General features: G+C 47.9%; 1 protein-coding gene across 1 annotated transcript; it reads left to right on the top strand.

Moving 5' to 3' along the window:
• The first annotated feature begins 6,698 nt into the window (after positions 1-6,698).
• On the top strand, positions 6,699-58,619 carry LOC144767937 (uncharacterized). The gene is made up of 2 exons (XM_078651283.1): positions 6,699-6,759; positions 55,197-58,619. The coding sequence occupies exon 2, from the start codon at positions 55,674-55,676 to the stop codon at positions 57,762-57,764; it is 2,091 nt and encodes a 696-aa protein (XP_078507409.1). The 5' UTR covers positions 6,699-6,759; positions 55,197-55,673; the 3' UTR covers positions 57,765-58,619.
• Positions 58,620-72,089: the final 13,470 nt, after the last annotated feature.

Consider the following 72,089-nt stretch of genomic DNA (forward strand, 5'->3'; position numbering starts at 1 on the left):
TCAGAGGTAGATGGGTATTGTCCAGCTAGAAGGAAACATAACCATGTCAGAGGTAGATGGGGATTGTCCAGCTAGAAGGACTCGTAACCATGTCAGAGATAGATGGGGATTGTCCAGCTAGAAGGACTCGTAACCATGTCAGAGGTAGATGGGGATTGTCCAGCTAGAAGGACACATAACCATGTCAGAGGTAGATGGGGATTGTCCAGCTCGAAGGACACGTAACCATGTCAGAGGTAGATGGGGATTGTCCAGCTCGAAGGACTCGTAACCATGTCAGAGGTAGATGGGGATTGTCCAGCTAGAAGGACTTGTAACCATGTAATAGGTAGATGGGGATTGTCCAGCTAGAAGGACTGGTAACCATGTCAGAGGTAGATGGGGATTGTCCAGCTAAAAGGACTGGTAACCATGTCAGAGGTAGACGCGAATTGTCAAGCTAGAAGGACTGGTAACCGTGTCAGAGGTAGAGGACTGATGTCCATGTCAGAGGTATATGAGAATTGTCCAGCTAGAAGGACACGTAACCATGTCAGAGGTAGATGGGGATTGTCCAGCTAGAAGGACTCGTAACCATGTCAGCGGTAGATGGGGATTGTCCAGCTAGAAGGACTCGTAAACATGTCAGCGGTAGATGGGGATTGTCCAGCTAGAAGGACTCGTAACCATGTCAGAGGTAGATGGGGATTGTCCAGCTAGAAGGACACGTAACCATGTCAGAGGTAGATGGGGATTGTCTAGCTTGAAGGACACATAACCATGTCAGAGCTAGATGGGGATTGTCCAGCTAGAAGGACTCGTAACCATGTCAGAGGTAGATGGGTATTGTCCAGCTAGAAGGAAACATAACCATGTCAGAGGTAGATGGGGATTGTCCAGCTAGAAGGACTCGTAACCATGTCAGAGATAGATGGGGATTGTCCAGCTAGAAGGACTCGTAACCATGTCAGAGGTAGATGGGGATTGTCCAGCTAGAAGGACACATAACCATGTCAGAGGTAGATGGGGATTGTCCAGCTCGAAGGACACGTAACCATGTCAGAGGTAGATGGGGATTGTCCAGCTCGAAGGACTCGTAACCATGTCAGAGGTAGATGGGGATTGTCCAGCTAGAAGGACTTGTAACCATGTAATAGGTAGATGGGGATTGTCCAGCTAGAAGGACTGGTAACCATGTCAGAGGTAGATGGGGATTGTCCAGCTAAAAGGACTGGTAACCATGTCAGAGGTAGACGCGAATTGTCAAGCTAGAAGGACTGGTAACCGTGTCAGAGGTAGAGGACTGATGTCCATGTCAGAGGTATATGAGGATTGTCCAGCTAGAAGGACACGTAACCATGTCAGAGGTAGATGGGGATTGTCCAGCTAGAAGGACTCGTAACCATGTCAGCGGTAGATGGGGATTGTCCAGCTAGAAGGACACGTAACCATGTCAGAGGTAGATGGGGATTGTCCAGCTAGAAGGACACGTAACCATGTCAGAGGTAGATGGGGATTGTCCAGCTAGAAGGACTCGTAACCATGTCAGAGGTAGATGGGGATTGTCCAGCTAGAAGGACACGTAACCATGTCAGAGGTAGATGAGGATTGTCCAGCTAGAAGGACACGTAACCATGTCAGAGGTAGATGGGGATTGTCCAGCTTGAAGGACTCGTAACCATGTCAGCGGTAGATGGGGATTGTCCAGCTACAGAGGGGTTTCTGGATTTATCAGACTCGGCTCTTGCCTGCCACGACCACGGGGTGTTTTGATGTGGATGGGGGTCCATTTGTCTAGATTGGGCATGGACCAGTTTCTGTTGGACCTGGGTGATGCCCAAGAAACATCAGGGTGTAAGTAAGAATGCCTGCCTTGGTGGGGGGCCCTGGGTGTGACCCAGAGCTGTGGCAGAGTTACAGGGTGATCCAGAGGTGAATGGTACATAGGGGTACCCTCTTCAGGACCACAAGAAGGGTGCAAATGCCAATACTCCCAGGAAGTCCTTGCGGCATGACCCTGGAGGAACGACAGCGCCCCCTTAGTCCTGCGGGCTGTTGTAAACCTGAGCAACCGGGGGCTTGCCTGGATATGCTCCGCCCCTCAAAGGGCGTGAGTAAATGGGTGGACTGGTGGTCCACAGGATGTAAGGGGTAATCCTCCAAAATGGTTAGCACCGATTGGGTATGCCACGGTGCAATTTGGCTCATCAGGTTGGCGGGCAGCAGAGGGGCTGCTGCCCTTGGATCGCCCGTAAGTTGACCCACCATGTTGGCATATTTCTTATGCAGAATAAGCCTGCAGCAATCTTTTCTCCAACAGCCAATGTGTCTTGTGTGTTCTTTATTCTGGTATTATAAAGAAGAAGGGAGGTCTCCTCACGTTTCTGTTTCAGGGACAAGGAGTAATAAGTAAAAAGAATGAAACCCTAATAGCACCACACAATGGTTTGTTGTATGTATACCTCCATAACTCAAGAAAACCTTACAATTATAAACCACATTCAATATTCCACATGATTAAACAAACAGAAAAAAGTTTTATACATTTTTTCTCGTTTATTCCATGTCATATAGTTTTATACTAAACAGTCATAGTGCCACACAAAAAGATTTAAATAATATACATCATTCATAGTATAATACAGTTGGTTAAAAAGACTTTTTCAAGAGACAGTTAAAAACAAATTGTCTAACAGGAGACAGTTAAAAACAGGTTGTCGACGCAGCGTTTCGGTTTTTTATAATGACACCTTCATCAGGACAGGGTTCTTTTAAGTTAAAGCATATCGTTTGGCTTTAAACTATGGTCCTCAGTTTTCAATTCACGAGGTTTTTCATACATTTTCAGGATGATTCTTATTAATTTGGTTGAGCATATTCAGACACTGGTGCCTCTCTTCATTGTTGTGTCCCTCAGCTGTTCTTGTGAGCGTTTTTTCTCAATTTACCGTCTTTGTTACGAAATTCGGCCTCCCTGCTCCGCTTGCACCTCGTGTGTTCAGCTTCTCGAGAAGCTGAGGGACACGTCGCTATCATTGATAATCCAGTCACGTGCAGCCTTGAAAGATGAATCCCTGCTATTAAGGTACTAGCCACAGAGAAAATTGAGACAAAATCCATATTGCGGTGGCTCCCTTGCCCTCTATTCTAAACATCCAACAATGAAGAGAGGCACCAGTGTCTGAATATGCTCAACCAAATTAATAAGAATCATCCTGAAAATGTATGAAAAACCTCGTGAATTGAAAACTGAGGACCATAGTTTAAAGCCAAACGATATGCTTTAACTTAAAAGAACCCTGTCCTGATAAAGGTGTCATTATAAAAAACCGAAACGCTGCGTCGACAACCTGTTTTTAACTGTCTCCTGTTAGACAATTTGTTTTTAACTGTCTCTTGAAAAAGTCTTTTTAACCAACTGTATTATACTATGAATGATGTATATTTTTTTAATCTTTTTGTGTGGCACTATGACTGTTTAGTATAAAACTATATGACATGGAATAAACGAGAAAAAATGTATAAAACTTTTTTCTGTTTGTTTAATCATGTGGAATATTGAATGTGGTTTATAATTGTAAGGTTTTCTTGAGTTATGAAGGTATACATACAACAAACCATTGTGTGGTGCTATTAGGGTTTCATTCTTTTTACTTTATTCTGGTATTGCCGTGTTGGCGATGTTGGCACTGTGTGCCCGGCCTCCTCTGCCCCTCACTGCTGTGCCCTCTTCCTATATCACTTCATCCTGTGCCCTTCTCCTGTACCCTGCCTCCTGCCTCCTCTGCCCCTCACTGCTGTGCCCTCTTCTCCTGTGCCTTCTTCCTATCACTTCATCCTGTGCCCTTCTCCTGTACCCTGCCTCCTGCCTCCTCTGCCCCTCACTGCTGTGCCCTCTTCTCCTGTGCCTTCTTCCTATCACTTCATCCTGTGCCCTTCTCCTGTACCCTGCCTCCTGCCTCCTCTGCCCCTCACTGCTGTCTCTCCTCCTGATCTTGTCTTGTGTGCCTCCTTCTCCTGTGCCCTTCCCTGCTGTGCTATCATCTCCTGCCCCCTTCCTTCTGTCCTCCTGTGCAGCCCATAGGACAGCAGCACGGGTGCGGTTTAGTGCTGCCCTCACTGTACAGTGTCTCACTGCGCGTCAGGCTCCTGTGCCCTCCCTGTGCCCTCCTCTCTGACCCCCTTCCTTATGTCCTCCTGTGCAGCACATAGGGCAGCAGCACGGCTGCGGTTCAGTGCTGCACTCAGTGCACAGTGTCTCACTGCACGACAGGCTCCCTTGCCCTCCGTGTGCCCTCCTCCTGTGCCCTCTCCTGTGCCCTCCTCCTGTGCCCTCCTCTCCTGTCCCTTCCTTCTGTCCTCGTGTGCAGCACATAGGACAGCAGCACGGGTGCGGGTCAGAGCTGCACTCACTGTACAGTGTCTCACTGCATGTCAGACTCCTGTGCCCTCCTTTCTAGTGCCCCCTTGCGGTGCCCTGCCTCCTTTGCCCTCTTCTCCTGTGTCCTGCCTCTCCTGCCCGCCTCCTTCTCTTCTGTCCTCATGTACAGCACATAGGGCAGCAGCACGGCTGCGGTTCAGTGCTGCACTCAGTGCACAGTGTCTCACTGCACGACAGGCTCCCTTGCCCTCCGTGTGCCCTCCTCCTGTGCCCTCCTCCTGTGCCCTCCTCCTGTGCCCTCCTCTCCTGTCCCTTCCTTCTGTCCTCGTGTGCAGCACATAGGACAGCAGCACGGGTGCGGGTCAGAGCTGCACTCACTGTACAGTGTCTCACTGCACGACAGGCTCCCTTGCCCTCCGTGTGCCCTCCTCCTGTGCCCTCCTCCTGTGCCCTCCTCCTGTGCCCTCCTCTCCTGTCCCTTCCTTCTGTCCTCATGTACAGCACATAGGACAGCAGCACGGCTGCGGTTCAGTGCTGCACTCACTGTACAGTCTCACTGCACGACAGGCTCCAGTGCAATCCTGCTGTGCCCTCCTCCTCTGCCCTCCACCTGTGCCCTCATCTCCAGTTCCCTCTTCCTGTGCCCTTTTGTCTTCTCGTCTCTTGTCCTTTCCTCTCTTGCCCCCCCCCCCCCTCCTGCTGTCCTCGTGTACAGCCCATAGGACAGCAGCACGGCTGCGGTTCAGTGCTGCTCTCAGTGCTCAGTGTCTCACTGCACGTCAGGCTCCTGTGCCCTCTCTGTGCCCTCGTCTCCAGTTCCCTCGTCCTGTGCCCTCCTATCTGACCCTCTTCCTTATGTCCTCCTGTGCAGCACATAGGACAGCAGCACGGGGTTCAGTGCTGCACTCACTGCACAGCCAGGGTGCTGTGCACGCACATGTAGACGTCACATCAGGTGCTGTGCATTATGCAGTGTGCTCTGGGCTTGGAGGCCACACACTCCCCTCTGCCCCCAGACTCTGAGGTCCAACCCCCCCCTCCCTCCACACTCATCACCCCATCTTGAGTCAGCCTTCTGCTGCCGTATAACCTTGTATGATTGTAATGCACCGTTTACATTCACTGTTGCATTCTGGGACTTGTAGTTTCATACACATTTCGTCTGTGTTCGAAAACAGCAGCGACAGAGCCAGGGGTCGTTCTAAGGGACCCCCCACAGACAGTGATAGTCAGGCCACAGAGGGGGTTCGTGCCCCCCCCCCCCCCACCACCGCAGGCCCCTCTAGATGGCCCCTCCCACCACATAGCGCTGCGAAGCCCTGCATATGAAGAGAGGCGCCCATGGGGGACAGAACTATAACACCCCCTGTCTCAAGCATGGGGGGGGCACCAATGGGGGCTTTCAGTATAGGTGAACAGACCCTAGAGCAGGAATTTGTGGGAGGGGCGGTGGGAGTCTGCGGGGTGGGAGGGGGCAGGACCAGGGAAGAGCACAGGGGTGGAGGGGGGAGGCGGAGCTGTGCTGCCTCCGAGGGGTGTAGCCAGGACAGGGGGGAGCTTGGGGGGAGGGGGGAGCTGTGCTGCAGTCCGAGGGGTGCAGCAGGACAGGGAAACCAGGGGGGTGGAGGGGAGAGCTGTGCTGCATCCGAGGGGTGCAGCCAGGACAGGGGGGAGCAGCATTGGGGGGAGGGGAGAGCTGTGCTGCAGTCCGAGGGGTGCAGCAGGACAGGGGAGCCAGGGGGGTGGAGGGGAGAGCTGTGCTGCATCCGAGGGGTGCAGCCAGGACAGGGGGGAGCAGCATTGGGGGGAGGGGAGAGCTGTGCTGCAGTCCGAGGGGTGCAGCAGGACAGGGGAGCCAGGGGGGTGGAGGGGAGAGCTGTGCTGCATCCGAGGGGTGCAGCCAGGACAGGGAGGGGGCATGGGGGGGAGGGGAGAGCTGTGCTGCAGTCCGAGGGGTGCAGCCAGGACAGGGGGGGGGGCATATGGTCGAGGGAAGAGCTGTGCTGCAGTCCGAGGGGTGCAGTCAGGGCAAGGGGGAAAGCAGAGGGGGGGGGGGGGTGTTCAGGGCAGGAAGGCTCTTCACACGGCCCTTCAGGAGGCCGCACCAGTCCACAGACCACAAGGAGGGAGTGGGCGGAGAGGACAAGAGGAAGCAGGGGGCGGGGGCTGGGGGAGAGGAAGTTACTGAGCTCATGACTACAGGATGCTGCCAGCCCCTCCCTGTCTTGAGACGAGCGGGGTACGGGGGGCACATTTATTGTGTAACCAGGGAGAGGAAAGGCTCTGCCCCTTAACCATCCGTGCTGCAACCTGTCACATCGCTTCGGGTGGGGGCGACCGCTTAAACCCTGGATGTCAGACTCCGACAGGCCAGCTAATTTCAACCCAAAGTGCTGCAGGTGAGCGCGCCGTGTGATCTGCGGCAGGTGAGCGCGCCGTGTGATCTGCTGCAGGTGAGGGCGCCGTGTGATCTGCGGCAGGTGAGTTGTGGTGCTGCGTGAGGTGAGCGGCCGTGTGATCTGCTGCAGGTGAGTTGTGGAGCTGTGTGAGGTGAGCGCGCCGTGTGATCTGCTGCAGGTGAGTTGTGGAGCTGTGTGAGGTGAGCGCGCCGTGTGAGCTGTCTTTGTGGGAGGGATGGGGTTGGGAAGGTACTGAGTGAGGGGGGTTTGTTCCCTTTTTCTTTGTGATGTAATTAGTGTAATAAAAAGGGGGCGCTCCAAGAGGGTCTCAGGCATGTGCCGGTGAAACTGGGCTATAAATGGGACGGCTGTACCGGTGCCGGTCCTATCCCTCTGCCTCCCTCTCTCTCTCTCCTCTCTGCCTCCTTCTCCTCCCTCTCCCCTCTGTCTCTACCTCTGCCTCCCTCTTTCCCCCTCGCTCCTTCTCTCACCACTGCCTCCCTCCCCTCTGCCTTCCTCTCTCCCCTCTTCCTCCGTCTCTCCCTCTCTCCTCTCCTTCCCTCTCTCCCCTTCTGCCTCCATCTCTCCCCTCTTCTTCCTTCTCTCCCACACCCCTCCTCTTTCCCTCTGTTCCCTCCCCCTCCCCTTTGTTTGTTCCATCTTTATCTTTCATCTCTACATACATTTCGGTCCCTGATTTTATCAGGTACAATAACTATTGCACCTAAAAGAAGCCACTGGTGATCAGGCCATCAACCTTTGACCACAGCAGGGCTGTCTCAGCCTCTCATCCTTGTGAAGTGGATATTAGAAGCTGTCATAACAAGGTATGGGGTGTGATGTCATCTTACAGCGGATTTGATGTGTTATTTTCGTGCTCAAGTGTTAGATTGTCTGCGGTTGTGGGTTCACATGACAGGGGTATTGTGGGCGGGGCTCCATGCATGTGCTCTCATCCAGTCAAGTCAAGTCAAAGAATTTATATAGCGCACTACATACCCAGAGGGTCTCAAGGCGCTTAGGGAGGGGAGAGGGATTACTTGTCAAATATCCACGTTTTAAGTTGCTTTCTGAATGCTAGGTGGTTCTGGGTAAGGCGAAGGTAAGTGAGCCAATGGGGTGTCAGTGTAATGTTTCCCTCTGGATGGAATCCAGGCATCGAGGGTGAAGGGTGGGTGTGGGGGGTGGAATCCATTTGTCAGTGTTTATTTATTTTTTAATGGCTTTGATGTGTTTCTGCTGCTTTCATAACTCTTTAAAATCAGTTTTTTCTCATAGTTTAAATTGCAGCGTCTGTAAGAAATCCATCAATCAATCAGGTGTTTGTTAAGCGCGACTATTCACCCGTAAAGGTCTCAGGACGCTAGGGGTGGGGGGGGTCGCAGGTTCCATTCCATCAAGGATGGGATCTGTGGAAGAGCCAGGTTTTGAGGTTTCTTGCAAAGATGGGGAGCGATGTTATCTGTCTGAGGTGGATCAAAGGGCGTTCCAGGCTCTGGCCGCACGGAAGGAGAAGGAGCAGCCGCCCGATCTGGTCTTTCTGGTGCGGTGTAGGAGAGCTGGGCTGATCGTAGGGGCCTTTGGGGTGCGTGGACTTTGAGTTGGCTGTTCAGGTATGCTGGTCCGGTGCCGTGGAGGGCCTTGTGTGCATGGGTGAGCATCTTGAAGGTGACTCTAGCTTTGATGGGGAGCCAGTGGAGTGTGCGCAGGTGCTGGGAGATGTGGCAGTGTCTTGGCAGGTTGTGTACTGTTTTGGATGTTCTGTAGCTTGCGGGTGAGGTTTTTGTTTACTCTGGCATAGAGTGCGTTGCGGTAGTCGAGCCTGCTGGTGACCAGGGCATGAATGACGGCCTTTCTATGTCCGAGGGGATCCATTTGAAGGTTTTATGTAGGAGGGTGTGAAAGCAGGAGGACGAGACAGAGTTGATCTGGCGGTCCATTTTGAGCTCTGACTCAGGATGATTCCCAGGTCGCGTGCGTGGTCCGTGGGGGTGGGTGGGCTTCTGAGGGCAGGGGGCCACCAGGTGTCCTTCCAAGCATCGGAGTTTGGGCCAATGATGAGTACTTCCGTTTTGTTGGTCTTCAGTTGTAGGCAGCTGTTTTCCATTCATTTGGCGACGGCTTCCATGCCTTCTCAAAAGTTGTCTGGCTGTGTTGGGTTCGTTGGATAGGGAGAGGATGAGATGGGTGTCGTCTGCGCATGACACAATGTTGAGTCCGTAGGTTCTGACGATGGGGGCGAGTGGAGCCATGTAGACGAAGAAGAGCGTAGGGCTGAGGGAGGACCCCTGGGGGACTCGTTAGGTGTAGGGTCCAAGAGGAAAGGGGGAGTCTGACCTGCTGCGTTCTGCCGGAGAGGAAGGAGTGGATCCAGTCGAGTGCCTTGTCTTAGATCCCTGCGTCATGGAGTCTGCATATTAGGGTGCGGTGAGAGACTGTGTCGAATGCCGCTGAGCGGTCGAGGAGGATGAGGGCTGCTGTTTCTCCTTTGTCCAATAAGGTACAGGTGTTTTCTGTTGCAGCGAGGAGGGCGGTTTCCATACTGTGTTTTTTTCTGAAGCCGGATTGGGAGGAGTCGAGGATGTTGTGCTCTTCGATGAATGTGGCTGTTGATGGCTTTCTTGATGACTTTCACTGGGAACAGGAGCAGGGAGCTGGGTGTGTAGTTTTTGAGGTCGGTGGAGACCGCTGAGGGTTTCTTCAGGAGAGGGTTGACCTCAGCGTGTTTCCAGTCATCAGGGAACGAGGCGGTTGCAAGGGAGTGGTTGATGGTGTGGCAGAGCATGGGTGCGATGGTGTCGGTGGCTCTGAAAATGTGGTGGGAGCAGGGGCCGTGGGTGCCCAGAGTGGATTGACTTCATCGTCTTCAGTGTGTCTTCGGTGGTGAGGAGCTGTCCAGTTGTCGACTGCTGGATTCAGGGTGTTGCAGGTGGTTGGTGAGGGTTCTGTGTGTTGGTCATCTTCGTCAAAGTAGTCATAGATGCTCTTGATTCTGTGGTGGAAAAAAGGTGCTGAGTTTGTCGCAGAGGTCTTGTGAGGGAGGGATGTCGGTGGACTCGCTGGTGGGTTGGGCGAACTCCTTGATGATGTTGAAGAGTACTTTGCTGTTGTGAGCATGAGTGGAGATTCTGTCTTCAAACGCTTTTTTCCTCGTTTTTCTGATGAGTTGGTGGCGGGCGTTGGTGGCGGCTCTGAAGTTGTTGTGGCCTTCTGTGGATTTGGTGTTCCTCCAGGCCTTTTTGAGGCGGCAGCAAGTGCACCTGGATTCTCAAAGTTCAGTGGTGAACCATCTAGCCTTCTTGGCGTGGGTGTTGTTGTTTTTCTTGAGGGGGGCTATGGTGTTGGCGCTGTCAGAGATCCATCTGTGCAGGGTTCAATCTGCGGTGTAGGGCTCATCGTATTCCACGATGGTTGTGAAGAACCAGATTAATCCACTCACTGGGTCTCGGCGACGGGGGAACCGCCCTAGTCTTCCATACCATGCATACTTAATAAAAAGGAGACACAGGAGCCTTCGTCTGCAGGAGGAACCCAGATTTATTTCAATAGCCCGGGCTATGGAACAGATTCCCAAGCGAGTCAAAGGACAGTGCAAAGGAGGCTGCTACTTCACTCGGTAGCTTACATGCCTTTTATATGTTTCTTAGTACATTCATTTGGCTGTTAGTCCATTATTCACTCAGGGCAGTGTTTGTTGTTGATTAGCTGGATCCAGGTGGTGTTTATAGTTAGTGACCTGGTCAAGGAAAAGCACATAGTAAAATGTTAGCTTGGCTTTGATCGGGGTTTAATTTCCTCAGGTTTCTTTGCCCAGTTGCCTTGATCAAAGCCCCGGCTTTACGAGCCATTCTCCGATTGTTTGGATGAAAGTTCAGCAGTCAGACCATTGTCCAGATAACCTAATCAGGATGTCAAGGATGTGTTATCAGGCTGGGAGCAGGAGAGGAAAGATGAGTCATTAACTTGGGGTGAGGGCCATGTGGCTTTCTGATGAACTGCAGAGAACAGGGGGTTGGGCGGGTGACAGTTCCTGGGCAGAAATGCAGGCCTACAAAAATGGATTTTTGTCATGCAGATAGAATTTTCTTTGTACAAAGGAAAAACGACCAGGTGGGTCCTGTGAAAGTGTTTGCCACGAGATGGCAATGTTAAAAACCAATGGAGTCCTGGTAAGAATGATTGTTGATCGAAAAATACTTTTCCTCAGACCCTCATTTTGCCATAGAGTGGCAAATACTTTAGGAAATGTCAATGTTCATAAGGCCATCTGTTTCTTGCTGGATCATCACCATCATATTGGAGTTGTGAATGTTTGATGGCGGAGGCTTGATTGTCTGGACACACATTGTACAGAGTACTGGCAGGCACTGAAAACACAAACAGCAGGAGACCAGGACAGCTACTCCCAAGGCAAGGAAGATAAGGATCTTCCGCCCCCACTGAGAAAGGAGGCCCCAGATCCAGTTTGTGAGGGACCAGTTGCCTTTTTCCAGATGAATTTCAGAGGAAAGGTGATGCAGACGTTGGATGGCATCGTACACAGTAGGGGCGTTGTCGGGGATGTACACGCAGCAACTTGAGCCGATCAATTTGCATACACCACCACGATGAGCCAGTATGACGTCTAGGACCATTCTGTTCTGAAGCGTGATGAGGCGGTCCGCCTGCAGCTCTGCAGTGATGTTGGAGAGGGCACCAGCTGTTACTGTGATGGTGTCATCAAGGACCCTGGTCAGTCCTGTTTGCCATGGGACCCCAAAATGGAAGGATACCTTTAAAGAAATCCCCAGTTTCCTGACCTGCTGTATCCTCAACTGATATGACGCCCCTACGTGTGTGGCGCAGGGCGCCCTTCATTGTCAGGTGGTAGCCTCCATGGGTGGAATACGTTGGAGGAAGGAGGAAGGCCAGATAGCAGGTGCCAGACCAGTTACGGGGAAGCTAAGTGTAGGCAGCAGTGCCACAGATGAAGTAGGTATTGGGAGATGCTACCAGTTTCAGAGGAGATGCAGCGTTAAAGGTTTTTGTGATGTCACACGTACTGGTACCAACTTTCTTAGTCCCTAGACCATGAATGCAGACACAGCCTTGCACATTTATGACGTTTACAGCATCTCGTTCATCTGTTAATATCTTTTGTGTGCGGAACCTTGAGAATGTATGACGATTACTTGAATTGAATACCACCATTTCGCCGAGTTCGCCTGGTGATAACAGTATTGCGGATGAGTCAGTCGGGCAAAAAGGGGCGTTGGTATTGCCAGATCTGTTCCGCCAGAAGTCATCACGGAATGTGCCATGGACAGGATGGGCAGTACCATTGACAGTGTAGGCCTCCTGCATCAACATCCACCATGCAAGGCAAGACCCAGAGATGGAGAACGGGAAAGGAAAGAATGGGACAGGATGTAGCATGGAATGTGGCATTAGTCCGCACACCCAGCAGTTGGAGGTGTTCATGATTAGCTGGTGGTGATGCAGCATTTGGATGAAGGTGTTGTTGAAGAATTCTGCACAGTGGGGTAACTCGTTGGTTCCATCTGCCCCCAGTCTTTCACTGTTTTTTCTCCCCACAGATTCCCCTTCGTTTTTTGCCATCTTTGTCTGTCTCTGTTCACTGTTTTTTCTCCCTACAGATTCCCCTTCGTTTTTGCCAACTTTGTCTGTCTCTGTTCACTGTTTTTTCTCCCCACAGATTCCCCTTCGTTTTTGCCATCTTTGTCTGTCTCTGTTCACAGTTTTTTCTCCCCACAGATTCCCCTTTGTTTTTGCCATCTTTGTCTGTCTCTGTTCACTGTTTTTTCTCCCCACAGATTCCCCTTCGTTCTGCTTCCGTCCCTCCCGCCACCCTTTTCCCGCCGTTTTTTGACCGCAAATCGGTCTTTTCCCCGCCTACCCTCCCGCCGCCCACCCCCCACCCCCCAGCTGACCCCTCCTCCCCCAGCTACCCCATAAATGGCGGCCGCTGCGAGGCCGCGCAGCGGACACGCGCAGCGGGCGCGCCTAAGGCAAGCCCGTCTGCGCCTGGACCGCGCCCAGCACCACAACCCCTGGCCCCCGTGACCCCCACCCCCCGCCGGATCTACGACACCACCACCCTCACCGCCCTCAACCGCGGACGCACACCGGGTTGCTGCCGCGCCACCCCGAAGCGAGCCCACGGACCTTTCTCCTGCCGCAACTGCCATTTCACCTGTCTACGAACACCCAACGCACCCAACAAGAACAACTCCCCCGGAAACAAACTCGAATGCATCCTGATCAACACCCGATCCGTCCATAGGCACGCCATCGAAATATGGAACCTCATCGACTCCACAACCCCGGACATCGCCTTCCTCACGGAGACATGGATGAACCCCTCCTCTGCACCCGACACCGCCATAGCCATCCCCGACGGCTACAAAATCATCATGAGAGACCGCACTAACCACACCGGAGGAGGCATCGTCATCGTCCACAAGAGCTCCATCCGCATAACGACCAACACGACAACACGCTCCCCGACGCCGAACACCTCCACTTCTCAATCCACAGCGACCCAAAGACCACCCTTAGAGGCACCCTCATCTACAGACCACCGGGACCTCGCACAAAATTCAGCGAAGACATCGCAGACTTCATCAGCCCACACGCACTCCCCTCCACCAACTACATACTCCTATGGGACCTCAACTTCCACCTGGAGAACCACGCCGACAACAATACCACCACCCTACTGGACAACCTCGCCAACCTCGGACTGAAACAGCTGGTCAACACCCCCACCCACTACGCCGGACACACACTCGACCCAATCTTCTCCTCCAGCAAACACATCTCCTTCAGCCTCACCACCAAACTATCCTGGACGGACCACAGCTGTGTCCACTTCAGCTTAAAAAAAACGCCGTACACCACCATGCCCAACAACCACCAAGAAGACAATGGAACCGAGTCACCACCGAACAACTCACCACAGCCCTCTCCCAGAACCCACCCACCAGCACCGCAGACCCAAACGAAGCGGCCTCCAACCTCACGAACTGGATCTCATACTGCGCCAACCTCCAGCCCCCCTGAAGACCCAGGTACACAAAGACAACCACAAGAAAAACTCCTGGTTCACCCCCACCCTCAAGGACTCCAAAAAAGAATGTCGCACCCACGAAAAAACCTGGCGCCTCAATCAGACCGACGAGAACATGTCTGCTCTCAAGAACGCCACCCGCAAACACCACCAACTCCTCCGCGCAGCAAGAAAATCATCCTTCAAAGACAGGCTCGAAAACAACGCCCACAATAGCAAGGAACTATTCGGCATCGTCAGGGAACTCTCTAACCCCGATGCTGAAAACAACGCCATCCCCCCCTCTCAGGATCTCTGCGACTCCCTTGCGGCTTTCTTTCACCACAAGGTCACCGATATTTACAACAGCCTCGCCACATCCAACATGAACCCACCTCCGGAATCCGACACTGACAACACCACCATCCACACCTGGAACCCAACCACCACCGAGGAAACCACCCGCATCATGAACTCCATCCACTCAGGATCCCCATCCGACCCATGCCCGCACCACATTTTCAACAAAGCCAACAACATCATCGCACCCCACCTACGAGACGTCATCAACGCATCACTCACCACCGCCACCTTCCCCGAAAACTGGAAACACGCCGAACTCAACGCCCTCCTAAAGAAACCTACAGCAGACCCCACCGATTTCAAAAACTTCCGGCCCATCTCGCTCCTCCCATTCCCCTCCAAAGTGATTGAGAAGATCATCAACACTCAACTCACCACCGCCCTAGAATCCAACGACTCACTCGACCCCTCACAGTTTGGTTTCAGAGCTAACCACAGCACCGAGACCGCCCTCATCGCAGCCACAGACGACATCAGATCCCTGACAGACAAGGGAGAGACCGTGGCACTCATACTCCTGGACCTCTCTGCAGCCTTCGACACGGTATGCCACCATACTCTAATACAGCGCCTCAACAACGCCGGCATCCGAGGCAAGGCCCTGGAATGGATCACCTCCTTCCTCTCCGGAAGAGCACAGAGAGTCCGACTCCCCCCCTTTCAGATCTACAGCTACTGAAGTCATCTGCGGCGTCCCACAAGGATCCTCCCTCAGCCCCACCCTCTTCAACATTTACATGACCCCCGTGACGAACATCGCACGCAAACACGGACTCAACATCATATCCTACGCCGACGACACTCAGCTCATCCTCCCCCTCACCAACAACCCCACCTCAGCAAGAACCAGACTACATGAAGGCATGAAGGAAGTAGCGGACTGGATGACAGACAGCCGGCTTAAACTCAACACCGATAAGACGGAGGTCCTAATCCTCGGCCCTACTCCCACCGCCTGGGACGAATCCTGGTGGCCCCCCGCCCTGGGCAGCACTCCCCAACCCACCGACCACGCCCGCAACCTCGGCTTCATCCTGGACTCGTCCCTCTCCATGAACAGGCAGGTTAACGCAGTGACATCGGCATGCTTCAACACCCTCCGCATGCTCCGCAAAATCTTCTGCTGGATCCCCACCGACACCAGGAAGACCGTCACCCATGCCCTCGTCACCAGCCGCATGGACTATGGGAACACTCTGTACGCCGGCATCACTACCAAGCTACATAAGAAACTTCAACGAATCCAGAACGCAGCCGCACAACTCATCCTGAACATCCCCCGCCACCACCACATCTCCGGACACCTGAAGAAACTTCACTGGCTCGCAGTCAGCAAGAGGATCACCTTCAGGCTCCTCACCCACACACACAAAGCCCTTCACAACCTCGGACCAAAACTCATCAACCACCGCCTCTCCTCTACTGTCCTCCTCGCACCCTGCGCTCGACAGGACAAGCCCTGGCAGCCATGCCCCGCATCCGCAGGGCCACCGCCGGGGGCAGGTCCTTCTCCTACCTGGCAGCGAAGACCTGGAACTCTCTTCCCAGCCACCTGCGCACCACACAGGACCACCTCTCCTTCAGAAGGCAGCTCAAGACCTGGCTTTTTGAGCACTGACCCCCCCCCCCCCCAGCGCCTTGAGACCCCCATGGGTGAATAGCACGCTTTACAAATGCAAATGATTGATTGATTGAGTGGGTTGGCAGTGAAAAATAGAGGTGTTCTGCAGGGGTCGGTGTAGGGGTCGGCAAGGTAGCAGGGTGATAGATCAGGAACAGCCAACCAAGTATAGACAGAAGGAGGGAGACAAACAGTGTCATTATGGAGATCATGAATAGTTTGCTGTGTCGGAGACTGACATTCTGTTTCCATGTTCGGGTGCTTGGAACGGCTGCCATTGTGCTAAGCCAGGGACCTCTGGCGGCTGTCTGTGATTGGTGTTTGCTTCACTGGGCGCGGGTGCCAAGGAGCCCTTGTGGCATACCTTAGTCTGTCACACCAGCACTACTCTCATCCGGGAAGCCCTACAGCCTGTCGGTACTTGGCAAAGACAAGGGCAAGCCTGTCTTCTGGGGCGCAAGTTGTATCGTTGGGAAGTGGAGACAGTGTGATCGGGAAACAATTGTTCTTGGTGCTGAGCAGTGTTAAGGGAGGGTTCCACCCTTCCTCTTAGTATGTCGTCACTCTCCGCTTCAGTGGATGTACAATGCAGTCTGGCATCGCTGAATGGGACAAATGTTGGAACTGTCTCTGTCTCTGTGTCTCCCAGTCCTTCCTTTACCCACTGATCATAGGGGAGAGGCAGAGGGACACGCCGGCAGTGGGTAGAGTGTACCCAGTTCTTTCGACCATCCACTTTCACAGCGGTACGGGTGGCTAGTAGTACTTGGCGGGGTTGGGCAGGACTCCTGAACATAATTTCATGGGGGGATAGGCCGATTCTGGTGTGGGCCGTGGTTCTTGTGGACAGTAGGGCTAAAGGCAGAGCATCAACCCAAGTGACACCTGTCTCGGCTACTATTTTGGCAATTTTTGTTTTTAGGATACCATTGTATACCTCCACAAGACCTGCGGACTAGGGGTGGTTAGCGGCGTGAAATTTCTGTTTTATGCCTACCTCTGTCCTTAATATGCAATCATGTGGGTCTAAGCGGGCATCCTGAGTGTCCAGTGGAAGTAATGTGGCGGGGTTTAGTGCAGTGCATCGTTTGATGTTAATATGGCTGGCAAAGAGTGTCAGTTCATACCCTGTAAGTCGTGCGCTGGTGAGGTACTGTGTCTTGGTGTTGTTAAGGAGGGTGTCTACAGAATGGGGGACTATTAGAGTCAGGGGGGAGTTCATGACGATTCCCGCACTCTGTCGGACCATGAGGGCGGCCGCAGCGGTCGCTGGTAGGCATCCTGGGAGAGCCCTTGCAACAGGGTCTAAGGTGGCTGAAAAATAGGCACATGTTCGTTGGTGACCTCCAAACATCTGGGTCAAGACCGCGCATGCACAGCCGTCCATCTCGTGTACAAAAAGAAAAAATTGTTTGCTATAGTCAAGAGTACCGAGGACTGGAGTAGTACACAGGGCCCTCTTCAAATCTTGGAAGACCTGCGCATGCTCTGTAGTCCATGGAAAGGAACTGTCTGATATGCCCTTATTGATAAGGGCAAGAAGAGGTTTGACCATGGCCAAAAAATCCACTGTCTACAGTATGAGGTTAGGCCTATGAAAAGCTCGCACCTGCTTCTGTGTTCATGGGGCCGTCATAGCATTGATAATGGCTACACGATCAGCGGTGAACTGCCTTCCCTCCTTCGAGAGGAGATGACCTAAAAAGGTTACCTTCTCTTGACAAATTGCAACTTTTTCAAAGAAACTTTGTGATTATGGAGGGCAAGGTGGCGTAACAGACAGAGAGTAGCTTCTTTACATGCTGGGGCAGAATTTGCAGCAATGAGGAGGTCATCTACATATTGTAGGAGTGTGGAATTGTCAGGGAGTTCCAAGGAATCTAGTTGACCTTTTAGGGCTTGACTATAATTACTGGGGCTCTCGTGATACCTTGAGGGGCACGGCAGAATCTAAAGCTCCGCCCACCAAGGGAGAAACCAAAAAAATGTCTGCTGTCAGGATGTATAGGAAAGCATTCTTCAGGTCTATGACAGAGAAGTGCGTTGCGTCAGAAGGGACCATCGTTAAGAGGGTTGTAATGTCGGGGACAACAGGGTATTGGGAGATTGTTATTTTGTTAAGAGCTCTCGGGTCAATCCCAAATCGGGATACTTTAGGGGAGAGCGCATCTCCATTGGTCTTTTTAAGAACAGGAATTATGGGCTGTTACAGATATTGCCACTTGTCTCCTCCACTACGCCCTTGTCCATTAATTCAGATATTATTGTCAAAAGGGCCATTTCTCCTTCTGCGGGTAGTCGATACTATCGGAGGCGGGTGAGAATTGCACCTGGCTGGATGTGTACCACATGAGTTGGTATGTTGAGACACCCTACATCAGTGTCTGATGATGCCCAGAGGGAGGAAGGTAGAGACTGCAACTCTGGTGGGAGGGGACCTGACAGATACATGTAGGAAGCTGCGGTGGGAGAAATGGTCAGGGATACTCCTTGGGGACTACATGATATGGTCGCATACAGAGCTTTCAGTAAATCCAAACCTAGCAAGTTCTCACTGCAACCTGTAGTAAAGACCAAGGGAGCATCAACATGTGCAGGACCAATATCGAGAGGGAGGGGTTCAGAGACAGGGCTGGTCACAGGTGTTCCTGCAAAACCCACGGAGACATTCATATTGCCAGAAAGGGGTACCTCCAGGACTGACAGACGTGCAATAGAAGACCTGGTGGCCCCAGTATCCAAAAGAAAATTCTTATCTTTCCACACAACTGACATTTGAACATATGGGCCCCTTTGGTCCACTGGAATTTGCACTCTGGTAATACCCCTTTCCTGGCTGTCCTATACTTGGTAGGATCCTGTCTCATCAACTTCGTCATAATCATCATTATAATAAGTACGTGTTGCATCATATCCATCAAACCTATTAGCTATTCATCCCTGGGCCTACGTTCTTTATCCTGTGGATGGGGCGGGCCATGGTCCCAAGTCGGCCTCGCTTCCCTTGGAGTGTGAGGCCGAGTCTTCCCTGTTCGAATGTTTTCAGCTAATACAGGACACTCATCTATCCAATGGCCGTACCCCTTACAATAAGCGCACTGATCTGTTTGGAGGGCTCCTGTGCGTGGAGGGCTGGAGGGGTTAGACTGGCGAACCCTTGGAGAGGGATGGGGCTGTGGTCCGAAATTCCCGCGGGCATCGGGACCTCGGGGAGGGCAAGCCTGCTGCAGAAGGGCCTTAGTCTTAAGATCCTTAACCTTCTTACTTTCCTTGTCTCTATCTTCATTCTCCCTATTCTCATGATGATGTGTCATAGCCAAAATAACAGTCATAGTTTGGGCAGACCATGTACTTTCAACCTTCTTAAGCCTGGCAGATATCTCTGGAAGTAAGTTGCTGACAAACTTATCGATAAACATTGGGCCAGAACCTGGGGTCCGGGGATCCAAACCACTATGTCCCTTGTACTCTCTCGAAACAGGTAAAGAAGTCAGCCACATTCTCATCCTTTCGCTGCCTACAGGCGTTTATTTTATCCCAATTGATGACAGTTTCTGGCAAAAGTGTTTTCATAAACGTCATTATTTTGCCGGGTAATGTCAGGATAGCAGCTTCTGGTTTAGTCCCACCTGCCCTGGCTTCTTCCATGGCCTCTAGGTCAGCCCATTTGCCTCCCAATGCCACTTCATGGTCAGTATGTCTAATTTTGTCCCAAATTTCAGTGGGGACAACCGTGCCAAAGAGTAGATCTATATCCTCAAGAACCAGAGTACCTGCAGATATAATCTGACCTAATTCTCTGTAAAAGTCAGCCGGATTCTTCCGGGGATCTGGTAATTGTCCTTTTAACTGCATTACTTCTGACCTTTTCCAAGGAACACGAACCCAAAGCCTGCGCCAGTGTGCTTCAACAGCCCCTCGGCCATTATTTTGGGAATCGGTAAGCGCATTAACAAAGACAGGCGCCGCTTCTCTCATTGGCCTAGCTGTTTCTAAAGGGGCATTTGAAAAGGCAGTCATGTCACAGTAAGCCACTAAAACGGATATAGCACCAAACATCCCCCCTCCTTGAACATCGCCTCTTTTTATTTGTGACCTAAGGTCCATTAATCCGGTGGGTATCTGCACAGACACATTCTCAAATTTTTGCATTACCAAAGCACACATGTATTCAGCCCAGGTGGTTTGTTCCATAACTTTCCATTGAGAAAAGGTGGACCATATATCTTTAAATGAATACATATTTTTGGTATTCATCCAACATTCACACTGTTGCCTTTGTAGGTCTTTCTCTTGAAGGGACGAAAAGCTGACTGCTGAGCGCAAGGAGGCCAATCGGTGGGGAATTCAATAATTTACATAAGTCTTGCTTAATTGTAGACCACGGGGAAGCAAGAAAAGGACGGGTAGGGGTAAAACCGCTAGGGTTGGACGGATGGGGACTTGTTGTCATTCCCTCGGTGAGGACAGCGTTAACGGGTGTGGTCTGTGTCATGGGAAAGGTCGGGAGGGCTGGTGCGGCAGGGGAAACAGTAGGAGGGGCAGTGGGGGCAGGAGCGGGTGGTGGTAGGGTGACATGCGGGGTGTGAGGTGTCAGGGAGGGTACATTGGGGCATAAGCAGGAGGACTTTCTAGCATAGTGTTAAGCAATGAATCACTTTCTTCTCCCCCCTCTATATGGACCTTTCCTTTTTCTTCACGGACTGAATAACATTTCTGTACCCGTGCCCCATGCTCCCTATTGGCTATTTCTACCGATTTTGTTATTCGATTTTGTAAATTTTCTCTGGCGTGGTCGGCCATTGACATAAGTTCTTGTTTTCTTTCTTGCCCCCTCTGTTTTCTAGCTCTCTGTTCTATCTCTTTCCTCCAAAATCGGACAGATTCAAACATGGACGGGCGCGTTTTTCTTTTAATTAGTCGTTCCTCTAAGTTGGCGAGGACTTGGGAATCAAAGGAGCCATAAAGTGGCCACTGTAACTCTGCGTTACTTTTCTTGGTGTATTTCACCCGAAATGAGGAAAACATTATGGCAAAAAGGGCCATATTTAACATACATGGTATGGCCAGGGGTCCCTTCTGGAGGGATCGGGCAGGCTGCCTCCAGCTGGGAGTACTGAGTGCACATACAACAACATAATCTCTTGAACTTACTACTGACTGGCATGCTTAAAAACAGATAACAGACACCAGCGGGTTCCTAAAACTCACCTCGCTTGCTTGTCTTTTGCAAAGGACAATAATAGCAGAATTATACAGAACAGACACAAGCGGGTTTTTAAAACTTCACCTCGCTTGCTTGGCTTTGGCAAAAGTCAATAACGACTTGGCTTTTGCCAAAGTCAATAACAGATTCATACAGACTTGGTGGATGATCAGTCCACCCTTACCTTACAGGGGTGGTTCTCTTCTGCAGACGTAGGGCTGTGTCCTGATCCAGAAATTATTTGCTAGGGGACTCCAGTGAGAAGGCGGTCAAGTGGCCCAGACCGGGTGGGAAGGAACAGCGAGCGAGTCGTTCGGTCTACCGGAATACAAGAATCCCTTGGGTAGGGTACCTTCGTCAGAGTCTCTCCGTGCACCTTCTCACATCCACCGGGCCTGACCTCCGTACTCGTGAAGTCCCTATTCGGGCGACAATTGAAGAACCGGATTAACTCACTCACTGGGTCTCGGCGACGGGGGAACTGCCCTAGTCTTCCGTACCTTGCATACTTAATAAAAAGGAGACAAAGGAGCCTTCGTCTGCAGGAGGAACCCAGATTTATTTCAATAGCCCGGGCTATGGAACAGAGTCCCAAGCGAGTCAAAGGACAGTGCAAAGGAGGCTGCTACTTCACTCTGTAGCTTACATGCCTTTTATATGTTTCTTAGTACATTCATTTGGCTGTTAGTCCATTATTCACTCAGGGCAGTGTTTGTTGTTGATTAGCTGGATCCAGGTGGTGTTTGTAGTTAGTGACCTGGTCAAGGAAAAGTACATAGTAAAAATGTTAGTTTGGCTTTGATCGGGGTTTAATTTCCTCAGGTTTCTTTGCCCAGTTGCCTTGATCAAAGCCCCAGCTTTACGAGCCATTCTCCGATTTGTCTGGATGAAAGTTCAGCAGTCAGACCATTGTCCAGATAACCTAATCAGGATGTCAAGGATGTGTTATCAGGCTGGGAGCAGGAGAGGAAAGATGAGTCATTAACTTGGGATGAGGGCCATGTGGCTTTCTGATGAACTGCAGAGAACAGGGGGTTGGGAGGGTGACAGTTCCTGGGCAGAAATGCAGGCCTACAAAAATTGATTTTTGTCATGCTGATAGAATTTTCTTTGTACAAAAGAAAAACGACCAGGTGGGTCCTGTGAAAGTGTTTGCCACGAGATGGCAATGTTAAAAACCAATGGAGTCCTGGTAAGAATGATTGTTGATCGAAAAATACTTTTCCTCAGTTGGGGTGGAGTTGCTGAGTGATGAGGTTAGCTGGTCATTGGTGATCCTGGTCCAGTTTCTTCGTGGGAGCAGGTGCTGGTGTCTATGGATGGTAGGTGTTCTGAAGGTGAAGTGGACGCACCGATGGTCAGTCCACAGGAGTTTGGTGGTGTGGCTGAAGGTGATAGAGTTTCCTGTTGTGAAGAGGGGGTCGAGGGTGTGTCCATCTGAGAGGGTAGGTTCGGTCACGATCTGGCAGAATCCAATGTTGTGGAGGATGTCCAGAAGGGATGTGGTGCTGGGGTCCAGTTGATTGTCGAGGTTGAACTTGAGGTCTCCCAGTAGGGTGTAGTTGGTGGACGTGATGGCATGCGGGGAGATGATGTCCGTGAGAGTTGGTGAAAAATCCGTGGGATCCAGGCAGTCGGTAGATGAGTGTTCCTTGGAGGGTGGAGGTAGGGCTGGCCAGTATCTTGAAATGAAGGTGGCCCATTACGTCTGTGGGCTTGTCAGGGGTGTGCTCAAGCGGAGGGTGGATTTGTGGACGATGGCGATTCCTCCTCCGGGCGGGTGGGGCGGACCTGCCTGGTGTATCCTTGGGGAATGGCGATGGCGATGTCCGGTCCCGAGGTGGTGTTGGTCCAGGTTTCTGTTTGTGTGTTTGTGGAGGGATTGGACGTTGAGGAGGATGCATTGAAGGGTCTGCAGCACTGTATTTCAGTGTTTACTTTGCATGATTATATTGCATTTGCAGCACCAAACACACAAGAATGGGAGAAAGAGAAGGAGGTGGAGCTGAGGGTGAGTTGTGGGGACCATGCGCGTGTCAGGGTGGACTGTAGTGGAAAGGTAGAGTCATTCTTGAACCCTTCAAACCTCTCCCTGTATTGAGGTCTGTGAGTTGGACAGAAAGAGCTCGAGAAGCTGACAAAGAGGTGAGTAGAGCCCTTGACATGAACTGTCACCTGCAGGTTACACAGCCCAGTCCCACTGAGAGAGGTCAGGAAATCCAGTGCCTGCGGGGATGGTCTGTGGATAACATCAGGTTACACAGTCCAGTCCCACTGAGAGGTCAGGAAGTCTAGTGCCTGCTCGGGTGGTCTGTAGATAACAACAGGTTACACAGCCCAGTCCCACAGAGAGAGGTCAGGGAGTCCAGTGCCTGCTGGGGTAGTCTGTGGATAACAACAGGCTGCAAAATCCAGTCCCACAGAGAGAGGTCCGAAGTCCAGTGCCTGCTGGGGTGGTCTATGGATAGCATCAGGATACACAGTCCAGTCCCGCAGAGAGAAGTCAGGAAGTCCAGTGCCTGCTGGGGTGGTCTGTGGATAGCATCAGGATACACTGTCTCACTGAGAGGTCAGAAGTCCAGTGCCTGCTGGGGTGGTCTGTGGATAACATCAGGTTATCCAGCCCCGTCCCACTGAGAGAGATCAGGAAGTCCAGTGCCTGCTGGGGTGGTCTGTGGATAACATCAGGTTACACAGTCCATTCCCACTGAGAGGTCAGAAGACCAGTGCCTGCTGGGGTGGTCTGTGGATAAAACCAGGTTACACAGTCCAGTCCCACTGAGAGAGGTCAGGAAGTCCAGTGCCTGCTGGGGTGGTCTGTGGATAACATGCAGGTCACTTGTTCTAAAGCCAGTAAGATAGCTTGGTTCGTATATGCACCTGCTGAACATGTGCATGGGGGAGTCTGGCTGAAATCATATTACTGAATTTGCTTTACCGAACAAAAATATACAATATGAGGAACATGGACAGTTCACCCACTACCACATGACGTGCGGCTACCTCCACTATTATCAGCACAGGGAGTGAGAGAAGCCAACCTTTAACATGGGAAGGGTTCCGGGCATCAGTGGGTTACAGAGCCATCAGGTGTCAATCACTGCTGGGGCATCAGCTCTTACAGTGGGGGTCGTGCCCGATGGTGCCAACGCACTACACCCTGAGGTGTTCTGAGTGACCCCTGAATCACTGCAGCAGAACAGCTGTAGTGAACAAGCCAACATTCACAGCCCCTTCTAGTTCATTATTCAAAACATCAGGGTGCAATGAATCACTTAAAAAAACTATTATTTTCTCAAATGCAGGACTTTAAGCCGGAGCAGGACAATGTGGCTGAAAGTGAAAGGGGCACTGTGAGAATTTGGGGGTACTGTATGATATGGCGGGGGCCTTATCATGCAGTACACTCACAAATACCGTCTTGGGTCCAGTCAGACTCGTTCTCTTGACCTCAAGCCCATCCCTGGGTAGCTGTGGCTGCCAGCACTAATGCTTAGCAGAGGAACTCTGGGCCATATGTACGAACCTCAGCTTTTCAACTCCGAAATTGCAAGTTTAGCGACTCACAACTTGCGAGTCACAAAATCTGATGTACAACCGTGCCTCAGACACTGCCTCATTATTATTCATGAGGCAGGTCGCAATTTACGACCTATGGAGAATGGTTGACACTCATTGAGATGGTGACCTGATGGGGTCAGCAGACTACCATGTCTGTGACTGCTTTTAAAATAAAGCACTTAAAAAAACAACGCAGGCTGTTGTCCTTAAAGGAAAACATTATGCCTTTCAAAAATGAAAAAGCTCTCTTTTCATTTTTAGGTCTCGCCTAGGCTGCGCTTGGGCTGTCTCGTTGAGACTTTCTGTACTCAGGTATGGACTTGAAGCTCCACCCATTTACCTCCCATCTTTCCATTAGCTCCTGTTAGTGTCCTTTGTAAATGGCGCCTTTTATTCATTAATAAGTGTATGTGTCCTTCCTTAGTACCTCCCTTTCTCCTGTTGTAACCTCTCATGAGGACAGCCTCTGATACATGTGCCGTTACTCTTCATATTTTAATTACAGTCTGTGAGCACTATTTTCTTTAATCACTCACTCCTGCCTGCACACTCTGCCCGAATATTTTTTTTTTTGTTCCCAGCACGGCACACCTCAGCTGCAATATTGGTATCACCACCTTTCTTTTCTTATTTACCACTTGCCGAACTCGGTAGCACCGTTTTTTCTCAAATTTCTTTACTTTTCTCACAATTGCAGCACGTCCACTTTAGCTGTAAACATCATAAGCTAAAGTGCGGGTGCCAGGATTGCTTCAAAAGTAAATAAATAGAAAAAAATGCATCCCTGTGCCTTTTTTTATATTTCTTTACTTTTGACTGAAGGAATTGCGGCACCCGCGATTTAGCTTAAGATGTTTAAAGCTAAACTGCGGGTGCCGCTATTATAACAAAAGTAAATACATTGAAAAAAAAACCAAGCAGCTGTCATTTGCTTTCTCTTTTTTTACTTTTGCAGCAATGGCGGCACCCGCGCTTTTACTTTAAACATTTTAAGCTAAAGCACGGTTGCCAGCACGGTTGCCGTGTTTGCTGCAAAAGTCAATAAATAGAAAAACAAGCATTGGCATAGCCAATAGGTCTCGCCTTTGGGACCTTATGAGTGTTTAGATATCCAGCACAATGTCCTTGGTGCAACAACATCAACGGTTGCATAACTAAACAATTATAAGGTCCCAAAGACGTCACCTATTGGCTATGCCAATGCTTGTTTTTACATGCAATGGCTTGCTCCTCTAAAAGAAGTTCCTTCTAACAAAAAACTTTTGTTTCATATTGCGCAAAAAAAAGATTTCAATCATGACAACCTTACCCATGAGTTTGTGTTAAAAACACAGTCATGGCCTCCAGTCGCTGCTGGTGACGCTGCTGCTTTCAGCCACATGAAAAAGCTGTGACAAACATATCTTGCAAAACTTTAGAATACTCAAAACTGATGTGTTTAAGCTAAATTGAGAAATAGACCATAATTTTTAAATGAAAAAAAATCATAATTTTTAAATAAAAAAGGCATTTCACAGTTACAGTCACCAAACTGGAGAAGTTTCTACCAAATTGAGTCGGTAGGAGCAAGTGGGTAATCTCATTTTACGGTCAATAAGGAAAACCATATTTTGTTCAGTACAACTTCATCTGACCCAACAAATGACAGAAAACACTGCTGTAACATTAGTAAAGGACCTATTAAATGCACGACCAGTTGGTTTTCCAAAAGGAGGCCATGTGTGCCTAATTGCTACGATATTATGACGCAAACAAGTACAACAAGAAAAAACATTAGGGAGCTCACCTCCATCATAGTGCCCCGAAATGAGCAATCCTCCTCTTTCCTACCATTGGAAAATCAGTACGGTGGTCCTGAAGACCCTTTAAGAAGCAGCCCCGAGCCTGCCCTCATTTCAGGGCTGCCTGTAGGGCTGGGCGAAGGACCACCGCCATCCTGGCACCTCCTGCTAGCGCACTGCTGTCCCCGAGCGGAGCGGCGCTGCAGGAGGAAGGGTGAGCCCGCTGCAGGGTGACCACCCTGCTCTCTTCACACGCTGCACAACCGGACATGAGGAGTCACAGCCACGCAGGACACAAGAGGTCACCAGCCAAGCAGGACCAGCGGCAGGACACGAGGGGTCACCAGCCAAGCAGGACCAGCAGTAGGACACGAGGGGTCACCAGCCAAGCAGGACCAGCAGTAGGACACGAGGGGTCACCAGGCAAGCAGGACCAGCGGTAGGACACGAGGTGTCACCAGCCAAGCAGGACCAGCGGCAGGACACGAGGGGTCATCAGTCACAGAGAACCAGCGGCAGGACACGAGGGGTCATCAGTCACAGAGAACCAGTGGCAGGACTCGAGGGGTCACCAGTCACAGAGAACCAGCGGTAGGACACGAGTGGTCACCAGCCACATAGAACCAGCAGCAGGACACGAGGGGTCACCAGCCACAAAGAACCAGTGGCAGGACACGAGGGGTAGCCAGTCACAGAGAACGAGCGTCAGGACACGAGGGGTCACCAGCCAAGCAGGACGAACGGCAGGACACGAGGGGTCACCAGCCAAGCAGGACCAGTGACCGGACACGAGGGGTCACCAGCCAAGCAGGACCAGCGGCAGGACACGAGGGGTCACCAGCCAAGCAGGACCAGCGGCAAAACACGAGGGGTCACCAGTCACAGAGAACCAGCGGCAGGACACGAGGGGTCACCAGCCACAGAGAACCAGCGGCAGGACACGAGGGGTCACCAGCCACAGAGAACCAGCGGCAGGACACGAGGGGTCACCAGCCACAGAGAACCAGCGGCAGGACACGAGGGGTCACCAGTCACAAAGAACCAGCGGCAGGACTCGAGCGGTCATCAGTCACAGAGAACCAGCGGCAGGACACGAGGGGTCACCAGCCAAGCAGGACCAGCGTCAGGACACGAGGGGTCACCAGTCACAAAGAACCAGCGTCAGGACACGAGGGGTCACCAGCCAAGCAGGACCAGCAGCAGGACACGAGGGGTCACCAGCCAAGCAGGACCAGCGGCAGGACACGATGGGTCACCAGCCAAGCAGGACCAGCGGCAGGACACGAGGGGTCACCAGCCACAGAGAACCCGCGGCAGTGCTGACTTCAGCGACATCCGCTCCGGGTGGTGTACGTCAAGCAAAGAAAATAAAGTCACCGATCTGGAGACTATGGCGTGTTCTAACCCAGAGAAGCAGTGTTCATCATAACCGTTTAGGAAGAAAGATATTGTGGTCCTCTTCCACTTAACACTTCTCCCAACCACCAAGACAGCCAACAAGCCCTAGTATCATATTAAACAAAAGTGCAGCAGGAAGGTGAAAAAGTGCCCAGCTCACTCTGTAATAAAGCCTTTGAGCCTGCTGAGCTGCAGAAAGCTATCTGAAACTACCCACGTGCGAAAGCGCACGCGCGTGCCATGTGCAAGTGGGTGGGGGTGCGGCCAAGAGCAGGCAGCGCTTCCCTTGCGGGATCCTGCGACCATATGGCGCTGCGCGCTGCCGCAAGGAAATCGCCAAAATGTGCACGCGTTGCATTGAAAGCAATGCAACGGGTGCACGTTTTTGCCTGGAACAGATCAGGAGTTACCATTGCCACAAGTTTGAAAGCTCTCAAGCAAGTTATTACAGCCCTTAAGTCAAGTTAAGGGTATTAGTCATAGAACCTGGACCAATTCTGATGCCGTTACCACCCTTGTGCGCTAGTAGCACCTCGCGAGTATAGCATCTCCTCTGGGGGTAATGGGGCTTGAAACCGCCAGAGTGTATGGTGCTAGGCATAGTCATGGTGCGGACGGGTGCTGACGGTCTTGCCATTGGTGCACCAGTGTGGTGCATGTGCTGGCAGCGGCTCTAAACCGCCTGCCATGCAAGGGGGGCATGTCCGAGGTCCGATCGGTCTAGGTGGACATCTAGCACGCAGTTATAGTCGCCCCGAGTAAGAGTGGGACGCCCGGGCATGTCGCTAGTGCTGTCGATAACTGCATAAGAAACCGTCCTTGCTCAGTGTTAGGGGCGTATACAGAAGCTATGACTATCTGCTGACCGTCCAGTCTACCCTGCAATATCACCTATCGGCCCTCAGGGTCTAGTGTGTTGTGAGTGAGAGCAAAGGGGACCCCTGGGCGAATCCATATCAAAGTTCCACGCGCATAGGCTTAGAAATCTGTGGCATGCAGTTGCCCTCTCCATCTGCGTCGCAATGTGCGTGACTCGCGTTCTGTCAAGTGTGTCTCCTGCAGCAGTGCTATTTGTACTTGGTGCCGTTTGAGATATGAATATACCTGGTAACGTCGCGAGGGGGTATACATGCCGCGCACGTTCCAGGTGCAAAATTTAATAGGAGACATTATATTGCCATTCCCACTCCCCCCGCCCCCACCACCCACCCCCGGCGCCCCACCCAACAGTCCAAAGGATCATTTTGTCACACCATGGCCACCACAACACCCGCACAGTCCCGCCACCCCGCCAGCACACAGCATAGGGAAAGGGAAAAAGTACCAGTCTCAGAAACATGAAAAACATAAACAGAATTCCAAAAGGACAACAGCCGAACATGTCGCCGTCCAAACGCTCTAGTGAGCACTAACAGTTCGTATCTTCAGGGGGGAGTGTACTGAGGTTGTAGTATTTAGCGTACCACGGGTTCATGCAAACAGGGTGAGAGTATATACTCCCCAACACAGGCAATTATTGTTTCAATGCCCACAATCAGCGAAAGTCACCAGTACATAGTGGAGGAAGTCCAAGTGGGCCAGGGAAATAACAGAGGGAGTTGGCGGGGCGCATATAGGCACTTACCTCCGGGGAGGTATGTCCCCCTCACCATACAAACCCAGAATACGCCACCATGCGGAGCAGTCAAGGAGTATCAGTAGTGCATGTTACTTCACATAGGTGCACAGGAGGCAGATCCAGACCCTGTCACCGTAGCAGGGTACAGTCCCCAGTGGTACAGCAATAAGTCTAGCACCGTGTGGGACGATCTCTGGAAATACGATGTCACCTTCCATGTGTAGGTCGACCAGCTGTAAAACATTGTCAGTGAAGCAAATCAGCAGTTTGCGGTGTGATGTCAGGAAGGTCTCCCGACACTTGGGAGTCCGGCAGTCCGTAAAGGTATTCATCGTCGCTCAGCTGACGTTCAGGGCTAGCACCCGGGGCTAGGTCACCCGAAAGCGATCCACTGATCTCCGCAACCATGCGGAGAGCCTCCTGTTGTTCAGTCTGCTGATGTTCAGGGGTAGGGCCCACATCCGCCTCCGTGTGCGTCGAGGTCTCCGTCGATGGTCTCCTGCGCCGGCACCGCCGGGTTCCTCTGTCGCGGGGCATCCGCGGGGGCATCTCGCCAGGTTCGGTGTGAACTCCCGAGTCGAGCCAAGACTCGACCGCCTCAGGGGTGTTGAAAAAGTGTGTCTTGTCCTGTGCCACGACACAGAGGCGAGCAGGGAACAGTAAGGAATACTTGAGAGCCAGGCGGCGGAGGGCGCTGTTTCACTCCCAGAAATGAGTGACGCTGACGCTGCACTTGTATCGTGTAATCAGGGAAGAACATGATTTTCGCGTTATCAACCCTGACTTTGGCGAGTTTCCTCACTTCACGGAGGATAGCGTCGCGATCACGATAATTCAATACACGAATCAGCAGTGGTCTCGGGTTGGAGCCCTCAAGGGGAGGTCGATTTGGCACTCGATGGGCTCGCTCTACGACAAAGTGTTGCGAGAGGGTGCCTTCCGGAAGAATGGCTCTCAGCCAGCGCTCCACATGCTCAGGTGCCGCCCTAGGTTCCCACCGCTCCGGCAGGCCCGCTATGCGAATATTGTTCCTTCGGGCCCGGCCTTCCGCGTCCTCTGCTCGGTCCTCCAGAAAGTCTACCCTGTTAAGAAGGTCCCGGACATGAGCATCTAGTTGGGTGATCTTGGGAGTCAGGTCCGTCACCGTGGATTCCAGGGTGGTAGTGCAGTTAGCAAGCTTCTTGTGGTTAGCCCGGAGGTGGGTCAAATCTATAGCCACACTGTCAATTTTAGTCTCTAGGGAGGTGCGGGTCAATTGCATAGATTCTTCTAGTCTTTCCATCGCCGCCAGCATTGTATCTAGGTTGGAGGCCATGGGATCCTGCTCAGACGGCTTCATTGTCTTGCCTCTCACCTGCACGCCACTGGCCACAGCTCTCGTTTTTGGCCCCGTAGACATGAGAGGTGCCGCCTAGTATAGCCAAGCGTATCTTGCGAGGTAATATGTGCATATGCAGCCGGGGAGCAGCGCTCCTTGGGGGGGGGGGGGGGGGGCAGCGTTATACGGTGGCAAGGGAAAGTAGACACCTGTGTCCTGGAGGTACGCTGCGAACAGGACCACGGCGGGAGACGGATCAGCTGACAAGTGACACAGCTCAGGGGGGCGCGCCACATCCCAGGCGCAAGCGAGGAGTCACAATGCCAGAGGGCGCCCGGGGTGAAGGATCGCGTGTAGGAGGAGGGGAGGCTATCCCTCAAATGCCCACCTGTCCGCTTCCGCGGGTGGTAGTTGCCGTGTACCACGTCGCAATCCCCTGCGGTCCCCCCCGTGTCACTAGGCGCTCGCCGGTCCTCTCAGGCGTCCCACCATCTTGTCCACGTACAGGGCACGGGCATCAGCACCTCAGAGGGTATCACAGCGTGGGGGGGTAGGGATCGGGACAGCTCAAGAGTGCGACGCTATCTCCACAAGGCAGAACATGGCGGGTGGAGGGCACAGTACATAGAGTAGGTCTGCAGCAACGATCTGAGTCCAGAGCGGGCGTGGGGTAGGGCGGTAAGTGGGCCCCCGCAACAGTCCCACAATGGCGTCACCCACTACAGCGCCAGCACTCAGGGGGAGCAGTACTTGTGCCTCGGCGGGGGGGGAGGGGGCACCAGGCGCAACTCACTGTGGTTCCCGCCGTCTCGGGGCCAGGCAACAGGGGGCTCCGGGTCGGAGTCATGGGAGAGGCACCAACAATCACCGTCTGTTAAGTGCAGTCGCAGGCAGGATTATGGCCGAGGCGCCGCAGCTTCCCACGTTCGCCGGCTCCTCGCGGCTCCGCAGTATCAAGCAGACAGGGCCCGTCCCCGGACTCAATTGGCCTCAAGCGCCGGCCGGAAGTGATCTCAGCCGGGGGGCCCGCTTCCAAGCTTCTGGGACGGAGGTCATGACATGCCGTCAATCACGAGCCTCGGCAGGCAAGTGGGACTCACCGCTAGGCACTCCGCGGCAATTTACAGTTCTGATCTGCCTGGGGGTGTTCGCGGGCAGCAGCACCGCCTCGTGGGCTCCTCCGCGTGGCAAAGAAATAGGTGGGGGCGATCTTGCCCCGCCTCAGCAGGTCCTCCGTTGACCCCCAGTCACAAGCTCCGGTGGTGGAGCCGTTGGATGTTCCGAGGCGTCGCTCCGTCACACAGGGCCCAAGCAGCCAGTTAGATCCCCGGTCTCGAGTGCCGCACCACGCCGGTCAGGAGCACCTGAAGGCGGGGCGGGTAGTGGTCTTCTCCGCCGGAGCAGTTCTGCAAGAGTCAGCGGCCCCAAACTCCGTCAGGGGAAAGATGTGCGCTCCATGCACACTCACTGTCGATTACAGAGCAAAGCGGGCAATATTTGCGGAGAAATGGCCTGTGGTAGGGGAGCCTCTTACGGAGCTCTACCCAGGCACGTCTTCCACCATTGCGTGCTCAGCCACGCCCCCAGGCATCCTCAGCGTTGTTGGGGCCGTTGTAGAGATTAAGCAAGCTATTGCCCAGAGGTGCAGAGTGGGATTCATGATTAGAATAGGCACCGAGGCGAGAATTATCAGGTCCGAGGAAATTGAGCCCGAGACCCGCCGAGGCGGGAATTGAACCCTGGTCCCGGCCAGACTACTGCATCAGGGTCTGCCGCTCTAACCATTGAGCCACACTTCTAGGCAGCACTGCTGCAATCTCTGCAGTAGGCGATTGTGGGGCACGGTGTCAAAAGCTGCAGAGAGGTCCAAAAGGATCAGTACAGCTTTTCCTCCATTATCAAGGGTCTCTTTGATGGTTTCAGAGACCTCAAGCAGGGCCGTCTCTCTACTAAAGTTAGGACAAAAACCCGACTGGCTTGAATGGTGGCGGTTGTTTACTTCAGCAAAATGTATATATTTTTCTATCGTTTTTGCAAAAAACGGGAGAAGAGAAATAGGTCTGTAGTTGGATAGTATTGTTTGATTGGCAGAAGGTTTTTTCAGCAAAGGAATCACTTTCGCACTCTTCCAATTCACGGGAAACTGGCCACTGCAGAGAGACAGGTTCAGGATACTATTGACTGTAGGATTAAGTATCTCCACCATTGAGGCCAGACATTTTGCAGGGCAAGGGTCCGAGGGGGAGCCCGACTTAAGGCCCTGCATTAATATTAAAGACGTTTCTAAGGAAATAGGGGGAAAACAAGAGAGGGAGGCATTTTCTGTCTGAATTTGACAGCAGAGCAGGGGGGAATCCTTGGTCTCTACCCCACTGGGCGCTCTAAAGGAGGTTTGGATAGATATTATTTTTGTGTAGAAAAAGTTTGCTAACTGTTTAATACGATCCGAGGAGAAAGAAGGCTGGTTAGACACAGTATTGGGTGAAGAGAAGCTTTTCACAATACTGAAGAGTTCTCTACTTTTAATCCCAGAGGATTCAATTTAGCGTGCAAAGAATATTTCATTTTCCTCCTGAATCCTCTTGTGGTAAGCTCGTATAGACTTTTTATAATTTCCTTTGTTTTCCTCACTAATATCTTTCATCCATGCTCTTTCCAAATGTTTACAGTGATTTCTATCCTGTTTCAAGGTAGTGTTGAACCAAGGAGCTGGGCGTCTAACGGGTTTGGGCGGGCACAAGATCAGAGGGGCAAGAGCCCACGTGCCTTGCTTAACCCAATTGTCGAGGGATTCTGCATCCCTCTCTGTTACCGCACAGCAAAATTGGATGCCTGGCCAGTTCATCTTTAAAGGCTTCTGTCGTGATTCTATGCAAAGGCCTATGTGTGAAAGGTGCCTGCCTCATCTGGGTCTGCCGGGATTTAAATAGTTTCGGTAGCTTAAAACCAATTAAAATATGTTCGAACCAAGGTAGAGGCAAGGGTGCATCAGTTTGAATAGAAATATTAACAAAGATTTGATCGAGGGTATGGCCCTTGTTGTGCGTATGGGCAAGGACATACGGGAAAAGATTAAGGGCTTCCATATATTCCAATAAAGAGATCGTGTCAGCCATCTCCTGATTGTCCATGTGGATGTTAAAGTCCTGCTCTGGGGTGTTGCTGCTACTTCCCTCACAAGGCGGCTTCACCTTTGAAGCTTTCCTTTTGGGCTTACACTCTGTGGCCATCCCTGGAGAGGAGGTAAAACCTCACTCTGCTGCAACTGTCTTTGTTCCTGTGCTGGGGAGCCGTTCACATGTCTCCCCAGGCAGTCAGAAAGCTGTCTGTGTGCCAGGGCCTTTATGAGGCCGGTGGGCTATCTGGAGTACAGGGTGGCATCTTTTTAAAAGTTGTTTATGATTAAAACTGGACCAAAGTGTGTAGGTGCAAATTACTTCATTTTAAGTGATTGTGTAATTTTGAAAATGTGTAGCACTCGCTAAGGTGCTTTACATGTGTGAGGGGGATTCCCTCTTAGAGCATTAGTTGGCTTGTTGCCAAATTAGCCCCATGGAGTAGTCCGGCAGAGGAGAGGCCCGAAACCTTCGGTCAGTGTCTGCGTTGAACCTCTTGTTGTCTCTGCGGCCTGGCTGAAACATATAGACCACACCTGGATGTAGGAGACCCTAATTAACACTCCTATAACATCCAACAGCCTTTTTTAATTCTAACAGTGACCCAGTTATTAAAATATAATTTACCCTGGGTACTGGGATCCCTGGATAGCTTTTAAACTTTCCCCTTCACGTCACTACACTGCACACTCAGAAACATACCTGCTCCGCTGTATTCAGGCGTCGACGCACACCCGGGACACACTCGGTGTCACTGGGTGGGCTGATGATGAAGCTTGCACCAGCCAGGTTGGTGGGTGAGGACTTCATGAACAAACAAAAGGGTTTGTACCCTGTCTTACAGTCTTGAGTCTGTGTAAATTCACAAATAGGCTAGTCCTTATTGATTTCACGGATAACACCTGTATCTGCAGTGATAGTAATCTCACACCTATCTAAACAAATAATAACACGCCTATATCTGCAGGAATACTGATCTCACGCCTATATATGCAGTGATAGTAATATCACACCTGTAACTGCAGTCATGGTAACTATACATAGGTATATGTAATATCCACTCAGAGTCCTTATTCCAAAATGAGTGGGTATTAACATTTTTAATGAATTAGATTATTGTGATTAAAAAATCACATTAATAAAAGCCAGTACCATTTACAATACAAAACTCACCCGTATAAATGCAATGCAATAGATTTCGCAATTACAGCAAATTGAGCTATTGCCATTTTGCAATACACCATTTGATTAATGCTTCACGAAGGAGAAAAAAAAATAATGACATTTCCAATGCCAATAGCTCAAAATAATGCCATTGTGAGACCTATTGCATTGTAAATGCTTGTCCCCTTTGGATTGGGTTTGGACACTGGAACCACTGGGCTCACCCATAGAATACCAGAGCACGCAATCACCCCCAATTCGGGCATTTTAGCAACTTCAGCTTTAATACTAGCCTTGACTTAATCTGACAGTCTGTAAATCTTACTTTTGAAAGGTACACTGTCACCTGTGTCCACATCATGGGTACAGCATGTTGTCAGACCTGGAGACAGTCCAGCAAACTGCAAGCAAGTTGAAACAGTCTTTCTTCTGCTGCTTGTCGGGATGGAAGAGAGAACTACTCCCTCCACTGAACCATCATTGTTACTGGTTGACATCAGGTTTGGGAGAGGTTCACTTTCTTCTTCTTCTCCACCAGCTGTCCCATAAACATTGTGATATCTGCTCGGTAATGATGTAGCATGAGCCTATTCACATTTGTTACCCTATGGGGGTTGCTTGGGGTCACTATGTCCACCAGGTATGTGACTTCCCTCTTCTTCTCCAAGATGGAGGTAAGGCAATCCATCTGTCTTAAACGGCTCTGGGTGCCACAGCCTGTAACACCCACAACAATTGTCCTGGTTTGTACTCCACCATAGCAGACCTTTCGTCATACCAGTGCTTAACAAGCTCCTGGCTGACTTCTAAGTTTCTGTTTGCCTTCTTCATGTATTCTGCCACCCTGGACTGGAGGCCTAATGCATAATCTAAGATTTCCTGTTTGGGCTCCTTGAGAGGCCTCTCCCAACCTTATCTGACGAAACGTAAAGGACCGCTGACAGGGGACAAAGAGTAGCTAAAAAAAAACTAAAACCTACTTCCTTCTAAGGAACCTCCCTGTAGGCAAACAGTCGGCATAGGAGAAGAACATCCCATCTTCTCCTGAGTCTTTTGGTAAACCCATAATCGCGCCTTTCATGTCTAGTTAAATCTTTCAACACGGCCATTTCCTTGTGGATGGTAAGGTGTGGTAAACTTCTAAGTCAACCCACACTCATCCCACAATGTTTTCAGATAGACAGACAGAAAGTTTGTGCCTCTATCTTCAATGACGTATTTAGGATAACCCACTCTGGTAAAAGTAGGGATTTGCCTACTGCAAGGGCTGTAACTGTCCTTAGGAGAATTGCTTCAGGATATCTAGTTGCATGGTCCCCAACCACCAGAATAAACCTATGCCCAGAGACAGTAAGTGGGTTTAGGATACCAACAATGTCAATCCCCACCCCCTAAAAGGGAGTCCCCAGTACAGGAAGTGGTATCAGGGGAGGCTATGGTTTGCCACTGGCTTGGCAGGTGGCACAGGAATGATAATATTCTTTCACGGTCTCAAACATTTGAGGCCAATAGAAATTGTTGACCAACCGGTCCTAAGTTTTAGTCTGTCTCAAAAGTCCAGCTAAGGGGATATCATGGGCTATGTTTAGGAGGAACTCTGTGCTGCTCGGGAACCATCATTCTCCTGGTTGACCCTGTTTTGGGATGCTTTGCCTCACTATACAGGGTACCCTCCTCCCAGTATACCTTATGGGTGCCACTGACATCTCCCTCCCCATGTTTGACAACCAACTGTCTCAGCCCTTCAAGAGTGAGACAAGTCTTCTGCACTTGGGTCAAGTACTCTCTGGAGGAACCACCTGCTCTTTGGAGTTCTGCTAAGCCAGACAGGTCTCTCAAGGCAACAACCTCCTCTTCAAAGACCAGACCCTCCCCCTGAGAGTTAGGCTCCTAGTGAGTAGTAAACCCCATTTAGAACACCATTGGACCATTTCAAATATCCGTTTGTTTGTGACCTTTGGACTGACCAATGCGCCATCCATTTTTGAAAGATTTATGGATAATGTGTGAGCGGATCTTCTAAAGCAGATCGTTATAGTTGGATGACATTCTGGTCTATTCTGTTGCTCCAGAGCTGCATCACTCACACTTCACTCAAGTCCTTCAACGATTACACAAAACAGTCTGTTCTGTAACCTGAAAGTGTGAATTCGACAATCCTAAAGTGATATTATTGGTTATCGGATCAACAAGATGGGAATTGCCCTGGACCCACAAAAAATAAAGGTTATTTTAGACTGGTCATCACCTTCCACCATCAAAGAAACCCAATGTTTTCTAGGATTGACTAAAATCTATCTCCAGTTTGTTGATAACTTTTGCTCACAGAACATGCTCTATTTCCCAAATTTTAAATAAGGACATTTTTCAGGAGGGAATCAAATGGACCAAAGCCGCAAAAAAGAGCCTTTCAATCTTTAAAACAGGCATTCACTTGAGCTCCTATTTTACGTCATCCTGATACCACAAAGAAGCTTATTGTAGAAACTGATGCTTCAGAGGGAGCAATTAGGGCTGTTCTCCTGCAAAGACAAGAAGATAATGGGCTGGAACATCCTGATTTTTATTTGTCACACATCTTGTCAGATTCCAAGAGGAATTACTCTGTTCTTGAACCAGAACTGTTAGCCATGAAGTTAGCCTGTTGTGAGTGGAAACAGTTTATAATAGGTACTAAGGAGCCGTTCGAAATTAGAACAAACCATAGAAACCTACAATGTCTTCATTGCAATCATGGTCAGAACAGTCGTCAGGCCTGGTGGGCTTACCTATTCAGCATATACGACTTTACCATTACCTATAAAACAGGGTCTCAGAATATGCAAATGTGTGGGACTTGTAAAGCGCACAGCTGCCCGTAAGCGTCCTGGCGCTGAAGTAAAGTCCACATTTGTAAAGCGCACAATCACCCGTAAGGGTCTCTAGGCGCTGGGGGGCCGTCGGGAAGATTAAGCGAGCTATTGCCCAGAGTCACATGGTGCTGGGCTAACCTGCCGCCGGAGCGGGGATCGAACCGTGGTCCCCAGATTCCAGCGTCAGTCGCCCTGGCCGCGGCGCAAGACCACTGGGGAACCCGTCCTGGCTTTCCCTGTGAGATGGTCCCTTCTGGGTATCTCCAAGGTGAAACCAGGCATCCCCGGCGTCTGTGTGGGGCCGTTGTAGAGATGAGGCAAGCTTAATGCCCAGAGTTGCCGAGTGTGATCCCTGGTTAGAGTAGGCACTGAGGCGAGAATTGTCGAGTCCGCTGACCCTGGTCCACGACCCTGCCGCGTCGGGAATTGAACCCTAGTCCCGGGCCGTTCTCTGCTTCCGGGTCTGCCGCCTCTAACCAGTGAGCCACACCAGAATAATCTGGCAACCCTATCCCGTTGTTATCCAGAAAGTCCAATTCTTCCACAACTAAACAATATTGCACTACTACAAATCATTGGTACAGTTCAATCATTCCTTGATAAGGGTCAATCAGAATATATCTCCCTAACCAAGAAGAGTGTAAGAAGCTGAATGACCAGACTAACCAACATCCTATATACTAATACTATGGGAAGGCACTATTCCTCCCTACACAAAAGGTAAAGCTAGAAACCTTACAGATGAGCCACGATTCTCCCATTGCTGCTCACCGTGGTTTAAAAAATAATCTAGAGTTAGTGCTTGACTCTTTTTGGTGGCCTTCAATAAGAGAAGATACTGAGACCTATGTATCCTCCTGTCCTATCTATGCTCTGGCCAAAACCCCTCACACTAAGCCTGTAGGGTTGCTCCAACCTCTGCCTGTTCCACCAGCCATGGCATACCATATCCACTAATTTAATATCCTCTTTGCCCCCTTCTGCAGGTAACCACGTCATTATGGTGACGGTAGACTCAATTTCAGAGATGGCACATTTTACGGTTTTAAGAAAACTACCTACAGCAAAAGAATTAGGAAAAATCGTCATACAAGAGAATTTTCGCCTACATGATCTTCCACGGGTCATTATATCCGACCGAGACCCCCAGTATATATCTAAGTTCAGGAAACACTTTTTCAAAACCATTAAAATTAGGTAGCGGGGGCGTGGCCGGGCAAGATGGCCGATCGGACATAGACCGTATCGGCTCCTGGTCCGAGCGGCATCTCGGGGCAAGTTTTGGCAGCTCCCGGAGCCTGAATTGTCGGAAACGGAGCCTACCTGCGGTGGAAGATATGCGGCGTCTGTGAAGTCTGGTCTACTCTCTCCGGAGTGCCAGCAACGGTCCTTTCTGCGGCGATCTCTCCCGGAGGGATATTCGGAGTGAGCTAAAATGGCGGGCAGAGCTCGGCTGGAACGGGGATCGGCCCGGCTCGCATGAGCAGCGCAGCGCGGTCTGGCCCCAAGCGGATGCATCAGAGACTGGCAGACAACAGCAGTAAGCCCCAAGTAGTGCTTTGAGGGGTGTCTGAGCACGGAGGAATTTGCGGCCCTCACTATAATGCATGCCTTACCTTAAGATGGTGGCCGTACTGCCCCCAAATGGCGGTGAGCGCTAGGGAATGACTCCCTGCCTCTGCGGAGGAATGCTTGCTTCGCTGGGGGGAGCGCGCCTGGAGGGATGAGTGGCGGGGTCTCCTCTTCAAGTACCGCGAGTTTGTGAGCGGCAATACCCGGGAGTGAGTGGATGGACCCCTTGTGCACTTCTACCCCAAGGGAATTCTCAGTCTCCACGATCACGGAGCCACCCAGTCAGTGATCCTGGGCGAAAGTCCCACTTCCGGCCGCCCCCCTGATTAGCGGCTATACACTCGGCAATGGGGAGTGCAATCAACTCCTGGTTTCTTCCCCAGTCTACATTGCAAACCTCACGCGGCCTCCTCCATACCCATAGATCCTCTTTTGGCGTGGCTCCCTCCTCTTGATGGGGCATTTTTGGTGACACCTCAACACTAACCACTAATGCCTGCGGTGGGCCAAGGGCAGTGCTACTGCTGTACTGAGGAGAGACCCAGTAGCAGTGTGGTCTTATGACGCACCTCCCTCTGTAACACGGTGGGGGCTAGACCTGGAGTCCCTATAATATACGGACAGAGCTGCGAAGATTTGTGAGGCCTCACCCTTATGCCGTCAAAGAAAGGGACAAGCAAGAAGCCCAGCAAATTATCAGGCTTTTTTGCGACTATCGACAAGCGCCCAACGCTACAAGGTGACACGGAAGGGACCAGCATGGCTATCATGAAAGCAGACCTGCTGACCATGTTTAAGGACTTTAAATCTGAATTGCGTACATAACTTTGTCAGGGCATCAAAACTTCCATAAGCCAACTGCGGTCTGACTTGACTGACCATCTGTCCTCTCTCCAACACGATGTGGACTCTGTGAGCACTAGAGTGTTGGACTTGGAGGCGCAACACCAGGAACAAGGGCAGCACACTACTGAGATGCGCGAAGATGTCCGGGTTCTTAAGGAGCAGTTACACCAGACGCAACTAAAGGCTAAAGATTTGGAGAACCAAGCGCGGGGGAGAACATACGGGTCAGAGACCTGGAGGAAAGGGCTGAAGGGCTGGATCTAGAGGCTTTTATGCACGATCTCTTCGCAGAGATTCTGAGCCCCCAGACTCTCAAGATAAAGCTTGACAGGGTTCATCGGGTGGGGCCAGCACAGAATGGCGACAAGAGGAGACCCCGTGACATTCTGGCAAAGTTCCACTCCTATAAAGTCAAGGAAGTGGTTCTACAGGCGGCCAGATTGAAGAACTCCATCTCCTTTCAGGATCATTCCTGTACCATATATCAGGATGTCGCACTGTTTACATTAGCACGTAGACAACTGTTCAGGCCGGGTACCCCCAAGCTGCAAGCTGACAAAATCAGATATCAGTGGACCTACCCATTTGGGCTCAGTTTTGAATTCCAATACAATCAACGCCACATTACTGAGCTAAAGGAGTGGTTAGAGCTCCTAGGCCTCCCCTCCGAGGAAGATGACCCCACTCAAGGCAAAACTGGGGACCCACCCCCCACAGCTCACAATCAATCTCCACCTGGGTGACAAGTTTGTGTAGAGGATGTCGATGATGGATGCTGACTACACCGAGGCAGAAGTGAGACCTTTCATATGCACCAGCAGTGGGTTGCGCAGACCTACGAACATTCACTAAAGCAGTTGCTGTCTCAGTCAATTCCTATGGCTGCAGTGGTGATGCCACGGCCTTCCCGTCATCACGAGTCTCCACCCTTGCACTCTTCCTCGGCCCCTTTTTTGGGGGTCCTGGCCCTCTACTGAAGATGTGGACTCATCATAGACTAAGAGGGCTCCATGCGTAAGAACAATGCTGTATCCTTTTTTTCAAAATGCGGGGTAGGAGCCCGATATGCTGTTTACCTTTAGTTTTGCCATGTTATACAATTCAAGACTAATTGTCTTACTCCTTATTGCAAGGGACTTGCTACATTTGTTCCCTAGATAAGGTCCTATGGGTCGGCCCGACTTTCAATAATACGAAGATGATTCACAATTGAGAGACTTGCCAGGATGGGCGTGGACTGGGTCCTTGGACCTGTTCTCCCCCATTGTCCACGTGGGGGCGTTTTAGCCCCACGAGAAGACCTAGCAATGGTTCTAGTAATGTTTATTTGTTCATGTTGATTTTTGTCCTTTTGTGATTTTGGGGTGGCGAGCAGTACGAGGTGGCGGTTTTTTAATAGGGCTAGCGATGGTCCTTTTTCTCAGAGTTTGCTCAGGCAGACCTCCGTGAGGTCTGGCGATCCCGAGACGGGGGAATGCAGCACCCAGGTCGTGCCCGCCGGGGTCCTAAGGGGCCCGAGTACGCACCTGAGTCTCGGGCCCCTTTGCGATGGTCCTTTTTCTCTGAGCCTGCTTGCCCCGGCAGCAGGCAGGCAGGGGATACTAAGCCAGCATACCCCCTGCACAGGGTGGCCTGCCAGGGAATGCCCCTGCTGTACTCTGATCGATTGGGCACTCTCGGTCCGTTTAGGGATGGACTGCTTGGCCAGCCTCTGCTGTTGTTTCAAGCAAAGAGCTTCCACCCCGCATGGACCGTCCGACTCTAGGGAGGGCCTGCCGCATGGCGGTAGGTCGTTCACCCTACCCAGCAGAGCGAAGGCAGAGTGACCCTGCCAGTTTGTGCCCCCCAGTGGTCTGACCCGAGCGGAAGGAGTCGGGTGGTGCCAGGCCCTCGGATGCTGCCTGGCCAGCAGGTCTGTGGGCCCTGTGCGCCACGCCGTCACCTCTCTCTGCCCAGCATGTTTCCACAGAAGCTTGAAACAATCGTCAGAGGGGTTCCGCCACCAAGGAACCACCCAAGGTCAGTAGATTTGGACCCCACAGAGAGTGTGTGCAGTGTGTGAACACGACTGTGTGCTCCGTACAACTCATTGGTAGATAGAAGGTTGGACTGCCGCCTCACCCGTGGATACCCTAGTACCCACGTTCCTACAACAGGGAAGGCCGGGTGCATAGGGGTGAAGTGGTGTCGGAAACCGCTGTCGAACCCAATGGAGGACTTAAGGTAACTGCTGCTACTTGAAGAGGAGAAAGTGTCCGTGGGATTCCAAACATGGATTCTTGGAGAAGAGTACCTGAAAGCAGAGTGGACAGAGTCTATGTCACTCTGAGTGACCAGGAGACTTGGAAGACCAATGCCCTCCAATGTCGGGTGCTTCAGGGAAGATGATGATGACCTTGACTCTGCAGCTGTGGGGACCAGGCAACACTGAGGATGTTTCGATGTGCCTACTGAATTTATCATAGCCTTACTCAGACTTGCAATGACAAAAAAAAAATTTGTCTTTAAAAAACAATTTTTTCTCCAGACAAAGGGGGTCGCTATGGGGGCTCCCTTTGCACCGTATGTGGCCATTATTTATATGGCGACCTTCGAGGAGAATGTTGTCCTGAATCATCACAATCCATTCAGAGACCATCTCGGTCTCTGGATGCGATACATCGACAACATTCTCTTCGTTTGGAATGGTACTTCTAGCCTACTAACATCTTTCCACAACTGGTTAAATGACCAGTCTTCTCATCTTCAATTCACTACACATTCAGATCCCAAAAAAATAGATTTTTTGGATATCACCATCTTTGAAGACTCGGGTTTTTCTAAAAACTACCCTGTACCGTAAACCGGCCGAACGAAATTCACTGCTACAGTACAATAGTCACCATCCCCGGGCACTCCGTGATAATTTACCCTTTGGGCAATTTCTTCGCATCCAAAGGAATTGCTCCTTTAAGGAACATTATATGGAACAATCTGAAGATTTATCGAATTGTCTCCTTGAACGGGGTTACCCCGAGAGACTTGTCCGTCGGGCCAGGAAACGTGCTTGGTTCAATCACAGGGAATATTTGCTCATTCCTAAGACTAAGAGTGACAGCCAGAATGACCACATAGTTTGTGTTACTACTTTTTCTACAAAGAGCAATGCTATTAAGCGCACAATTAACCAACATTGGGCACTTGTTGCGGATGATATAGATCATAAAGAACTTCCCCTGCATGCATTTAGAAAGGCCAAAAGTGTGCGTGATTCTGTTGTTCGATCCTTCTTACAGAGTCCAGAAGACCCTTCACTGGTAACTATGTGGAATCTGCCACCCATTGTTGGCCATTATCGTTGCGGGACATGTAAGGCCTGTAATAGCACCATACAGACCAAAGAATTTGAGTATCTCAATATCAAAACACCTATGAGGTCTCATACCAATTGTAATTCAACGAACATCATTTATGCCATTGTGTGTCCGTGTGGCTTGATATACATTGGCCAGACCCAACAAAAAGCCAAGGTTCGAATTCTACAGCATATGAGTAAGATCCGCTGTGAAGTTCAGGGTGCACCCCTGGTGCAACATTTTAAGGCTGCCCCGCACCGTCCAGAAAGTTTCAAGTGGGTTATTTTAGAACAGGTGTCATTGGGCCCTAGGGGTGGCAACATTGCGGACATCCTTAATATAAGGGAGCTCAAATGGATGTTCCGCTTTAATTCCATCAATAATGGACTCAATGAGTATGATAGTTCGTTTTCTCAGCTGGCTCTGCTCCACTGGAGTGTTCCTTCTCATTAGAAGTCTTTATTATACAATGTATCCTCTCTCAATCATTTCCATCGATGGTGTGATATCTGTGTATCTAGTGGCTGATATGTGTTCCGCTTATTATTTTTATGCGTATACTTAGCGTGACAGATACCATATGGTAACAGTAAATGTGTTGGCCTTTACCGTCTTGTGACAGGTAGGCCAATATTATAACGTCAATATATGAGGGGGTTGTCATAATGTATGGATTCTGTATCTTAATATTAAGAATTGGTTATTATGTGTGAGTTGGCTTATACCATCTTGCGACAGGTACGCCATGCATTGTTTTCGAATGCACATTATTTTCATTGTCATCAGTGATCTGACTCTGCAGGTTTTGAAACTGCCCTATTGATCTACCGTCTTCAGCAGCAACTCGGTAATCTCTTTATTCATTCCGTTCTTTCAATGTAGGCTCTTCCCTTAATAATTATCTGCAAATTACATCGATGCCACCTGGGTCTCCTGAGTTTCGATCTGGCAGTCACTTTGTGACGATTGATGCTCGAGCGCTGACATTAAATTTGTAATTTTGAATTTTAATTTTAATCACGATTGACATGCCCTTTCATTTACGTTCATACGATGCCACCTGGGTACTCATTAATTATGATCTAACACACACCAACGTCAGATACATTGGTGGATTAACCATCCCAAGATGTCCGCCATTATACACCGGAATTTGGACACCTTTCGCCTTCCTCCATTTCTATGTCGATCAACATCATGTGATCGCATTCAAAGGTAGGAGTTTTTCGGCGGATTTTGTTATGCTGTCTCGGATTCATTTTCCGACATGAAACTACGCATCAGGTATGGCCCTTCACTGCGATATTGGCTACTTTGTTTTTAGGAGACACTGGTTATATATTTTTGTTTTGAAGGGACCCTCACGAAACTCACTTTTTTCGTGTATTCCATGCAGATGCTGGTTCGAATAACATGATTTGACTGTGTGTTTATTGAACACCTCGGCTCCTGAATTTTCCGGTAACCGGTAGGCGCCCCCTCCCCTTTTCCTTTTGAGTACTGTTTGATAAGCTATGATTTCCCGAGGCTTGTTTACTTACAGAGACCCATTGCTACCTGATTTATCTAGCAATCATCCACACCTTGATGTGCTGTGATTTCTCCATGAACATGCGGTTGTCCCCATATCGTCTGTGACCCTACCTGGTTTTGTACCATGATTCAGATTGTAAGTTCGCTGACCATAATTCAGATTTGCCTTTCGCCATATTACCTGTCAGGCATTGGCTTATTCTAATTTTTCTTTCCATCACTATTCAGAATGACGCTCGTCCTCGATGCAATTGACCTATCTATGCATTGCAATCATTCTGAGACCAGAGGTTGGTCCAGTTGTCCAGACCCTACGCCCTGTAAGAGGGATAGTTCTTTCTCCGCCTTCTGAAAACGAGCATCCTTGGTATGTCTTGTTTTCTTTTATCTTTATCTAGATGTGCTTAGTTGTTCTATTTAACCACTTAATTGGGAGTTGACCCTAATATGTTAATTCATGTACTAAAACAGGTCTGTGTCCCTGTCTTCTGTCCTGATGAAGACCCCACTGCAAGGGATCAATTCAAGCCTGCTTCTATAAAGGGGTCGAAACGTTGACTATTTTCCTGTGTTTCCAGCTTCATTCCAATATTGTGTTATTCATTACACCCATGAAGCCTGTTGTTTTTTAGGTTATAATTGAACCTACGGTCATTTATATCTAAGTTGAAGTATTTTTTTATCTATTATTGTGTGGCCTTTTGGCCCTTTTGTTTATGTCACTTACCCCTCCGTTTACTCACTGCACATTCCCCCTCCCCTTCCCAGGGCACGGAAATCAAAAGGTTTTATCTCTGTAATAAAAATTGTTACCAAAAAACTTTTGGCTTGGCTTCATTGCAATTAAAACAATGTTAGCAGATTGACTCTTTTGTTTATATATTTGGACTACCAGTTGTGGTTTACTAATAACTTTGTGTGTGTTTACTGGGGCCCCTTTCTCTCAGTGCAACACTGAGGATGACCAGGAGCCAGTTACATGCTGTCTCATGAAGAATTTCAAGTGCTGAGGGGTCGGTGTCCGGCGGGAGCTCTAACAAGCCTTGGCAAATGCAACCCATGCAGGAAGTCAAGGAGGTGCAAAGTTGGGACCAGCAAGGTCCAGGAGACTCACCAAAAGCTGGGGAGTCAGGGCGTGCCTGAGTAATCAGGGGAGCCCAAAGGTGACATAGATGACCCTGCACAGGCCCCTCAGGCCGAAGGCACTGGAGTCGCAGGAGGACCTTGGGCAGCTTACCAAAGTAGCAGGCCACAGTGCACATGATGTGATGTGGCTGAAGATCTTGGTGGAGGAAGTTGCCAGAGGTTGGGGCTACTTGGAGCCCGATGCATGTGTTGCAAAGTAGCCAACAAGTCTTTGTACTTGCAAAGGTACGCGGTGCACATGGGTTCAGTTATTACAGCCCCCACGAGAGATACTGTCCTCAGACCCGGGGAGAAGACAGCTCAGGCCTTGAGGGATATAGAAAACCACCACCTGTGTTGTTGAACCCTTCGGAGTCCTCAGCCAATTGGAATCAGCAGACCAGTCAGCAGTGTTGAGGTGCATGCGAATGCAGGGATGTATCTCCTTCACTATTGTCTTTGATGCTCCACAGGCCTTGGAGGATTTATGTATGAAGCACGGACACAGACGATGCAGCAGACAAGCAGGGGGATGAAGTTGTCCCCTTACAAAGTCCAGAGTGTCTTGACGGTCGAAGTTGAAGTGGCATTGGAATTGAATCTTGTCCCTCGATGAACCTAGGGCCCAATCCCCAGGTAACCCCTTAAGTACTCTATGGAAAGGGTTAGGACGATTCAGGGGACCCTCCCAGGGGAGGCTCTGGACTGGGGGAATTTACTCCCATGTCCTTTGTCCAGGCACTAGGGACAGGGACAGGGACACCAAATGTGCCCCTCATAGAGGCTTTCTGGCACTGGCAAGAGCACCCAGGCAGCCCTAATACACAAATCCTGTCTGGGAGGTGGTCACACCTGCCTGTGACAAGATGCCTATTGTTCTACCTTCCTCTGCTCGAGCTTGGCTCAGCAGCAGCAAGGTAGAAATGTGTCTCTGGTCGGCAGCAACTATTTTGTGTGGTCCGGGACTAGAAGGCTGGTACCGGGAGCACTGAGAGCCTAATGGAGGGCTCCTCCAGTGCTTAGAATTATAAATCCCATACCGTTTACAGTGTGGGGTTATGATTCCAACATGTTTGATATCAAACATGATAGGATTCGTTGCAGCTAATTTCGAGATGGTCATCGCTTAATTACGCGGTGCCCCTCTATATAGTATATGGTTGCTTCACTGACAACCCGGGAGAATGGACTCCATAGGCTTCAGGGGATCCCACTGCTACCACCAATGTGAGGATTTGGGTGAACTATATGATATGGTTGTGGGGCTTATCATAGAGGACACTCACAAATACCATCTTGGGTCCAGCCAGGCTTGTTTACTTAACCTCAAACCCAGCCATGGGTAACTGTGGCTTCGAGCAGTAAGGGTAAGCAGAGGAACTTTACAGGACAACTGCCATAGGCATCAATGGAAAGGTCCTGATGCTGAGCGATACAGGCAAAAGGAGCTCAAAGGATGCTTTGGTTGTGGTGTGGTCCTCAGGAGTGTCTTTGTGGGTCCTCCTCAGTCTATGGGTAAAGTGAGCCGAACGTGGCCACAGAGATCGGGGGGTCCCTCAAAGTCCTCTAAGTTGCAGTACCCGGCCAGCCGATGCTGGGCTACTGGTCAGTCTACACCTTGTTTAGGGCGAAATCCTTAGGAGGGGGCTAGTGTTCAGTGAGTGTGCTGAATCTGGACTTGGATAGCGCCACCGTATCAGAAAGACTCCGGTGCAACTTTTGGCTATTTCAGATTTGTCCTCTTGGGTGCTTCAAGGACAGGTAGTGGTCACATTTGTTTTTGCAGTGGCCACCAACTTGTCAGTTTAGGCTACTTCAGCTCTTGTGTCCCTGTAGCTGGTCCCAGGAGATCAGCCAAATGATCCCCAACGTCACTGCTAAAGGTTAGGACAGGGATTCAACTTTTCCCTGAGCAGAAGCTGCAGGCATAGTCCAATCTTTGTTAGTCCAAAGTACAGCAGTTGCAGTCCTTCCGATGGTGCAGTATCTTTTTGTGAGGTTCCAAGGGCAGCTGGGCAGTATTTCTTTGGTCTTCTCTCCAATTCCAGGAGGGTCAGAGTGCCAGGGATGCTATATTTATCCCAGGAAAGTGCCCTTAGGGTACCATGCAGTCTCTAGCCAATAGGCTACTGCGTCCGCTCCTGCCAAGTGATGAAATTCCTGTGAGGTGTGGCATCTGGCAACCCCAGAATGCTACATTCTTGTCCATTTCAAGACTGCACTACACTTCCTCGGTCGTTAGGAGCTTGGCATTCCACCCTAGAAGTATAGTTACATGAGGACAACAAGCCCACGGTAGAACTGGTTTGTGGACGGCTTTTTCCTCCTTGACCCTGTCTCCACTGACTGACCTAATTATTTCTAAAGCGCACTAATGCCGAGGCGTCTTGGCGCTGAGATAAAGTACAGGCTAGTGCAATGTGACAGGTTAGCATTGAGAGGAAAGCCATGTTTTTATTTGCTTCTTGAAAAGTGTCCTGTTGGGTTGAAGTCGGAGTGGTATCGGAAGTGAATTCCACAATTTAGCTGCTTGGTGTGAAAAACGCTTCCCCCCCACCTTACTCTGTTCATCTTGGGGCAGAGTACCAATCCCGTGTTTGAGGATCTGAGACAGCGTGATGGTTCGTAGCAAGGGAAGAGGACTTGTAAATCATAAGCCCCTCCTCCGTAGAGGGCTTAGTGGACTATACACAAGGCCTTAAAGTCCACCCATCATTTTACTGGAAGCCAGTGTAATTGCTTTACTCCGGCAGATGTGGAATGATGCTTTGGAAGATTAAGCAATACACTTACAGACGCCTTTTGTAGAGAATGGAGTTTGGAAAGCTGGGCTACACCAGCTCCCAATTATAGAGCATTGCAATAGTCCAACCTCGATAGCACTAAAGCTCCGACCACCATTTTCCTCATGGAAAAAGGGATAAAGGGTAAGATCTTCCGAAGGACCTTCAGAGTGAAAAAACGGGCTGAAGACACCTGGTTCATCAGTGGGGCAAGAGTGAGGTCTTTGTCTATCAGGACACCTACATTTCTAGCTTTGAAAGCCGGCACCAGGCAAATTCCGGCTTCAGTGGGCCACCATAGTTGGCTCCAAACAGATGCTTTTGTGCCAAACTCTACAACGTCGGTTTTACCTGTGTTTAGTTTTAGAAGGTTGCGGTTCATCCAGGTCATCAGATCTGTGATGCAGTTTCGAAACTGTTCCGCCGTTGCGTCTACGCTATGTGTCACAAACAGCACTAACTGTGTGTCGTCAGCGTAGGACACAAGCGAGAAGTCGTGGTTCTTTATTAATCTAGCTAAGGGAGAAACATAGATGTTGAACATAGTGGGAGGCAAGGCCGAGCCCTGAGGGACTCCACCAGGAAGTGTGAACAAGTGTGACTGGAGTCCATTCCAGTGGATTAATTGTTCCCTGGCTGACAGGAATGATTATAGTAGGCTTAGGGCCTTTCCGCTGATGCCGACCTCCTGCAGCCTTCATATCAGTACTTTGTGATTTACAGTATCGAAGGCTGCCGTGAGGTCGAGCAGGATAAGGGCCGCCCACCCATCCCCATCCATTGATTTATGAACTTCCTCAGTCGCCAAGATCAGGGCAGACTCAGTGAAGTACCGAGATCTAAAGCCATGTTGAGGGGAGTCTAGTATGTTATTGTAATCTAGGTATGATGTTAATTCTGCATTCATAGCTTTCTCCAAAATCTTGGAAGGCAGAGGAAGACAGGAGGTGGGGGCCATAGTCTTTAGCCTCAAAAGGATCGAGCGTGGGCTTTTTCAATATAGGTCTTATACAGGCCCTTGTGGTTTAGCAACGGCGTCAGAGAGAGAATAATCTCCTCTGCGGCCAAATGTAAACTATGAGGGGGCAAGGGTCGAGTGGGGACCCAGATTTAATTTGAAGCAGTAGGTCTTGTACCTTTCCTTTCTCTAAAGCAGAGAATTGAGTGAAACTTCCTTGTGGTGCCTTCTCTAAGTTTTCCCCCTGATAGGTAATCCCGTCTGCTTTAGCTGTATTTGCAAAGTCGTCGTAGACGTTTTGAACTTTGCTTTGAAAAAAACACAGCCAGGTTGTTCACAAAGGAACAAAAGGCATCCTGCTCAGGGGTGTTGGTGCTACTACTCTCCCAAATGCAAAACACAAAAATATGCCTAAACCACCCTTCTTTTTTACACCAACACAGTTTTTAGGCCAAGAAAACCTTTTATTGAGTTCTGACCAAGTATTATTTTTTTATACTTTTCACTTTATCTTTTTCTTTAAAGTTTTTCAACCACATTGATTAGCACAAGCAAGACAAACTGTACATATATTTACAATATTATACATGAAATTTTTACAAACAACGACGCAATCCATCAGTACAAAATAAATTAGACAACATCTAACATCACAGAAAGCAATTTAACAACGAAAAACAAAACACATTCATGTATATTTCACTTCAACGAATGAAAGACAAGATAAAAAGGGTCCAGCCTATTCCACACCCATAAACGGACCGAACTCATTTGGGTTACTAACTACTCTCACAAAGGCGGCTTCACCTTTGAAGCTCGCTTTTTGGTCTAACACTGTGTGGCCATTCTGGGAGAAGAGGTGACGCCTCACTCTGCGGCAGCTGCCTTTGTTCATGTGTTGGAGAGTTGTTCACACGTCTCCCCAGGCAGTCAGGAAGCTGTATGTGTGCGAGGGCCTTTGTATGGAGTACAGGGTGGCAACTTCCTAAAAGTTGCTTAATCTCAATTCGACATGTAAATTGTACAGTGTCAGAGCACTGGTACTGGTGGTAAGGGTATCTGGTCTCTATCACTCTTAGAGTCGAAAAACCAGAAGAATCATTCCAAAATGATATTGACGTACCCGACTAGGACTCGAAAACCCCACTATTAACCGCTGGATGCTGTTATTAGTGTCTGGGACAACCCACCCATCCCTAATGAAGACGCTCTCCTGAGAGAGACATGTGGTTTCCTGCCATGATTTTGGGTGCAGTCATGTCTTTATTGCTTTTCTGAATTCTAGATCACTATTGATGGTCCATATTCTCTTTAGAAGTTTGCTGCACGTGTGCAGAGAAAGACCCGGAGAGGAGCCCTTCTTAAAATGAGTGTCCTCCTATGAGTGCAAGGGTTGAGTTTAGATTGTGATGGTTGAATCTCATTCATCTTCCTACTGGATGCCAGTGCAGAGCCCCAGTTGCAGGTGAAATTCCTTCAACAAATCTGCACAAAACTTTCCTATAAAAGTTCATCCTGTTTGGGTCAGCACTGCAAGTTAGGTGCAGACCCTCCAAGCGGGGTGCACAAGTGATCTTTTCAATTTCAATTCCCAGAGGAACCTTTGCTATCTATACAGAAACGAAAGACTGAAGGATTTACACAACACGCGGCATGAACGTAAAACTTTACTCAAGGAACAGCCATTTCTTCAATTGTTTTAAATCAATTCAGTATTTTTTGAGAAATTAGTGTTTAAAAACTTTTCTGTTGGATTTGAAATGGTTAACACATGGAATTATTTAAAGTGTTATTACACTAAAATACACAAATCTGTGTTAGGGCACCCGCAGTTTGAAAGAATAACTCAATCTTATTGGATAAGGGAGCTAATTTTTGTGTTGTCCTTATCTGGTTCTGGAAATCGTCTGTGAATCAGATTGGCTGGCTGCTACAAAAGAAAAATGTTGTGGTTGTCATTATTGGAATCAGTCATTCGCTCCCCACATCCTAAAAAAAAGAAGAATTGGCATAATAGTGGAGCGTATGTAAACCCTGACCCCAGAACATGTTGGGGGTCCGAAGGGTTCCCCTTCAAATAACAAACTTTTTAAAAGGTATATTTTGTTGTGGAATTTGCAGACCCGACTGCAGGAATAGCATGCTTCAGCACGACTCCCGAGGTTTGCAAACATGCAGCAAGAGGTCATTGTCTTTATTTGGACCTCCTGCAGTTTTGCCAACCCCAAGGAGGCTGGGCAAGTGACTAGGACCCTGGAAGTGTTTGCAAATGCTTGACCAGAATCCACAAAACTCAAAAATATTTGTGATGAACCCCAGAAATTCACTGAAAAAGAAAAGTTTAAAGTGAAGTTATGATGTGTGTTTAGTTAAGAAATCCTAATAAATGGTAAAAATTCCTTCTGTCATGGTGGTAGAGGACTTAATGCCCGCCACCCTGACAGACAGACAGTAGTTCATCCTATTTAGAGATGACAGCTGACCAGCGGTCAGCTCTGTATGTTGGAAGGAACCACCATCACAGCGGTTCATTTCACTATATAATAAGTTTCACCGACAGCTGCCGTTGGTTTTGATGTCCATCCACTGAGCATATAATATTGTTTGTTTTTTAAATACGAACTCCAGATATAGTTATTTAAAAAACAAATGACCCCCCCACCTCCAAACCCCCTGGGATTTCTGTTCCAGGGCATCAGGCTCCATTTGTGTTTTTTATTTTTTATTTTAATTTTCTCTCCCAACCAGGCTACACAGGGAGGCCTGAATCCACGTTTTGGTTTCACTCTAGTGGATGGCACTATAAATACTGCAATCCAGGCCGAAGCCACATTTCGTTGTCATTCTAGTCGATGTTATGTTATGTTATGTTATAAATATTTATATAGCGCACAGCTGCCCAGGCAAAGGGGTGTCCCGGCGCTTACAGCAGAAATAAGAAAGACAGCTATGGAGGCCCAGTAAGACAAATACCATGAGAGAATGTTATTTTTTGGTAGGGAAGAGATGAGTCTTAACTGCCTTCCTGAAGGACAGTAGGTCATATATATGGCACTATAAATGCTGCAGTCCAGGCCTGAAGCCTTGTTTTGTTGTCGCTCTAGTGGATGGTGCTTTAAATTCTGCAATCCAAGTCAACAGATCTGGCATTGGTCATCAGCCTTTTGACTTGGTCAGTGCTTGATTTGTTCTGACATGGATTTTGCAAAACATTATTGAGGAAGCTGCCGGACCCTCATCGCTCAAAAAACATTGAGGAAAGGAAAAAATAATAAAATGTGGATGACAAAACAGACGTATAGATGAAGTCTGACTGGAAGCCACTATAAATAACAGTGTGTAATACATAAACTTGATACAATCGAAAGGTAAAACTAACACCCAACCTAAAAAATACAATTGGTCTGGTGATGGCTGCCAGCCTCTTGCCTTTGCTAATGCTTTTTTGTAAATCTTTGCTGCAAATAGAGAAGGTTGAAAAGATAGATAAATAGAGAGGCTTGCAAAGCAGAGCAGCTCGTAAAGACAGGCAGTCAGGGTTGGATAGATAGATTGATAGCGTTAACTTGGCAGATAGTGACAGATACACCTGCAAAGATAGATAGGCTGATAGAATGATAGATTTACAAAGATATATATCTTTGTAAAGAGATATAGAAGTCAAAAAGATTGATAGAGCTGCAAAGATAGAAGTCTCATCGATAGAAGGGCAGACGGGTAGATAGAGGGACACTAGATAAATAGGCAGGATGATAGATAGACAGGTAGACACATATATAGACGGACAGGTAGACGGATAGATTGACACACAAACAGGCAGAGGTAGATAGATAGGATTGCAAAGACAGCACATCGCAAATTCAATTAATTATGTTACAGTTAAATATCTATATAAGCACAACAAACGACTACTGAAAGCAAACTAGCAAGACAGACAAGCAGGGCATACAGACTAAGTTGGTTTACAAGCACAGCTGTAGTGCTTAATTAAAATACAGACAGGAGTGAGGTATAATTGCATTCCATTGTGTGCATTCTAAAAAGTTAATTACTTTATAAAGAATAGATTCAAATGGACACCATCTGGTATACTCTGATATAGCAGCATTGAAATAAACAAAGGCAGCTCCAAAAGGAATTTACAACATCATTGGCAGGAGGCAGGAACTGATAAAGCTGGAATGTGTCCTGTGCTGTGACAAGCTGATAGAATGCGTCCTGCTCTAACATGAAGCTCGAAACACACAGGCATCGCTAATGTAATTAAGTACAAACATAAATATTTTCACTGAAGGAAACTACCTCCTCTTGAAAGATTAAGATGCCATCACTCAAAGTGAAGTTAGCCAGTGACTGTAGTAGGCATACCCACTGCTCCATGCTGTATTCTGTAGTGGGCAGAAGCAAAATGTGAATGGCACAACAACAACGGTTGGATGGCGAGCTGAAAGCCCTTTTAAGTAAGTATATTACATATGTAATTTTTGTAAAATAAGAGGTCTTGGCTAACACCAGACTGAACACGGAAAACAGTGCATGTGTCATTCTGTAGATGTACGCATTTGTGGAATTTTTTTTGCATACCTACAGAATGATGCAAGAGTAGCCACATCACAGCATCTTTGTTTTTCTTTTTTTTCCTTATGTTGTGCATCATTGGGAAAGCCTATACGTCTTAAAGATGATACTTATTGACTTTGCCAATGTGTGTTTAAAATGGTAGTGAACCTCCCGTTTCATGTGCAGATATGGTCAGAGCCTCAGATCTCTGGAGTTACACTATATATAAGATGCTCAGGTTACCTGTCCGGGGCCTATCCTATTCTCTCTGATACTATAAAGGACTCACTTGCAGCAGTTGCTTATGTTTCCTGCTGTTTTTTTTTAATGCTTTGTGTTGCAGGGTCCATTCACTGGAAAAGGCTCCAGCTTGTATTATTGATTAGGCCCTGTGATAATAGGAAGCATTCCCTGGACAAGAAGGGAGGCATCTTGTCGCTATGGATTTAACATTGTAGTGTGTCATAGGGGAGAGGGTCTCACTCACCGAACAAGGAACCTTCTCTGGTGTCTTGGTTACTCCTTGAGTCCACACTCCTCGAAAGAAGGGGACCACGGAAATGTGTAATCTAGAATTTCTTCACCTTACTTATCAATAGGGACAATTAAATGCCAATAGATTTTTGTGATTGACTCTGCATTTCAGCTTATTCAGTGTTTCTTTTTCTTAATCTATCAGGTGAAATAAGTGCAGTGATGAACGAAAACGATAAAGCCATTAAACATCACTCGTGTAGGAAGTGATGTAAAAGCAGTATACCTCGAAATCTCTTCCTTTGAAGGCTGATGCCTCGTCAAAGTCTTCTTACAGCAAAAAATCCAAACTTGCCAATGCGGCCTGTACTTGACTCTTAGGCATCAGATGATATACTTAGAAGACATAACACACTGACATAGCGAAGCAAGTCTGAGGTGCTGATTACGAAGGAAGAGCTAACCTGGTGTCAGAAAGAACACACAGGAAAGAAACTGTATGAATGTCATAAAACATTTATTTGTCTGAGAAAGAGCAAATGCGACATCTCCAAATTCATACTGGAGAAAAGTCATATTGATGGACTGATTGTGGAAAAGTGTTCTGTGCAATGAAATACCTAATGCAGCATCAGGTGTCCACGTAGAGGACAAATCATATAAATGTACAGAATGTAATAAAATGTTAGGAAGGGAGAATAATCTAGAGCAGCATCTACAAAACCACGTTAGTGAAAAACCATATGAATGTACACAATGCGACAAAGCATTTATAACAAATCGAAATTTCAGGCAACATCAGAAAGTCCACACTAGAGAGAAACCAAATGAATGTGCAAAATGTAATAAAGTGTTCCGAAGTAAGGAGACCCTAATGAAAGATCAGAAAATCCCCACTGGGGAGAAACCGTATGAATGTACAGAATGTGACAAGGCATTTATTACAAAGCGAAGTTTAAAAATTCATCAGCAAGTTCACACAGGAGAAAAACCACATAAATGTACAGAATGTGACAAAGCATTTATAACCAATGGAAAGCTACAGCGACATCAGAAAATCCACACGGGGGAGAGACCGTATCAATGTACAGAATGTGACAAGGCCTTTATGAGAAATGGAGAGCTGAAACAACATCAGAAAATACACACTGGGGAGAAACCAAATCAATGCACTGAATGTGACAAAGCATTTATAACAAATGGACATCTAAAACGACATCAGAAAATCCACACTGGGGAGAAACCATCTCAGTGTACAGAATGTGACAAGGCATTTATTACAAAGCGAAGTTTAAAAATTCATCAGCAAGTTCACACAGGAGAAAAACAACATAAATGTACAGAATGTGACAAAGCATTTATAACCAATGGAGAGCTACAGCGACATCAGAAAATCCACACGGGGGAGAGACCGTATCAATGTACAGAATGTGACAAGGCCTTTATGAGAAATGGAGAGCTGAAACAACATCAGAAAATACACACTGGGGAGAAACCAAATCAATGCACTGAATGTGACAAAGCATTTATAACAAATGGACATCTAAAACGACATCAGAAAATCCACACTGGGGAGAAACCATATCAGTGTACAGAATGTGAAAAGGCCTTTGTTGCAATGCAAAGTTTAAAAATACATCAGAATTTTCACACAGGAGAAAAACCATATAAATGTACAGAATGTGGCAAAGCATTTGTTGCAAAGCAAAGTTTAAAAATACATCAGCAAGTTCACACACGAAAAAATCCATATCAATGTACAGAATGTGACAAGTCTTTTATAACAAATGGAAAGCTAAGAAAACATCAGAAAATCCACACCGGTGTGAAACCATATCAATGTACAGAATGTGACAAAGCATTTATAACAAATGGAGATTTACAGAAACATCTGCAGGTCCACACTGGGGAGAAGCCATATGAATGTACAGAATGTAATAAAGGGTTTGGATGGAACTCAGATCTAAAGAAACATCAACAAATCCACACTGGAGAGAAACTGTATGAATGTACGGAATGCGACAAAGCATTTATAACAAATGGAAAGCTGAAGCGACATCAGAAAATTCACACCGGTGAGAAACCATATCAATGTACAGAATGTGATAAAGCATTTATAACAAATGGAGAGCTAAGGAAACATCAGAAGGTCCACACTGGGGAGAAACCATACCAATGTACAGAATGTAACAGAGTGTTCAGAGAAAAGAAGAATCTAAAGCAGCATCTACAAACCCACACTGGGGAGAAATCGTATGAATGCACCGAATGCGACAAGGCATTTATTACTAATGGAGAGCTAAAACGACATCAGAAAATCCACGCTGGGGAGAAACCATATCAATGTACTGCATGTGATAAAGCATTCATAACAAATGGAGAGCTGAAACAACATCAGAAAATACACACTGGGGAGAAACCATATCAATGCACTGAATGTGACAAAGCATTTATACCAAATGGACATCTAAAACGACATCAGAAAACCCACACTGGGGAGAAATCATATCAATGTACAGCATGTGATAAAGCATTCATAACAAATAGAGAGCTGAAGCGACATCAAAAAAGCCACACTGGAGAGAAACCATATCAATGTGCACAGTGTGGCAAGGCATTTATAACTAATGGACAGCAAAAACGACATCAGAAAAGCCACACTGGAGAGAAACCATATCAATGTATAGAATGTGACCAAGCATTTATAACAAATAAAGAACTAAAACGTCATCAGAAAATCCACTCAGGGGAGAAACCCTATCAATGTTCATAGTGCGACAAAGCCATTTGAAAAATATAAACTTGGAAGAGCATTTCCTACCAAACGCTCTCTGATAAGGTATCAAAAAGGCCACCCCGGTTGAAGATGTACTGATATTGAAGTCTTTCATTTGAAACAGTCATCAGTTGCTACGTCAAAAAATCCACACCTCACACAGATATAGGGTGATGCCCTGAAATACCTGAACAAAATGTGGAACAAAGGAACAGAAATAGTGGCTGTCATGGTAGGTGCAAAGAATTAGTCAAGAAAGGGTCCCACCTTACCCCTATCCCACAGAGATTAAAATATGCAAACTCCAGAGAGCATCAAAGTTCGACAAAATGCAAATGTTACAGAAAACAACATCTGGATTTATTTCCTTGTTCATAGCCTACTGTAGTATAAGGACAATTTGGCCATCTTGTGATAAGACCTGACTCTGCCTATTCACTCACCAAAGTGATTTTTGTTCTGCAAGGCTTTCTCGTGCTTGTATCCACAGTTTTAACACATTTCTGATAATGAAATTCAGTTTGTTATCTAGGATGTTATGTTTTTGCTGTTTATTGTTGACATTCCCTTTCCATCAGTAGCAATCCTGCCCTGGAAATGACAAGTAGAATTTTAGGGTCGGTTGGAAAACAGATACCACTGGCTTAGAGGTGTGCATCTCCCAACGTATATGTGCATCAGGTTTATGGTTGCGTGTGGGACAGGAGCTGCCACCATTTGTACAGACATTGCTAGACAGTTTGCTGGACAATCTAAATTAGAGGCCTCTACTTACAGCAGTGATTACAATCTCCTATATCACATGTAGGCAACAAGTGTATTCTTTCTACTTCTATACGGTGTATTTGTTAAACATGCTCATCTGTAATAAAATGAACATTTGCTGAAAGGACCAAATGCAATCCTAGATGTTTGAACATTGCAATCATTCTTATACCATTGCTAAAGTGCTCAAATATCGAGTCAGACTATGCCCATGCAATAGAAACAAAAACCTGTGTTGTATTTACACTGCTCCCTGCATATTCCCTCTTGCATTGTATTTTCTTGTATATATGAGCTGACTTCTATATGTACAGTACTCTTGATACCCTGATGGGTGTATGTTTGTGCTTTAAAAAGCTCTGCAAATAAATATATAAGGATAAACTGTGATGACAAATGCAACAGCATTGCACCATAGTTTCATCCGACCTGTTCTCCGACTGGGATCCCAGCTAGTAACAATGATAAAAAAACATATTACTTATCTGTATGGGCCCATCTGGTGACCAAAGAGCCACAGCAGGAAGAATTGGGCCAAGGCTGCAAATTCTGTTCCACTCGTGAAATTTGCGGAATTTGTGTAATTTTGCGTTCAGCAGAGAACGCGGAAATGCCAAAAAATTCTGCAATCTGCGGCTTCCCAGAGTTATTTGCTTGTTTGTGCTTTCAAAATGCGTGTTCACAAGATATTTCTCCCCGAGCACACAAACAGTGTACACGAACAGGAAAAAAGCATTGCGAATGGTCAGAACAATCAATTCTGCGTGTTCGTGAAACTTTTGCGTGCTTGCGGAGATTTTTTACTGTTTCGCAGAACTTTGTATAGCGCGACTACGCAAATTCCGCCCACCCCAGGAAGAATACAAAAATGAATTCTCCGTCCTTGAATGGACAAAAGGGGGAAATTGATAGGTTGTTGTTTCACCATCTTGAAGATATTGACACTTGGATAGAGATTATAAAAAATCTGGAAGGTTCTCTCCACCTGTTCGTGAAAGGCGAACTGTTGTTAATTCCACAGTGAGCAAGACTTGCTCTTGTGCTTTACAGATTCTAAAAGAGGGAGGCAGTCAGTGTGTGAGTTAGAAAGGGTCTCCCCATACACAATTCACTAGCTACTAATCCTCGAATAACCACATACAATCTCAAGACAAGTTAATCTCTCATCGATATGCAAGAAGAACGGGCTTCTATCACTACTGTTATATCTAACACTGCGGAGCATCTCATGAGTCTGTACTACAATGTGATTGATGCCCGTTTAGCCACCCGGAGGCTAGACTGTAAAGCTCTGGGAAGGTTACTCATGCAATGTGGGTAGGCGATTGTTGGGAGAGCTGTTTGGGCGACTTACTAAAACACAGCTTGGACAGTTGTTTGATGTCAGACATGCTTCTGATCTGACAGGAGAGCTTAGAGGGAAGAGGGAGTGAAAACTGCAAACACAACAAATATGAATGAGGCAAGCCCCGAATGTAAGATTAGGCTACCTAACTGGAATGTGAGCAGGGTGAATGACAACCACAAGGCTCGACTAGTGATTGTGTACTTAAATAGACATTAGGTGGGTGTCTCTTGACCTATCTGGAATGTGAGCGGGGTGAATGACAATCGCAAGGCTCGACTGGCGATTGTGCACTTCAATAGACATTAGATGGGTGTCACATGACCTGTCTGGAATGTGAGCGGGGTGAATGACAACCACAAGGCTCGACTGGTGATTGTGTACTTCAATAGACATTCCGTGGGTGTTGCATGACCTATCTGGAATGTGACAACCACAAGGCTCAACTGGTGATTGTGTACTTCAATAGAGATTAGGTGGGTGTTGCATGCTGTGAGAGCTAATCATTTTGCCAATAGCGGGAGCTTGTACTTCTATTACTCTTCCTCCTTTGCTAAGGAAGTGGCCATATTGGTTAAACAAGGCCTCTGGACAACTTCTGTGATGGAGAGGTCTGGTGTGTGGTTGTGGGGTTCAATAAGTATGGCTCAACTGTGACAACACCATTTAAAAAACAAATTTAAATTAGAGACAGGTTTGCAGCCACTTCCCCTCGCTCTGGCAGACCCCAGTCTTTAAACAGAAAACAGGCAAGCAATTTTATTGTACCTCATGGTAAACCAGGGCTCGGTTGCCTCTGGGGCTATGCTGTGGGAAGTGTTTAAAGCCATTACCAGGGGTGAATGCATATCTAAAGTTGCATGATATTAAGATCGTTAAGAGATAGGATGGCATGACCAGAGCAAGAGATTTCATTGCTGTAGTAAGAATATGTGAATTCTTCACCCCAACCAAAACTAGCTATACTAAACCTAAAAAGGCTGGATTTCTGTAGCACAGTGGACAGTGAAGGTAAATTGCTAGATAACCATACTACTGCCCATTGGTGCGGCGAAGGGGAGGAAATGTATAATTGCCTTTCTTACTCATACTACTAGAAGGGATGGGCAAAGCTGTGCTCAAATGCATCACTCTACTACATACTACCACCAAAGCAAGAAAATAAGCCTACAATTTGTATTCTCCAATAGCAAAACGTAGAAGCATCAGGCAAGGTTGTCTTCTCTCTTCGATCCTTTTCCCTAGCTGCGTAGCCACCTGCCACCTTCTTCCACAACCACAGAGGCCTACAATTAGGTATGCGTAGGGTCGCTCTCTCGATGTATGCAGACGATATTCTGCTATTGCTCAAGGACTCTGATTGTAGTCTTCATCCTATAATTACTGAAATAACAGTATCGGGGGAATGGTCTTTAAAAATCAATTGGTCTATGATGCCCCTCACCAGGTGGAGAACTACCTCTGAGCTGCAGGTACCGCTGAGGTGGCAATTGGAACCTGTAAGATACCTGTGAGTTGGGTGTCATGGGAATTTGTCCACAATACCTAGTGAAAACTGTGTGAAGTTTGTGACAAAGTACTAAACAGATAGATGGATCAAAGTGCTGATATCAATTGCGGGGGGATTGCCTTATGAAGATAAAGCTGCTCCCTAAACTGTGGTACATGTTTCAGAATATCCAGACGGTGCTAAATAAAGCTGGATCTGGATATTCTCAGTTGATTAAAATCAGCGCGGGGAGGTGGACAGCTCTGAATAGCGCGGAGCAAGATGCACCTGCTATGCAAGCATGCAGGATTCGAGCTCCCAGCTTTGAAGTATATCACCTTATGACCCAGGCACAGTTTGACCCTAACTGCTTCCCTAACATGAGACAACCCCCACACTGTGGCATTGAAGTGGAACTAGCGGCCCCGGTTCCACTGCGCACCAGTCTGTGTCAGAAATCCATGCGATAAGATGTACCTGCTGGGGATGGGACAGGCTGGCTAAACTAGTGGGGAAGGAAAGGCCATTTTTGCTAAACTTCCCTCTGCTTCATAACCCGAGATGGGAATTACCTAATCCTCGGGCAATCAGACAGCTGAGGAGTTTAAAACCTGAATAATAAAACAATAATAAAACATTTGCTATCAGAATGCTTGCAAAGTGATGCCTTCATAGTTATAGTTATTCTGAAATATCACCAACTTCGATGCTGTATGAGAGAGTTATTCCAGGAAATGCCAGATGATCCATTAGCTTGGCATCGCCTCACTTTGGTCCATGCGGTCGCTAGCCCCGCAAAGCTGATTACATAAATGTACAGTTTGGATAAAGTGCACTCAGTGATTTACGCATGAAGACAAAATGGAGGCAAGAATTGGGCCATGAGATTGTATAAGTGAAGTGGATATAATGCTGCCAACAAATTAGAGATATTTCCCCCAGCAGGAGATTTAGACCTAGGCTGCTAAAATATATGCATAGAGCAATTTACCTTTTGCTTGCACGCTAGCTATGGACTCCAGTTGTTAGAGGTGTAGAGCAACAAATTCAGATTTCTTGCAGATGGCCTGGCAGTGTCGCATGCTGGCGGTAATCAAGACGATTCTCTCTGCCGAGCTCGTCACCTCCCCCATGGTGGCCCTGCTTGGATATGTAAAGGAAGTCCCCAAATCACCCCGCAAGCTTACTGCCATTGCCCTTTTACTGGCTAAGGGCAGTGTTGTTATAAAATGGAGGAAGTAAGGGGTACTGAGCTGGCTTAGAGATCCTACCACATGCTGCGAGCAATCCAGAGTCTTCGGATACTTATAATCTCATGTTTCCGGCCACAGAGATATTCAGGGGCCTTTACAAAGTTACCTGGCAGCCTTGGCTGCGCAGCACTAGATATGTATATGTAACATTAGCCTGAGCTGTAGGAAGATATACGCTTCTGTTGTTTGTATATGTAATGTTACCTGGCAGCCTCGACTGCGCAGCACTAGATCTGTAAATGTAACATTAGCCTGAGCTGTAGGAAGATGTACGCTTCTGTTGTTTGTATATGTAATGTTACCTGGCAGCCTCGACTGAGCAGCACTAGATCTGTATATGTAACATTAGCCTGAGCTGTAGGAAGATGTACGCTTCTGTTGTTTGCTTGTATGTGTAATGTGACTCTGATTATTAGATGTATGAACCCTCTTACTGTTAAACTGACCTAATAACAGTAAATTGTGTGAGCTGACATTGTACACCATGACCTTATGAGTTTTTTCTCTGCAATTGGAAACCTGTTCACATTCATTTTCTTTTTCCTGGACATTAAGTGATTTGCTCAGAATCGCAGACTGTAGAGGCGACACTGCTTGTTTTTCCAGCCGAAGCCCTTCAATGTTTCAATTGTTGAGCCATTAATGCACCACTGTGGGTCGGCTTCAGGCGGTGCTGTTTTCAGTCAGCAACAGTAAACACTCTACCCGTGCACTTTAACCGTTCTCATTACCAGGGTCGGACTGGGACAAAAGTAGGCCTGGCCACAAACATAAAAGGGACCCTGATTATTGATCCAGGTCGCAAAAAACGTTTTGTAAGATACGAGAGACTGCAGGCATTTGTGTTTGTTACAGGCAATGCTTGTGTTAATATCATGGAAGTCCTCAGTAAAAACTGCCCGACCTGGCCCTAAAACAGACTCACAGCCAGCCCTAAAAGGGCCCCACAGATACCTGTCAGACCAGCCCATCAGACACTGCCTGATTGCGGTACAGGCAAGTCTGACATTGCCCATTACAAACCCATCATGTAAACTGCGTTACACTAGCTGAATAACAAGAGGGTGGTTGGAAGGCACCCTGTTGTAGGACCAGTTGCATCTATGTGACCTGGTCATTTCATGCGGTTAAAACTATTATCAAGAATGCCGCCCATTTGCATATTCCATGGTGACTGCTGCTGCTTTGTATTTGACCCTAACTCTAACCCTATCTACCCCACTCCCCTACAATCAATCCAAATCTACTCCACTCTCCCCCACTCTACCCCAATCTAATCACTCCAATCTATCCAACACCAATGAACCCCCACTCCAACCAACTCCAATCTATCCCACTCTAAAACACTCCAATCTACCCCACTCCAATCTACCTCACTCCACTACTATCTATCCCAATCTACACTCCAGTCTACCCCACTCGACTCTACCCAATCTACCCCACCCCAATCTACTCTACCCTGTTCCACATCACTTCATTCTACCCCAATCAACCCCACTCATCTAACCCACTCTAATCTACCCTACTCTAACCTATCCCACTGTCCTACAATTTACCCCACTCCAATCTATCCTATTCTTCCACAATCTCCCCAATCCAATCTACCCCTTTCAACTCTACCCAATATGCCCCACCCCAATCGACCCCACTCCAACCTACTCCACCCAGATCAACCTCACTATCACCCATTCAACTCCACTCCAATCTACACCAATCTAGCCTCACTCTAGCCAATCTCCCCAAATCCAATCTACCCCACCCCAAACAACAGACTCTACCCCAATGCAATCGAACCTACTTCAGTCTACCTCACTCAACCATACCCCAATCTACAACACCCTATTATATTTTATTTATTTATTTTAAAGTTTTATATAGCGCTGGCTAGACCCGAAGGTATCAGAGCGCTGTGCACTCTACCTCACTCCTTCCCACTATACCACAAGCTACCCAACTCCACTGCACCCCAATCTATCCCTTTCCACTCTTACCCATTCCAATCTACCCCACTCCAACCTCCCCCATTCCAATCACCTCACTCTACCTCCATATATACCCCAGTCAAACCTACCACACCCTACTGTACCCCACTCCACCCCAATCTACCCCACTCCAGTCTTCCCCACTCCACTATAATCTGTTGCATGGATTCTACTTGTGCAGAACTGAGCCTAGGACCACAGAACGTCAGAATGCAGGGACTGAGTCACCATACCACATCAGCACGTATGGGCCTGAATCCGACCAGCTCATGGTGCCTAATCTGCCCTTATAATCATACCAGAGTAACAGGTCAATAGAACACAACACTCCATTCCCCTAGGGAACTGTGGAAATAGATCACCTTCCATTTATTTCACTCATGCATGTCCATAATAAACAAAAGATAGACACAATGTAAGTTTAAAATATTTATTAAAACGTCCTTGCTCGATTATGAAGCAACTGTGCTGCGATTATAAAACATATGCAACTCAGCAAAGTGATCTGCAAACCTACAGACAATGGAAATCCCTATCATGGTAAATGATATATTTGTCTAAGCCTATCTTCACTATGTGAGAGCAGGAAATATATCGAGATCTCTGGGACTAGAACCGGGCCCCATACCTGGAATTTGTAGTTAGGTGGTCTCCATCTTAGGTTGCGCAAGTCTGGTGTGCACGTTCCATGAGCACTCCTTCCGCAAGAATTCTCCTCTCTGTTTTCCAAACGGCAAGTCCCAGTTTATATGATAAGAATTGCCGTGCGAGTGACAGGAAACAGCAGATGTTCCCTGGTGTTGTGTCTGAATGTTAGCAGAGGTGCTGAACAGCCGTAGCAAAACAGGGCTTCATGTTGTCCGACCTAATACATGATATTCAGACTGAATCCCAGGAAGAAGCACTGAATAATAATACCATTGATGGAGCAAGGATTTGCATCCAATGTTGTGTGTTTATCTAGGAACCATAATCAATATTACCATTTTATGCCCTTACATGACTATAATCGATAATATCCATATAATGGCATAAAGATCAGATCCATATTTTAGTAAATCACCCTTGCAGTCCAAAGCACGGCAATAGCTACTTCCTTAGATTCCTAGAAAGCACAACGAGTACTTTCAACATACCAAACCTCTAGCAACCTGGGAAATCCCCGGTAGCTTTGTTTTGATTTCGTCCTAGAACTCCTGCGAAGCACTGTAATAACGGCCAGTTCTTAGTGACATCTTTATTGACGTCTTATGTCCAACCTTACGTCAAACCCGGCACCTTTCAGGTATAAATATGCCAACGTTCCCTTAAGCAAACACACGGGGGTGAATTCTGGAGCAGAGCAGCTGTCTACGTGCAGAGAGCCCAGCAGATGCGAGAAGCTCACAGACGCTGCCCCTCCTCTTTGACGCGCTGAGAAAGACGCTGTCTTTTCTCCTGCCGAGAAAATCCAGCCTCCGGCGTTTCCAGCCTACCCTTGCGGGTGACTGGGATATCGAGTCCTGAGAGAGAGATACCAGACCTCCTACATTCTATTCCCAAGGTACAGTGCTGACTAAACCCTTAGAGAGAATTCTTGGATCAGATTCTTGGCAAAAACCTACTTAACTTAAACTGCTACTTACTTACTCCTTCCCAGTATTAGGCTTAGGTCAGGTACACCGGGGTAGGCATAGTTAGAAGCACCAGTTGAGCACGTTAGCCAATGTATATATGAATGTATATATTGTATATATTTTATCCATTTTAAAGTATCTTATGGCTAAGAAACCATATCAATGCTTTTACAGTATTATTTCACAATACTCCTTTTACTGTACGTACTGTACTTTATATTAAGTATTACAATTGTGGCAATCCATTTCTCTTGCATGAGAAGGAAGACTGTTCAATAAATAATACCTTTTATTGAAAACGCCCGTCTCTCTCTTCTCTGCACTCTGGTGAAACTAAGAACGCACATCTGACTGAGTGAAATAACTGTCTATTTTTTTCACACGACTCTAGAGATTTACTCTTATTTCCGAGAGAGCAAAGTTGTCATGTTTATGCGGTTGTCGGAAGCTGAATCCCTTCTTGTCTGAGCCAGGGAAGCTGATCCCTTCCTATTCAGTCAAGAAAGTTTCCAGTGACCTCTGAGCTAGCTGGCGCAAACCTAAATTAAGTCTAACATAGTCAGTAGAGACCTAGACGACCTCAGTCCTACGTCTACACTGCTGTTCATGTTATTCCAATGCGCAGGGCCTATAGGGAAAATAGGAACTACACTACATGGCGCCCAACGTTTGGTAAGGCGATAAAACTAACGCAAGACGTTAGAGTAACTCAGTCGTGCTTTTTCACGCAGACCCTTTTTCCCGTAAATACTCCAATAGACGTCTGGAGTGGGTGAAAGGTTAAAATCCGCCGGAACTTAGTAGGAAGAGATTCCTATGTAAAGTTTCTGGTTTAGTCAACGTTGAAGGATACAGTGTTCCAAAATATTGTGCACCTAATCTTTTGTCTCCTTGAAACTTGATCTGCAAAACAAAAAAAAACCTTTCTGACAGTAAAATGCCAGACAGTGATGACGATAGGGAGGCATTGAGAATAGCAAATCAACTCCTAGAGGATGACACGAGTCTCCTACAGAATGACCGGAATGCTATCCTCATTCCGGTCAACATAAGAAAAACTATAACTTTAAAACTTATAGAAAACGGACCGACAGCACGAGGTGGTACAGTCATTTTCATGATAGAGGCACACAAATATCGGCAGACAGAGGTATTCTATTTATGGATAAACTTTCCAGCGGCAAACGCTACAACACACAAATTCCACTATTACAAAATAGAGGAACCACCGGAAGAATATACTCCTTTCGAGGAGATTGAAATCCCATTAAAATACCAAGAGCACCTGCTCTGGTTTAAAGGCGCCCTAAAACATAATGATCACATCACCAGGCTCGGTCCATTAGGTAGACCCGGAGCAATGTGGCCGGTTCTAGCCAGCTACACACCACATCCAGACATCGAAAAAATGTCAAGCGAAGAACTCTTTGTTAAAATAAAAGAATTAACAAAGGCATATAGAGAGTTAGTTCAATTGGCAATGGAGGATATAACTTACCTCCAGAAATTGAAAGAAACAGATATAGCAGACCAACCAATTGAACTGGCCAGAATCATAGAAAAATCCTATGAAGAACTAGGAAGAGATAGTTTGGGTGGGAAACCGGTAAAACCCCAACTTCTTGAAAATCCAGAAAAGATATTTATTAAAAATAATCAAAACACTTCAAAGAAGAGCTGGGATGGAAATAAACAATCCAGTCCCAAAGAAAAAAGATTCCTGTCCAGAGGAAGGTCTCCTCCGCGGAGGGAAAGAACTCTGAACGGAGAACACCAGTCTCCCCAAAGGGAGCCCTCTGACAAAAGATACGAACTTAGAAATAGGGATAATTTGAAAAAGCCTGATAGATATCAAAGTAATGATACACGTCCCTCTCGATCTTTTTGCAGAAATCGGAAAGAAGAGGACGGTCAGAACAAAGGGAAGAGCATGCCAAGTCCAAAGACAAGGAACCTGCTCAAAGTAAAAAAATTACAATTTCCCAGAAAGAAGGTAGCCAGTATTAAAATAATCGAACATGCAGCGAATACTGAGGACACAGCTGAAAAACGGAGAGTGGGCCCAGACAATGCTAGACAGCGCAGCAGAAATCAGCATAGCTCGCAAGATCCTGATGAATCATCTGGAGACACTGGACACGAATTAATACATTCAAGTGGAAACTGCAGATACCAGAGTTAGCGAAACTCATAAGATATACGAAATAATACTGCGTATAGAGGGAGATAAGACTAGGAAAATAAGGGGTCTGTTTTGGGATAACCTCTCAAAAGGCTATGACATCCTATTAGCTGAAAAAGACTGGCCACCAGAGTTTGCCAGGGAGTGCCCTCATGGCGAAGAAATGATTATGCCTGCCTTCTCGAATCATATTCCAATTCATAGAAAATATATATATGCTAGAAAATGGGCAGTAGCTCAAGCACCTGCATTATATAAGAATCATGTAGAATGGGATGAGGACTCTCCTCCTCACAAAATCCAGTTAAAATGTCAACCAACTGCACAAAGGCAGTACCCAATTAAGCAAGAAGCTAAAAAACAGGTCAGGGAGATTTTAGATCAACTTGAATACCAAGGGGTGATTGAAACATGCACCTCTCAAATGAACAATCCTTTGTTTCCTGTCTCCAAACCAGACAATTCATATCGTCTAGTTTTGGACTACAGACACCTTAACTCGTGTTGCAAAACATTTGCGGTACAAAATTCGCACAGTGCGGCACTGATGAATAACATAGTTCGCAAAAAATACAAAACAACATTAGACATCTCTAATGGATTCTTTTGTCAGAATATAGCACCGGAAAGCAGGTATTTAACCGCTTTCTCAATAATGGGGTCACAGAAAAATTTCTGTAGGCTCCCACAGGGATTCAAGAATAGCCCAGGATTATTCTCAGCCAGAGTAACAGAGTTACTGCAAATGTATGACGATGAGGCATTATCTTATGTCGATGACATCTATCTCACAGACGACGACTTGGATACTCACTTGAAAAGAGTGAACACCATAATACTTGGGTTCGCAGCAGAGGGTTACAAATTCAACTTTAAAAAGTCACGAATTGCCCATCTGACGGTCCTGTTTTTAGGATACAAATTATCAAGTGAAGGCAAAAGCTTAGCAGACAACTTTTTAGAGAAGTGCGCTGTACTCCAAGCACCAAAAACGCTGAAGAACTTACAATCAATACTAGGCTTCCTGAATTTCAGAAGAACTTGCATTCTAAATTATGCAGAGGGTTAAACCTCTCTACGAATTAATAAAACCTGATTTCAAACCAATACATTGGAATCAGACACACACAGAAATTTTAAGATCACTGCAAACAGACATGTTTGCTAAAACAAAATTAGAAACACGTGACAATACACGAAACCTTGTAATCCGAGTCATCCCAGGAAGATGCGGATTCACGTACCTGACCTCTAATGAGGGAGAAACGGTACCAATAGCATACAAATCACATTTGTACACACAAACAGAAAAAACATTCAGTCTTAAAGAAAATACTGTGAAGGCGGTACAGACTGCCATAGCAAAAGAAAGAGCCCTAGCCCAAGGCAAAAGGATAACTGTTTTTACAGCAGAATCAGCCTTTGAGGCGTTATTCAGCCCAGTTAATCTAAAAACGGTGGCACTAGATCCTAAATGGATACAGTGGGAAAATTCTCTTACGGCAGAAGACGTGACATACTATTTTGTCCCGGACATGAAATAACTGAATGATTTGAAATATGAAGAAGAATATCCTCTGCCAATCGAAATTCTGCCTCTCCAACAGTACTCTTGTATAATCTATACGGACAGATTTGTACAACATTACAATGTAGATGATAAATCCTACAATGCAGCCTGCGCGATTGTTAAAGGTCGCTGGCTCTGTGGTAAATTCAGACCAAAAATAACGAAAACTGAATCACTGAGAAACTGTTCGGCTCAGCGAGCTGAAATCAGATCTTTAAAGATGGCGCTTGAGAATGCCGATCGTGAATTCCCGACACTAATAGTGTGCGATTCGCATTCCTGCGTCAAATCTTGCAATAATGATTTGCAGAAATGAGTTCAAAACGGTTACAAAGATGACACAGGTGCCACAATCAAGCATACATTGCTTTGGGAACAGGTAGTTCTTTTACAGAAAGAACTACAAATGACTCACATGATACACACATTGAGTCATCAACGTGATGGCGTTCACGTTGCAGGGAATTCATTGGCTAATACAGCCACAGCGGAAGCAACTCAACCGGCTTCCATAGCCACAAAAAAGCGTTCAGAAAAATGCATAGACGGGGAAACCATGCTGGCGGTAAAAACGTCTTCAAAAGGCAACTGTGCAGCACTACCCGTGAACTATCCACTCAATTATACATACGTAATTGATGCAAACTCCGTTCCTTTTGCTCGAATCCCTGGAGTAGGGGATAGAGTGATTCCAAACACGAACAGGAGAATCTTCTTACTAGAAGACGCACATATGGGGTTGGGTCAAAGGCACCAAGAGATCTTGAAATCTCTGATGGAACTACAATCGGAGTACTGGTGGCCGGGAATGAACGTAGATATCTACTATTTTGCTAAGAATTGCAAAGACTGCAATAGAGATCGCAGTTTCGAACCGGTCCAGCCTATAGCCCAGATACCACTATTAGAGAGCATCAGGCTATCTACATCGCAGAAATCCAGTCGGAGAAATGCGTCCCCATAAAAACTAAGACATAAACACACTTAAAAATACAGACCCCAGCGCTCGGCTGACGCCAGAACTGTTATAAAAGATTTGCGAGTCTTTATCGGCACATAAGCAATTGCCATGCTACGTTCTGACCAGGGTCATGCTTTTAGCTCTCGAGCTTATAGGGAGGCCATGACCAGCATGGGCATTGAATTGCGGTACTCTTGTCCCTTCCATCCTGAGGGAAACGGGGTTGTGGAAAGAAAAAACCGAGACATAAAGCAATCTATAACGGCAAAGGTATTAGGTTCGGGTGATGGGTGGGTCCAGCATTTAATAAGTGTCCAACGTAGTCTTAACAATCTGCCAAGAAATTCTCTAAAAGGTTTCAGCCCGTACAAACTATTGTTCGGAACTAGAATGTATATTCAGGATTTAGATAGTCATGCTTCAGTGGTGGAAGACTAGAAAAAATGCTTTGACATCAAAGAGCGTTTGGCTGTTTTACAGGACTTAAATGAAACAAGAAAAGCCCTGAGCAACGTAAAATTAAAACAAGAGCCAATAACCACTGAAGAACCACCACCTGTCCCAGCAAGACCTGTCTGGATTCCAAAGATTGGGGATCTGGCCAGAGAGAAGATCGCGGTGAAGAAGGAATTTGGGCCTTCTTACAGAAAAGCAGTACCGGTCTTAGCCATCAACGGACCAAGATCAGTTGTACTACCGCCCCTTGCTGGTAAAAAGGAGAACCGAATTGTATCCATCGACCTGGTAAAACCACAATCATGTGGCCAATAATAAATAGTAGGCCCAGTGGACTCCTAAGAAATAGCAGAATACCCAAATTTGCTACAATCCAAGAGGTTCAAACTGAAAGACTAATCACATTTGACAAACCTGCAGTGAATAAAAAAGGACTATGCAACAATGCCATGGAACTTGTGCCTCTTGAAACCCAAATTGAAACAGTTTGTCAAGAAACACCAGTCTACAACGATGTAGCATCAGAATGTGCAAATGAAAAAGCAATTCCAACAATTGACAGAACAGCACCTGGCTACTTCATCAATTTCGATAACTTTTCAGTAGATCTAAGCGAACCAGAAGAAAAGCCAGCAACAAAGACTTTTAAAGACAAAGCAACAAAACTCTTGCTTCATCTCAAAGAAACCTATCTGATTTCTCC

This window comes from Lissotriton helveticus, chromosome 1_1 (genome assembly GCF_964261635.1).
Source record: "Lissotriton helveticus chromosome 1_1, aLisHel1.1, whole genome shotgun sequence".
Lineage (NCBI taxonomy): Eukaryota > Metazoa > Chordata > Amphibia > Caudata > Salamandridae > Lissotriton > Lissotriton helveticus.

Excerpts from the sequence above, each read along its gene's own strand:
- LOC144767937 (XM_078651283.1), top strand. The coding sequence starts at position 55,674 with ATGTTAGGAAGGGAGAATAATCTAGAGCAGCATCTACAAAACCACGTT.